This window comes from Diadema antillarum, unplaced genomic scaffold, assembly GCF_040938485.1.
Source record: "Diadema antillarum isolate AM-2024a unplaced genomic scaffold, OU_Dant_1.0 scf00000226, whole genome shotgun sequence".
NCBI classification, from domain to species: domain Eukaryota; kingdom Metazoa; phylum Echinodermata; class Echinoidea; order Diadematoida; family Diadematidae; genus Diadema; species Diadema antillarum.
In genome coordinates this window covers 3425724-3489324 of record NW_027271115.1, presented here as the reverse complement: position 1 = coordinate 3489324, position 63601 = coordinate 3425724, and the positions used below count along the sequence as shown (strand labels likewise).

The following is a 63601-nucleotide window of genomic DNA, read 5'->3' as shown; positions in this document are numbered from 1 at the left end:
AAAATCTTGCCCAACTTTGTCCAGAACTTAGTGAACTTTGGATTTGCCGTAACCCATTTGTAAGTGTGGATTTAAGTCTTGTTGCAGCACTTCCATTAAAATCTCTGTGTTTTGGGAGCAGAGAGGGGACGCCAATATCGCCTAAAAGTTTTCATTTCCTCGAAGAGGTGAAATCGGTAGATCTGTTACTGACGTCATCTGTGGAACTCACCTGCAGGGATTTCTCTACCCTAACGGCAAGGTTGTACCTCAGCATTACCGGCGGAACTGTAGGAGAATTCAATGGGACTCACTGTGTAATACCTCAATTAAGAAATCTTTCCTTGAGGGAAATAATCGTTACAGATAGCTCTTTAATCCAACTATTAGATAATATGGAATACGTCACCTTTGAAAAACTTGCGTTGAAGTCAAAACTTTCATTTCCAGATTTGAGCCAAGAATTACACTCACCGAACCTTAAAAGCCTTCAGTATACATACAGCAAATTAGTGAATATCCCACCCATTTTTGCACCGATTGCTGATTCTCTTAACCTCAGCAGAAATATGATGAACTTCCTTGACTGTGACCGAATCTTGTACTTATACTGTCAGCTTAGTAACCTTGACTTGTCCTATAATCGCATTTCTTTTCTGTCTAAATGTTCTAGGACTGACATCATACATCCACTTGAAATCCTAAATCTAAAGGGTAACGAAATCGGTTTATTAGGAATTAAGAATGGAAATACACAGCTCAGCATATTTTCGCACCTTACCTATTTAGACTTAGCAAGTAACGATTTACGTTATCTAGATGAGTCTATCGTCCCTACAAGTCTTTTCAACATGCGGTTGTTGTATCTTACACTGGATGTAAACAATAATCCACTTGTCTGCGATTGTAACCTACGTTGGCTTCTCAGCCTTGATGATCATTTGACTTTTGAAAATGGCGTCTGCGCTGCTCCAGGGATAAACGAAGGACGCCTCGTTACAGACCTTATTCAAGAATCGTTCCCTTGTCCACCATTTATTACGGCTTCGCCGGTGTGTGCCTTTGTAAATGACAGTTTAGTTGTGTCTGTTAAGTGTCCGGTAATATCACAACCAGATCCTAACATCACATGGTTCTCTTCAAGCCCCCTAATTAATGATACACTCTCCGGTCATTATGATGAACCCAGTGAGAACGACATCATAGAAATCGATCTGTATCCTTTCGTCAATCAAGAAATAATCTTGTCGTGTGGGGTTTTTAGCATCTACCAACACATTGTAATAGACATCGCTTTATCTGTACAATTTCCGTCTGAAATCATGGTAAGACATGATTTTGGGAACGCACCGTTAACGTGCAAAGCCTGGCAACGGATGGATGATGTTGCAGAGCTCAATGATCCTACCGGTCTCCCCGTGAACACCCAACATGTCGAAGTGAGTGGTGTAGGAAGCTCTGAATTTGACAAGCTTTATTTCGTTGCTGCTGTGTCTCTGTTAATGCCGAATTTACTTATCCATTAACAGATGTCAAATCATGCTAATGTTAAAATGCTCTAATGATCAAATCAACGAGTCATTATTAAGAGCTGTGTTGTGGTTTTGGCATTGTTCTGGATTGAGGCACTGACAACACAATGATGTACAGTGTTATACACAGTATTCTATAGTACAATAAAAGGGGAAACGTGTATAAACCTCACTACAGTGCTCCCCTCCCCCTTTAAATGTCAAGAAAACTTCTTGCCCATCTGCTTTAGTATACGGGGACTGAATCATCCTACCAAACAGCCAAAGGACAGAAGAGAGAGAGAAAAGAAAGGAAATGGAGACTTAACGAGAGGCGAAAAAGGGAATAAGGAATTTAGAAGAAAACATAGGACAAGTAGAAATATAATAGTGGAAGAGTTAAGGGGGTGAGAGTTTGAGTGAATGATGAGAAGTAATGCAGAGATATAACATTTCGTATCATTGCACAGTATACCAGAAATATGTTTACACAAGTTGCCTGCTGCAAAACAGCGAATGTATTACAGGAATTGGCAGCAGTTATATATAGAATATAGAAAATGAACGTTGTTCTCATTATGAAAGGATGTTATCATTCTTTCTTTTTGAATAAAAGAAAAGCAAGTTTTTTGTCCAACATGCGTGTACTTATTTATGTGTAACTTCGAAACCGCAAAATCGTGAAAGATGCGGGAGATTTGAAAGAAAAAGTCGTGTAACATCGCGGGGCATAGCTTTCTGCGATGGCAACATAGTGAGCGGAATTTCGGGGAGGGGGCCTCTCAGTCCCCCTACCCACCCACCCCCCCCCCGTATCTTACATGTCTTGAGATGGGTTTTTATTTTCATGTTTTATTCTATCTCCTGTAAAAGAGTGATGTGGTTGGCGTATGCTATAAAAGCTGCTTTTGTGTGTGATGAAGTATGATATTTGTTAACGAGACACATAACGCATCCAAAATACTGCTACCATTCTTTCCACAAAATACATACACAGTATAACATAAGTAACGTAATCCCACACTAACACAAGCAGTTGCGTACATAATTTCAATTTTCTGCTTTAATGCCAATATGTGACATGCTACAAGACGGGGAATAATTCACAATCTTGTAATTTGCGTGAACAATGATTCTAAAATGCATTGCCCAATTTAGCGTGTGTGCGGAATGGCTGCACAAAATAATGACCCCCAAGGTATTTTCTTCAAAAGCGAGTTCTATCCGCGTTTACACTCGACATTTTTGATAACCAATTTTGCAACTTAGTCTTAACAATTAAAGAAACAATTATGCGTTTTGCCAGGCCCTATCCATCTCAGTTATGAATCTTAAAAGGACAACGTTAAATCTCGGAGGCCTGGCGGAACCATGATACGTTTTAATGTATGAATAACATGTGGCACTTTACACAGGAATACTGGTCAAAAGCCTCGAGCCGGTCAACTTTGATCTTATTGCCAAGAACATGAAGAATAATGATGCCAATAAGATAGCGTGCTTTATTCGGAACTTGTATATGCAATATTCCAATGTCACCTGATCTGATCGGTCATGGAACCAATGAGCACCGAGGTTGCTAGTGATTTGCTTGGAGATACGTCAATCCATGATGGATTACCTCTCTTCCCCTGTCGTTAAGCCAGTCGCTTAATACGCGATTCATTTCTTGTTATATAACACTCCTTTATATAGAGCAAGGGCAATACAATGTCATTAAGATAAGCGGTCTTTTTTTTTTCTTCTTTGTCTGTCATCGTTTTTCTTACGAAGTAAAGCATACCTACACACACTGACATACACACAGATTTACATTGTGTTACGATAATATTTTGCTCCGTCCTTCTTGCTTGTCTTTGTTTGTTATATCCATGTATTATCATACAAATGATGCACAGGACAGAGTGGATCGGTGAGAATTGGATGCGCGAGTTCAACTTTGGAACTATTAAACCAACGAGCGCAGGGAGAAGGTAGAAGTAGAATTTAAAGAAAAAATGTAAATATGAATGTAGACAAAATTATGAGATACAGCCATTCCATTTTTCTTAAGTTACAACGATATACTGTAATGGGATAAAGTGAATGTGGAAGAAAGGCCAACAGGCAAGAATGCACACAATTCAAATAGACTGAACTGAATAGATGAAACTTTGAAATGAAAATAATTATACAATCCAAAATATCACAGTGAAAAGAAAAAAAAAAGATAAGTGAAACGCGCAGATGCTTTCTCATGTTGATTCAATTCGAATATTCAAAGTGCAAAGTTGTTTTCCTATAAATGAAATTGAAATTGGTATTTGGGACAAATTGAACGTCTATCCAGCTGGCGTGAAATTGAATGTCAACTATGAGCCGTTAAATTGAAAGAATATCTCTCTAAATTGAATGAAATTAAATCTAGAAGGAATATGAAATGAGAATACTCAAAGAATTAAAATGAACCGTGAGAGTAGAGCAGTGACCAAAATCGCTTGAATCTGAATGCCTTGTCATTAATTCGAATGCAAATCTCATGAAATTGGGCGGGAAAACCTAGAATATAATAAGGTCTTATTTACTCAGGGTAGCTTCTTCAGTGTTGATCATTGATATTATCAAAGAATGAGATACGATGTCTGAAGACATTTTCACCCAGCACTTAAACAGTATACTTATAGACATTAACAAAGCACCTCAAGTTTTATGCAGATGTGGTTACATTTTGGTGTTCAGTAAATATTAGTGGTGACTGTGTAAAGTCTAACATTTCTTGTAAAAAAAAAAATGTTGTATTGGTTGTGAAGTATCATTTTCATATTTGTAAAGTTAGGGGTGCATCTATCTTTCCGACTGCACATAATTTTGCCATTGACTGATTGATACACTGTATTAAACTGTATGAAACTGTATTTTAAAAAAAAATGAGAAAAGTTACCTGTGTAGTACGTAGGCCTAGATTTTGAGATTAAGACTGCAGAAAAATAAAGAATATGAATAAAATGTGAAAGGATTACTGATTATCTTCACAAGTGTTTCTTGTTTTGTAGCAAGTATAATTGTATCACTGAAAAGATCACTGAAAGTAGTGTATCTTTATTTGATGATGACTTTACTTTATCCTATTCTAACATGGTGTTTACTAATATGTGCGTTTGCATTCAAACTCTTCATATATATAATTATATATATATATATATATATAATTATATATTCTTTATTTCCTTATATATTCTTTAATATGTATATATATATATATATATATATATATATATATATATATATACATATGCATACATAGCAACAGAGTTTTTCCTTCTAGTGTGTCGCAAGCGAATGACAATGCTCATGCCCATTTTCCTCCAATGTAAACTCGAACCGTGTATACGGCCAGAAAGCTGTTGAAATCATGCTATCTACCCTGATAACTTTGTTCCCTATATTTCACCAACGCCTTTACTCGTGAAAACAATCTATAAGAATTATTGTCTCTATGAGAATGAATAAACGCGCAGAGAAACAGACAAGTGTTTTATAGTGAATATTAAGCTTTTGTTTTTATTTTTCACACGTGATTATTTTACACGCACTCGTGAACAAACACAAAGCATACCGAGTGAAGCATGTTTTTTAAAGAATTGCATAGTTAATTCTGAACACTAACATATCATAATGTTATGGCATGCAAAAGGCAATAATTACATTTCATTCATAAATCTGCAAAGACTATATAACATCGCTTTCACCCTACTGTACAAAGCGATAGAATCTTCCTCGCATTATATACAACTCCAAATACTGCTTTTAGTTTTAATGATCCATTTTGTTCCTCATATGCTTTCTATGATGGTAACTTGTTCAATCTCATATTCTCTTTCCGTTTCAAGTTTTTGGCTGTCTCCCAGAAACAAAAAATGAAATTATTGCCACTGTCGATATACAATGAAATAATCATTGAGGCACAGCAAATGTCAGGCAACAGACATGTAGAAAAATTTAAATCATATTTATCATTGACAATCGCAATAATCGAAATTTTCTTCTTTTCACGCCGATCAACTTCATAAACGACATGATCAATTTACATGGCGACATGAATATGTTACATTCTGAAGGCAATATAAGCGTCAGGAAAATAAAATTACTGATAAAATCATCCAGATATGATAGGATTATGATATCTAGACTACTAATGCACAACAATGTTGGACGGATGCACTGTTCTTCATATCAAGTTAGAGCAAGAAAAATCAATGAACTAAGGCTTAATATGCAAAAAAAAAAAAAATACAACCGCAGAATACAAATGCAGAAACCCTTCTAGATAAAGGATACAGGATTTGCATTTGAATTCCTTATAATGCCTTTGACAATATTTAGGTTATATACATATGGTGATATTGCATACTGCAATGTTAATTCTTCGGGTCCCCCTACAGTGATTTCCTACTCTAGACCTACATAACTGAAGTGTAATTAACTGATCTAATCAATACAGGGGTGCTATAGTTACTGAAATTTATGAAATAAATAATGTGTGCGTGCAAGACGATCCTTTGATTTTAAAAAAATCGAGATGCCTTCATTAAAAGCACTTGAGTCCCGAATATAAAGGGAAAAAAGATGATGATGACAATAAATGAATGAATAGATACAGTTACAGTAAGATAATGGTAGGCATTATAAATGGCGACAGAGGGCGCCACACCAGTGGTCACAGTTGAAACCCTTGCACAAACGCTAACTCCACATAGATTTACTCAGTACTGAGTAGACTGCAAGTAGAACTGCAGAGACATGTACTTATCAAAGCTTAAGATAGACTTGCTTTGACCCCTTCACGAACGTTAACTGCAGAAATCCGATCTGGGGTTATTTTAAGCTCATTTCACGTATACGTACGCAAAGCAAGCAGACAAATATGGCAACAACATTTTGCCCATATGAGGTCTATCGAATTCAGAAAATAAAAAGCAACATCTTCACAATGTTATATAGTAATGACGATAAAGCAAATCCGTATGTGCTCTGCCGTCAACATGGTCGTTGCCTACATGAGTCAGTTGCTGTAGATTTTCTGCAACATCATTAAAGAGGTAAGCAAATTACTGGCAGAGAAAAGATGTTAAACACAATCTCTTAAAATTGGGCATTTTGAAAGCAACGGAAGATAATGTACATGTAAGTTCGGCACAGAAACCGGGACATGTCACGGTCTGAAACGTGTTGAAGAAACGTAAAAACACAGCCAGCAAGCACAGTATTGAGAAAATATTGACTGATTCGCTTTCCGAAGGAGTCAAACGCGTAGCAGTTCTTATAATCAGCTGAATTCGACCCGCGTGTCCATTTGACGCTGGGGTATCGCGTCCCGGCTTCACTGGCCGCGGTAACCGGCGAGCTTCGCTGTCGTGGGATAGGTCTTGCGGACACCCATGCACTTCTCCTTGTCGACGTAGAGGGAGTTGTTCTTGACTCCCAGGTCGTGCTCCAACGTCGTCTTGGTACGGACAAGCTCTTGCAGAGCGCTCTCCGCGGCGCGCAGACGGTTCTGGAGAATGTCGACTGTCTCGTAGATTTCGCCAACTTCGCGTACCAACCTGAAGAATGGAATGAAAGGACAAAATGATGAGTTCAAACATAATCATTCAGTGAGGATTTTGTTTTTATGTTTACTTGGACCTCCGAACATAACACCGTCTTCTACCTTCATAATATTACAGAATCGATGTTTCCTGTTATTTTGATAAGTGATGGACATGTTCACATATCAAAACATGAATGCATAAAGTTGTATTATCAATTCTATCTAAATCTGAACCATAAAAAAGAAAGATGGACAGAGACAAATGCGTTTTTGGCAAGGGTTTGTCGGAAGTGTGACTCGCTGGGTTAAATGTACAAACTGGAGGTCAAGGAATTAATTCGTTCGAGGAGGCTATTCCTTACCCCGTTGTCTGCTCCCAAATCACAACAAATCTCATAGTCTGTGGCTGCTTGGGGGAATCTTTGTTTGTTTCCTTGTTCTACTCGATGTCCGCAGGCCAAATGTCATAGTATTTGTAGCAAGGTTTGTGGTTTGGATTGCACAATAAAGCTAGATCAATTTGTTCTTTTCATTTTGACAAGTAAAACAAAGGGCCAAGGTTGACCAGAGACATGCGTATTGTTGTGAGAATTGATGTAGTTGATGCTAGATAGTTGAACGTGAGGTGATTGAACACGACACGAGAACATGCATGAAATCACAACTATACTTATAACCACAGAGATCTCTTTAGTGGGTGAGGTGTCCTAGGTGATTCTGGGATGATAACAACATGAGGGGAATAACAACAACAAAAACGATAGTTACAATATCAAAACCATACCGAAAGAGTGAAATGGAAAGTTTTAACTTAATGAGTCAATAGACCACAATGCGTTTGCGCGACATGGCCATGGATTAGACGAGTTTCATATCGGAGAGGTGTGGTCAGAGCAGGTAGGTGGATGAGTCTCTCTTTCCACCTCCCTGGTCAGAGCGTTGCTAAGGGACAGGGATGTGGCGGCTTACCTGTGCTGTGGTTGATCGCGGCAGAGCTCCACGTTGGGTCTCCTGGTCCTGTTCTCCAGACGGGTCTGAGCCACCTGCATGGGAGCCTCCTTGTCCTTGATGGACTTTCGCAGGAGCTCGATGTTGTTCTCCATCTCGTTGATTTCTTGCAGCACCTGCCGAGGATAGCGAACAGGAAAGGTTAGAGGACATCCATAGAGTAAAGCATCGGTTCTTAAGGTCTTTCTTCCACAACCAAAATATTGAAGGTGTAACACCGGGTTTGGTTCAGACTTCTACGTCACTTTATAGAAATGCATATTATATAATAAAATAGTTTGTCTCTTGTATTCAAACACGTGAAAATGCTTTGATAATACCCCCATATGCCTCCCAACTGTTGCCATCTTTCGACTGAGACTGCTGATGCAAGATAACCTTTTTTCTTGGTGTATAATCTCTGCAATGAATCTTCCTGTCATTTTACTACAGATGCAATTTGTTTCATGACTGTTACCGAATCAATACACAGCATTCTAAATCCGATTCGTTAAGAAACCATGCAGCCGAAATAAAAAACATGCTGTATGTTCCCTTTCCTAATTTCTGTTTCTTTTGAGAGGGACTGCGGAAAATGACATGATTTTGCTTGCACATCGATCATTAAAAATTGCAGAAACGGAACAAACACTTACTCTGGCCAGATGTGCCTGGATGTTGTTCCTCGCGTCCATAGTCTCGGCGATGCGGCCGCTGAAGGCGACGTTGACGGTGTTGTATTGCGTCCACATCTCGTTCGACGTCTCGTGCAGGGAGCCGTCGATGTCGCTGCGCAGGCCCTTGGAGGAATTCCTCTCTCGCTGGGACCGCAGGATGTTGTCGTTGCTGAACTTGGCCCAGCTCTCGGGGATCGTGACCCTGTGTGGGCAGAGAGGGCGCGATTAGTTGTTTTTTTTTCGGAATTCTCAATGTTAACAAACTTTAAAATTACATGCACATATTTCTAAAGCTACATAGGTAAATACAGATTGTATGCTAGGTATAAGCAAGGTAAAGGTTTGTTTACAACATAAATCATGAATTACTCTGTCTGAATTGGTTATCTCATCTTTCAAGGCATATAAATATAATGCCACGCTCTTAGCTTTTCCGTTTCTGTAGGAACGCGACATGACGTTCGATTCCCTCTACAGGTAGTTTGTTTCGATTCTCATGTCCTCCCTTATACTAATACAGTACCTGAAGTCCTTTACATGTATATTTGTAATTGCAAACATTTGCCAGTTTGATTGTATTCGTATTCGGATTAGACCAGTATTTCGTTCGTTTTGCTCGTTGTTTAATTGGTTTACTTTTAATTTATTTTTGCTATGCTTTTCCTAACAATTGTGTAAGGCTTGCCTTGCTGGATGTATCATCTTTCAATGTCTATTTCCTGGACGTTTGCCTGTTATTTCCGTGTGGTTCAGAATTTATGCTTCACGCGAAAGTCTACCATGTTTACGTGTATTACCCACATTATGTTCGACAAAGTAATGTACAATTGATTGTAATATGTTGCTGTGCATTCAACTCCACAATTTCACTAAAGAACAGCCTATTAATAAAGTGGTATTTACGGGTCAGTTTCGTTCAAACTCAATTCATTTGTTGGATGTAAGAAAAAAAAGACGATTATCGTATTAAAACTTTCACAAGAAAATAAAATCAGAAGATCAGGGGGAAAACAAGAATCAGTGATTTTCTCAGAAAGACAAACTATTGACAAAAGAAATGAACGGGTACTCGCCTCATGCAACTGTCATGGATTTCTTTGATAATAGTCTGAAAATCTTTATGTTGTAAGCACTGCCCGTCAGTTATCAAAACAGCGTGCAATGCACAATTGCAACAAATGAAGCCAAAATGTAATTTGCAGTGTGTCCAATTATCTGGTTGGTCTGCTGTTTAATGATTGATGGAATTTTGTCATTTGTATGAGAAGAATTCGTGAGTGTACCTCTCCGAACCACCATTTCACTCGACCGCCATTTTAATGAATTGCGCTTTCTCGATCAATTCATTTCGATAGAAATGCCAATTTCCCCCGTTACCGTAGTAATATCAATTGTGCCCGGATGGTAATGAAACTGTTTTGTTATTGAAATTATTGACCATGGATCACTGTCGTAGAAACCTGCTAGCGATTCGGAGCCGAAGAATCGTTTCTGTTCCGCGGATCAATCTACTCTGTTGCCCAGCAGCGGTCGTCAAGGTAACGCAAAGTTCCACACACTGCGTTCTAGCATGAGCGACAATGATTGCTACTGTAGACAGAGGGACGGAATATTCTTAAAGATCCTTTCCTCACTTGGACGATTTTATTTGGTTTTCTGGACGACTCAAATAGAAGTGAATTCCTCTTGAACGCCAATGTTTGTTTAAGAAGGATGTTAAATTTGCAGAGCCGTGCTAAGGCCCTTCGTAAATAACGCAACCCTAACGTCTCAAGTCTTTTTTTCTTGCGAGGTCCTTAGCGGAAAGAAAAATATTTGTCAGAACTCCTGTCTTTCTGAGGTTTTGAAAACTGACAGTGTCTTGAATTCAGAAGCGCTCATTTTTGGAGGTCATAAGAAGAAAGGGATCATTGGAGCTTGAAAGTATGATTCATGTGGCAATCATATCATGGCACTGGAAGGTAGAATTTCCATTTCATGTATGGCCAGAATACTGGTAGACATAAAACGTATAGAAGTAAATTTTTGCTAAAAGTATCGTATTTTGTTTTGTTTTGTTTTGAGTTCTTTTTTTCACTGGAAACTTTGTAATATTTCATTTTATTTTGCCTGTCCTTCTTTCTTTCTGCCAATTTATCTACCTAGATATCCATTAATCTATCTATCTATCTTCCTATTTCTATCTTTATTATTCCCTTTCCTCCTCTATTGTCTTTGATCACTCTCACGCATTCTAAAATGATAATACCATGAACTTATTCAAACACACATTTTTTCCTGATATCTATAATGTGCAGTAAGATCCCTTTTCTGGAAAAACTTTAAACATTTCAGCCGCTGACGATCCAGATGGCATGGTGTCGATTTGCCCCTAAGCAAGTGACAGTCGTGCCACTCCTTGCATGACAAAAGCTTGTAATCGATCGTCTGTGCAAATGCACTATCATCCTTTCTAAGACATTTTTACAATGCTACATTCCCTCAATTTGTGTTATCGGAAGAGCGTGCAGCCGGCGTCACTAACAGTCACTTCTGCAGTCAACAAAGGGATCGGTACATTTGTCCTGTATCGCACCGGTCGATACACAACGCGAAATCAATCGATAGAGAGTAGGTAGAGTGGCTAAACTACCTGAGCCGGCAGGTAGCGGGAGCACACGTACGTAACTACGGCAGTTGCTATGGACACCGCGTCCGCCTTGAGTCGACGTAAGCCGTGCCCTACATGTGCAAGCCTTCTATAACTCACCTTACTTTTTCTGCGCTGTATATTCCATTGCTATAATGCCTACAACAGAAACAGTATACTTAGTACTCTGTTGTATTGACATTATAAGTGACACAAGAGTTTTGTTTCGTGATTTCATGAACTCGCTTAAAGTGTGACTTTTGTGAAGCAGTTAATCTGGGTTAATTTTGTCATGGAATTTCGGTTGTTTGCCTCGCTCTTTCCCACAAAATGTATCTCGATTTGAGCATGAGCCAACATGCTTTGAGAATATTCTTCTTAGAGATAAATTACGAGGAAAGGTAGTTGAACCACGTGTCGTTCCGTCCGTTTGATTTGTGGTTAGTATTCGTTTTGTTGCTGTTACTTCAATGGGTTAGACTTTCAAATATTGTATTAAATATTACGCTTTCATATGCAATCGCAGAAGGAAGAAACATCTATGACCAAAATGATATTCATCACTCAGAGTTTAGTCCTATGATGCCACTTGAGCGGTACCCGCCCCTCCATCATGCAGCAACTGATATTTTTCCTTAATTTTCGTGTTGCTGTTGTTTCCTGTCAAAAGAGAAAATCACAGATTCACTGTCATCCACATGAATCCAAACTACTAGAAAAGAACAAAATATCCGAGGAATGGGGGAAAATGATGTAAATGATACATACGTCTGGTCGACGCCCTCAACGCCGCGGAAAAAGCCGAGCCCCTGGGAGGTATTGGCCAGCTGGTGACACCTGTTATCAATGGACAGTGCGCGGAACTTGTCGGTCAGATCCTTCTCCAGTTCGTGCTGGGCAGCTCGGTCCATGCTGAAATATAATCGAAAACGATAATAATATTACTCACTAAATATACATTCATACGAGCATGATAAAAATTCCTGTTCATCTCAAATCTCACGGAGGTATAATCCAGAGTCAAGCATACAGACCTTCACACCTACATACTCTGAAGCAGGTATATATACCTACTTTCTTATGATAATTGTCATTGAAAGGTTGACGAAGTAGCAGCAAATAAAACAACGAAAACAAGACATCATACAGAAAAGAATTAAGGGCTTTCCTGAAAGTAAAATTTCATACGATATATTCAAATTATCTCTAATAGACAAAGAAAAAAAGAGGAAAACACAATGGTACAAGCTACATCGAAATTGGACATAATACAAGAAGCAATTCTTGATTCTTTCATTTTCATATTGTAGTCTCCCATGAATTCAGCATGTAGTGATATTGGTCACTCGACACGCGCAAAATGAGAAGTTGTCCTAACTCTCAACCCTCCCATTCCTTCGTACACACACAAAAAAAAATGTTAACGTATAAATCGAGTTTTTGGCGTAAAATTTAACATCTACAGTCACTTTCTCCTCAAAGTTATCGTTGGTAGACAATTGGAAGACAATAATAATTTGATGTCAAAGATGCAATCTAAACTATACTGTAATCTTATTCCAGACAGCTTCAATTCATGTACAGTAGCTTCGAGATCTATCGAACACCTTTATTTCGGGGTATTCGACCTCAGTTTCCAAACCAAATTCAATGAATCCTCTCTTTTATCATTCTCTCTCTCTCTCTCTCTCTCTTCTCTTGGTTCCGCACTGAAATCATCCGGCAGCGTGTAACATTAAGTTAAGACGCTGGTTGCTTAACTGTAACCAACAAAGTGTAGGCTTCTCCGATTTTAAACTTTGGCGGTGTAAATGTCTGGCCAAACAAGCGCGCATCTCAGGGTTGCTAATGAGCACAACATCTAAACGAAATCAAACCCAGACAACGATAGCAACATTTATAAACATGATAAATACGTTTAGGAGCTCGCTTAAAGATAATGTTTTGTAAAGGGAGCTCCAAGCACGCGCTACCCGAGAGAAGAATTGAAAACATCGACGGCTCATATAGCTCGGTCGGTAAACTGTGCATTCGTCAAGGGTCAAAGGTTAAGACTTCGGCATCTCTCGTTCCTCTAAAAATAAAACAGGTGTCTACTCTGTCACCATGCGACACCTACAGCAATGAACTTAGGACACAAGCGTTCATGTATAGGAGGCTGTGTGAGCGGCAGCGCGAATATTCACCAAACATCATCATTCTACATTTACTTTTTAATTGGTTTACTTCTAGTTCTTGTTTACGTGTGCCCGAGCGATGAGGATTTTTCGAGGTTGTCGTGGTTGTGAACTGACAAAAGATAACGTGACCAGTGTCGCCATAGCGAATCACTTACAAGTGGTCATTTGTCCGCCGTTTCATTCGTCACTTGACAATATAGAGAGATATATTTCAACATTCCAAAATCTCAGAGTGGAGTTTGGATTTTGGGAGCAAACATCAAAAAGGCTTCATAATAATACGCACGTTCCTCTTTTGTCAGAGTGGAATTTGTACCCAAACAAACTTCATCTTTTGACCCAAGTGTTTGCTCGGGCGAAAAGGCGTAATCGCTTGTTTGATTACGGCCACGCACGAGTGTTCGATTTACTGCCCGCAATATTATTCAGTCAGTTTTGATGCCTTCGTTGTCAGGGGGCATGACTACCAGTTTTGTCTCTTCCTCTGGTATACATCTTCTCACTATTCTGTCACTGCCTGTCAATGTTGTTGCTAGGGCAACAAAGGAGCGTCTCAAGGGTCTCGAATTCAAGGCAACACCGGAGAGAACATCCGATTCATGAATAAAGTAGGAATGGTTAGCAATGAATGTTCCATTAGACATCTCAACTTCCTTTTAAACTTGTCAGCTATCTCAACTAGACTAGGATTGAAGCGGAAATACAAGATGTTAAATATTTACAATTGGGAAACATCACAAATGTTGTGAACAATTACTTCAAATTAAGTTCACGAGAATATATCATGACCGTTCCATATCTTCCTTTAGGTCAGTGTGCATATTGGCCCTCGATGCGATCAAAGTTCGGAAATATTCTTCGGTAAATATGGTATGAAACAACTGCTGGCATTAGTCACCATGACGACGTGATTACTGAAACTTGGTCAGTACACAGGTTGAGAGAAATAAACCCACGCCATTGCAAACAAACACATTTCAAAGTCAGACATGATTTTCAAGTTACCCTATTTGGTCAAGTGTTAATGAGATGATGTTTACCAAAGAGTCATAAATTTGTCTTGTTATCTTCAAATCGCTCATCTGGTCCAGCGCCGTAACAAATTCGGAATGGATTGAACACAATAACTCACGTGAAAGATTCATCTCATTTGAGTAATATTCCTTTTCTTTTTTCGTTCTCTCTCCTTCGTATTATTATATCTCGTCTCAGCACCTTGTTTTGCGGAATTTCTGCTCGTCTTGTTAAGGTATTTCACTTTATTTTCGCTCTTTCATTTCACTGTCCCCAATTTAGGATATCTCTGACTTTTAAATGCTAACCCACATGTTTGAAGGGTCTTAAATCTGTTAAGTCGTTGACAATACTTGAGTATTATTGCCTGGACATCATAAAACTTTGTTTACCACAGCGCGTCAGCGCGTCCGTCACGGGTCTACAGTTCTTACGAAGCATGAACCATGAAGAGGTAAAGGAAAGAAAACTGGGGGGGGGGGGGGAGGAGGGAGGTGGAACTTCTCCGGAAACCCGGATGTCGCCATCTTTCCATTCATTCGCTGTGACTGTGAATGATTGCGTGACAGAGACAAGAGCTTTATAGCGTACTGACGTCAGCTCCCAAGCAACTGGTCAATGAATTGAATCACTTCCCTCTTTTATTCGGTATAAACTATCGAGATACGACGTACGGTGTAAAAATTCTAATCCTTTGACACATAGCATATCTTACTGTACATGATGTAAGAAAAGAGATATAGGCCTAGATCCTCAGAGATTTCATTCTTTGGAAGACATGAAAACATGGTAAAAAGAAAAATGCTAGGAGAGCACTGTTTTTATTCAGTTTCTATTCCAAACCCCACGGTTTGACACGCGTCAACGTCTGAACCGTGTTATTTCACTGCCATAATATGAGATACTCCTGTATAAGATGCCTCTTACTTTTGTTTTCTTTTTCTTTTCTTCTTTTTTTTTTTGGGGGGGGGGGGGGGACCTTGAGAGCCAGAGTTCCACTATATACTGTTCTATAGTGTTGTAAATGAAGGCATGGACTCTCGGAAAGAAATACACTAGCTAAAACGAATGCTGACCCTCAAGCATATACAAAAGGTATCTTGTCTTGTCGAGCGTTTTGTAGCGAATATAAACAGGGAAAACAGAGCATACATTCCATTCATGTCTGCATGCGTTCGAATGCTGCGATTTCCTCGCCGCTGGCTGAAATCTGGTCACAATGTGTCGCCATGTTTGCTTAAAATGTCGGCAGGTGGGCGCAAACACCTGCTAATCAAACTTTCATGAATGTGCAATTATCGTCTGGGTGTGGTTGCCATGGCGACGGTCTACGGCATAAGAGTCGTAGCCAGACCAGACAAGCCTGCCTTATTTTGTAGTATTCGTATACAACGCCGAAGGGGTTTTTTAACAATGGATGATGAAACATACATGACGACTCGTCACGTTTGTTATGACTACTGGGAAACAAGTGACGGAAGTTCTGAGGACTTTTCTGTCGCTGCTATAACTTATCATTTCTCATCGATAATTAGAGCAACAACAACAAAAAAAAAAACATTTTCTGCGAAGATTTCCATGTTGATTCCATCAAAGATAGTGGCATTGTATTGATCGATATTATTCCTTATAGTCTTACTCTAAAACTTATGAACGGTGAAGATAATAAATCTAATGGCAGAGATGTAAAGATGCTCCGATGATCCTTACCTAAGCTGCGTGTTGGCACGATCAATCATCTTCCTCAGGTGAGCCTGGCATTTCTGGATTGTGTTCACTTCCTGTGAATGCAAAAAGTAATTAAGAAATGCAACATATTTAGCAAGAGAAGAGAAAACTAGAAACGGGCTGAAAATTACATGAATGAGAGATTTCAAAATAAGGAGACAACAACCTGAATAAGATAGAAAGAAAATGACTAAGATTTTATACACGAAAAAGTCACGTTCTTTGTCTTTTGCAAGTGATATTTAGAGAATTGATGATATCTCTTGTACATGACATATTGTATATCATGAAATGACAATTTTCATGAGACCTGTTTCGAATGTATTTCTCCTCTTTTCTCGTTCATCTGAAATCAGGCTTCTCTTTAAGCTACGACTATGTCTTCCACATTCTACAATGTATGTTAGACTAGGACAGTGCTATGACCCCCCCCCCAAAAAAAAAAAAGAAAAGAAAAGAAAAAACAACTCAAAACAACATCCTTATTAGCGTTTTACAGAGATTATATTCATGCATGCAGGAATGATAAATCTTATTACTGACGCGACTGATGAGGCATTTCTATATGGGATGTGCTTTTCGTTTACTTTTTTTTGTTTTGACTTGAAGAGGGGTTTATAGGGATATTAAACTGAAAAAGATCCATGAAGATGTCATGCTATAGCTGTTGTTTTGTACCTTTGTCACATGTCAACGCATGTTACTACTTTTATCATTCTCTGAAATTGTGCATGTATTTTTGTTCACCAAGATTTAGTTTAGTCTGTTCGCAAGTTCTTATTTGAAATTCACCACTTTGAGATTTGTCCGTTCAGCGTGCATTGATATGATGCCAGACAAAATTCTGCCTCCTGATTTAGAAATTGTTGTTGATATCTGAACCTTAAAAGTCATATATCAACCAGATGGTATAGAAAATCATTTTACGATAAAACCCCACATTGTCTTGATTAGTTTTGATGTGATACGATAAGTACAAGTAACTTGGCTGGCGTTCATGTTAATCTATCGCGACCATCGCTCCACCCTGTTCATGTGACACCGGCCAAACAGTGCTCCTAGAATTTTATGAATGAAACGCGACGTCACCCGCGGACTCGCCAATGAGAGTTGTCTTTCCGCCTTGCACATGTAAGCCGACTTGACAACAAAAACATTATCCCTATCGATTTTTGTGTTTGGGAGTGAGAGACAATTCACCCATGACACGCTGTCCATTGTTATTCATACCATGGATGCACAATAGCCACTCCCACCGGGGCATTGTCATCACCATGACGACCGTCATGCGCATTTAGGTCAGCGCGAATCTTCAACTCGTAGCAGACGACACGGAGTACAATAACAATGTCATAACTCCGTCCTACGTTATATTTCCTTGTTTTTTAGATTTATTTTATTATGGGCGCTTTACAAAAATAAAATGACAACTAATAGGTGAAAAAGATATAAATTGAAGCTATGTATAGTGACATCATCAACAAAGAATGATCACAGAAAAAAATGTCGAAGGAACGAATGTATTCTTGATATTATGTTTTTATAAAGTCCTTTGTTTCCATGGGACATTGTATCGAATAAAATCATGACATAATAATGACAAAAGTGCTAAGTGATCTGTCCTCGTAATCTCTCTTTTCCTACTCTACGGATGGGATAAGACTCCTCAAAACTGAGGTACACTAGCTAATTTTCTTCGTTCGGAGCCATAAAAATAGTTTTCAAGTGGGGCAGTGGAGTTAAAGCTGTTGACAGGATGGCGTTGAGAACGGTGGTAATGCCTGGAGTGTTTTTTGTGAGCAGAAAGGTACACCGGTCAACAAAGAAACCCATCTTGAGCATCTCAAGTGGGATTCAGCTAGATGAGTTTTCTCTGCACTGCCCAGGTTTCCTTTTCTGCCTTTTCTACCAACAGGATTTGATAAACAGCACGTGTCTATGTGGAGTCGGAGATGTTCAAGGGGAGTGGAAAGGCAGTCGGTTTTTTCATTTCTTCTCTTGTAGAGTAAAGTGTAGAGTAAAGTGTTGTTTGCATCTGGAACGGCCTTCCCACAGCTGTGGTTTCAGCTCCGTCTCTCGAGACCTTTCGGAGCAGTTTGAAACCACTTACACTCCGATAACCCTCATACTAAGGAGGTTTTTTTTACTTGCACCATTAACTTTATCTTGCACCAGATGTTATGTTTGTTCCTGTAGTCACACCTATAGCACCCAGTACGACAATACTCTTTGAGAGTGATGTACTTATTGGAAGAAGAAGAAGAAGAAGAGTATGCCAAAATGAGCTTCTCAATAAATTACTAAGCGTTGTCGTTGTTGTTGTTGTTATTGTTTATCCAACTGCAACGTTCACGATGGTCTTGAAGAGGTCATTCGACGGATCACACTCTGTGTACATGTACGTTAAGGTCTCATTGAGGGGTTTTAGGTGTTATTTCCGACTTCATCGCCCCTTTTTAAATAAGTTTAGACAATATTCCATTGGTCATTTGCTTTGATAATAAAACCAAATACATCAATCTTTGTGAGCATGTCCGTAAAAACTCCGTTATATGACTTGTCCTGACTTGAGTTCGCAATTGATCTCTGCAATGCCGATTCGTTCACAAATGATTAATAAACCATCGACTTCAAAATGTTTACATTGTCGTTCAAACTCCAAAGTAATATGAACTTTTGTAAGTAGGGTCTATCTATCAGTTTAGTGTATGTGTCATTACATTCTTCCGTTATCTGCAGGGTGTGTTTTTTTCTTTGCTTTTGTTTCATGGATTTACTAAACACATGAGTTGTGACAGCCCGCAGGTGAACATAAACATATTGTAGACGTAAACGTGGTAATGCGTTCGGGAAACGTTAGAACGAAGAAGAATCACGAGTTTCGTAGAGATTTTGGCAAAGTTTTTACTGTAAAATGATTATTACCTTGATCAGTTCTTTCTCTACGGCGTCGTTGACGAGGTCGATTCCTTGTCGTTTCTCCCTACTGAAGAGGCATTCCTGAGCGATCTGCAGCGGACCTTCGGTGTTCTTCAGGGCGTTCTCTAACCTCCTCTTCCACTCCGTCACGTCGTTGATCTCCTTGCCCATCTCGTCGAGTTCGTGGACGACCTCGGACTTCCAGAAGTTGATGTCGGCGAGGCGGTCGCCGAGGTTCTTGCTGGAATCCTGCTGGGTCTTCACCGTGCGGGCGTCGGTGTCGTGGCAGATTCGGATGTTCTCGTCGCGGAGTCGCTGGGCGGCTCCTCGGGTCATGTCAGAGGTGCGGTAGTTGCTGTTGTTGCTCTTGAACCAGTCGTGGGGGGTGTACTTGGAGAAGAGTGCCGTCCGGGCAGAGGGCATGAGAGGAGGGACCTTCATCATAGTGTCGTCGCGGTACAGTGTACTGGGGTTGATTTCTGGCGCGCTTCGACTCATTGGCATCGACTTCTGGGCCCCGCGGTAGTAGGTGCTCGCCTTCCACGGTAGGTGGAGAGATTGGCTGACTGTGAAAGGTGGGGCGTAGCTCTTGTAAGAGGCTTGCATGGTACTCTCCAGTGGCGGCAGAAAGGTGTTGCCAGTGCCAATCTTGGGGGCTTGGAAGTAGCTGGAAGTCATGGTTTGTCCACTATATTCCTGCATGGTGCTGGTTTGAAGGGGTTTTTGTGCGAAAGAAAACGCTTCAACTATGTGATGAAATGGGTACTTGATGGTAACGAGATCAGAAACTGTCCCTCGTGCGAGTGAAACAACTCCAATGAGAAGACAGTGCAGTAAAGTCAGTCAGGTAAACTTCAAACTGTTGTCACAGCAAAATGTTGTCAAAATGATTCGCAGTTAGGACTGGAATATCCTCTCTAAAACTTGTCTAAACTGGGCAATACCCCGGCGAAAAGTGGCAGCACTGCTCCGCGCGTGTACTCTCCCCGCACGACTGTGGCTTTTATGTTTATAGATACGACGGGGAGCTCGCCGCATGCGATAGTCACGCATGACGGGCCATGGCCTTTGACGGCGTTGCTAAGGACGCCATGTTGGAGCCGGATCGCGGTATCCCGCGCCCCCCTATACACCAGAAGAGAAACAATAGCTTAGATACCGATGACTCGGTCACAAGGCGAGCGACAATACTCTGAATGAAATGTATCCCCCTGATATCAACGAATCAAATCGACTAGACTTTGAGAGCGGGGGTAGTCTGTAGTTCAGACCTTGTTTGACTGTCATAAAAGCTTGGCCCATTGCTTTATACCACAAATAATACTGATAGAACGTTAGTATAATGCACTTCAAGTGCCCTCACGTGATGATCATTCAATGTACGCCACATTGATAGATTCATATCCTTGATCAGTAAATAATAAAGAGAGTAGACAGGACATTGAAACTGAACCCGTTTTGTAAAGTCGACATCTCATACCGAGTACACTACTCGATGGATGCACGTTCAAGTGATTCACTAGATATTTTACACTTTTAAGCGATACAGAAAGAAAATTATAAAAACTGTATGCTTGCGTTTTTAGTACGCGTTCATTTTGCTTTGTCTTGCAATTTAGAAATGTATGTGATAGAGCATTATCGACAATTATGAAAAAAAAATCTCTAAGTTACCAAATCTACTTCCTTCATGACAATTCATTTCGTTAATAATGTCTCTATTCACATCAGAGATACCCCCAACACACACACACACACACACACACACACACACACACACACACACACACACACACACACACACACACACACACACACACACACACACACACACACACACACAAACACAAACACAAACACCTGCACAGGCTTGTCTAACTACTATAGTCTAACTACGAGGTCTGAGGCGTAATGTGAGTTAAGTCGTTCTGCTTCGGGCTTCGAGAATCGATTTTTGTCGTCACATCGGACAATGGAGGAAGTCGTTCAAATGTGTTTTGTGTTGTGGGAACACCACTGGAAAGCGGATTCATTTTGTTAAGGGGCATAATTATTTGCTCGATCAGCCGTTCCCATTTTGTTGGCAGCAAATGGCCCTAAAGAAGGTCGCAGTATGAACTCAATGAACTGTAGCACCTTTAGGCGAAATAAAAATGTATAGTTTCTCCGAATCAATACTGCTGAGGAAAACATCGCTTAGCACTCATTCTGACTAAAAACTACCTCGCACTTTCTAACAGTACAAGTGGCAAGATCTGTGAATGCATGCGGTGTTTTACTGATTAATATGCTCGTGTGTATAATATTAAACTGTATTTTGTTGCTGGTTACTATACCACTGGTTCACGTTAAACTTTAATCGTATGAGAAAGGCAGTTGAGGGGAGAGCATTTCAAACGAATTCCTCATAACCTTGTGAACTAACAAGCACTCCGGAAGCACTTTATACTATCGTCTAAGAATGACATTTAGCGTACGAAGTATGTTATCATGGCTCGAGTGGCGAAAACCAGAAATCTCCTCATAATCATTTCATATCATTGATCAACATTTTCAGTGAAAATCTGCTTGTTATGATTCGTGTTAACTACATTAACCATCATTTTCAAAGAGTTGATTTGTTTCATAGAGATCTTGCAATGGTTTGCAATCGCTTCCCATCAAACTAAATTTATATTGTCCTAATCTGCATGTTCTCATTGTGGAATATACATGATCGAAAAATAACCGATAACCACTGGGGACGGGGGGAGGTGGTAGTGCAGGAATGCGTTCAACGTTTATTTGAAGAAAATTGATTTTGAAATGGCTGAGATATTTAAAACAGAGTGATCGTAATAAAGTGTGGGACCCACATTTTTTTACGATCGTTTTGTTTTACTTTGTTTTTGGATATTTCAGCCATTTCATACCCGATTTTCATCAAATAAACTTTGAATTCCTCTTAAAATGGTATTATTTCATAAATGTTTTCTTTGTATCTCGCAAAAAAAAAGTTGAAGCCCAATTTTCATCTCCACAATACTGTACCATCCCTTTAAATGTTGACATCCAGTCAGTAGTTAACACAGATCAATTAAAAAAAATGTTGAAAACCTATTTTGTTCCAAAAGTAAGACTTTTTATAGCTCTGAGTTATTCCACTGCTAACAATCTGACCAGCTTAAAGTTTGTTTGTTTGGTTGGTTTATTTCTGCATTTTCTTTCTCCAAATACAATAACAAATGAAAACAAAGTGAAACAGAGTATGCAAAAAAAAGAGAGTTTAACATACAAATTAATACAAGAAATGTCATTTTCATAACAATCAATGCAGAATTCAATACAGGGGACCGTCATCATAAGCAGAGCTTGACGTGGATGATGCCCTATCTATATATTATGTTATATGAATATGATAATAATAATATATAATAATAGACATTAATAGAGCGCCTTTTCCACTCATGGATACAAAGCGCTATGAGATGTCATCCCTGGTCGCCATAGGAGATAAAATATATACAAAATACCAGGCAGCAACAGTACAAGTCCAGTGCACATAATGGATAGGGACATCAAAATAAGTAAGTCTTCAAGTTTTGTTTGAAGTAATCCAGTGTTGGTGATGATTTCAGAAGAGGAGGGAGCTTATTCTACGGCCTATGAGCAGAAGAAGAGAAAGCTGCATCGCCAGCTGTTATAAATCTTCTCATAAAACCAATGATAAATCTACTCATAAAACTCTTAATATACGAAACACATTTTGCTAAAGAAAGAAAACAACAACAACAACAACAACAACAACAACAATGGAAAAGAAAAACAGTGACTCGGCGCTTTAAAGAAAAAAAAAACACGCAACACCATTAGGCGTTTTCACATCAGCCCGATGTTTCGAAATAGCGCGCTATTTTCTGACTTGGGAAGTTAAAAAATATCTCGAGCTTGGATTTTTATCGGGCTGATGTGAAAACGCCTATTAACTACTGGTATAATAGACAATAGAAGTGTAGGTGTGTGCAAGTGACAGTGCGTCGTGTGTGCAGGTGACAGTGCACGAGAGAATGAATGCTATAGTATGCATATTTTGGGCGTAAGGTATGCGCATTACTGAAAGGTATACAATATACAAATAGGTGCCCCTGTAAGGTCATTATCAAAGAAAAGAACGGGTGGGAATGGAAAAAAAAATCAAAGAACATTTTTATATGGATCAGATCTCACTGAGACTTGAGAAAAAAAAAGAAAAATAAATACATTGATCAAAGACAACTAACTGGAAACATGTTTCGATAGCAGATACTTTTTTAGATGAGCCTTTAAAAAAAATGGTGAAGTATACTGCTTTAATTGATCGAGTAGTTTGTTCCAGACATCGGGACCGTAATGTCGAATTGATTTATGACCTGAAACACTTTTGGGGTTCACAAGGTGAAAGTCTGTCGAACGGCGAGTTGGATATGTGTGTATATTCGAGTTTAAATGAAATATATCATGAAATAAAGAGGGAAGCTGATTTGTTGCGTATACTTGTACATGAATATATAATGTGGATGTCCTGAAGCTTCAAAGTATAAAGGATCTGTATGAGATGAATATGTAGAATTAGTAATGATGCGAATGGCACGCTTTTGGAGTAAATACAATGAATTCAGTACTACAATTTCCCCATACAATATTTGAATACAATATGTGAGGCAATATTAAAGAATTATATAAGATAATCAGGGATCGTTCCGATAAAAGATCTTTCAACTTCCAGAGTACGCCAATATTTCTTGATATATAGGGTCCTTCGTAGACAGGATATGTTCGTTCAATGTCAAGTGAGAATCGATTGTAATACCTAATAAATCTAATAGCCTGCTTCTCGCAAAGAGGAAACCCATCAATTGATATATTGACATTAAAATCCTGTGAGTATAGGATTTTCTAGAATGAACAAAATTTGTCTTTTAAACATTCAGAAATATCTTGTTTGATTTAAACCAATACAATATGTTTAATAATTCACTATTCAAACGATCTAAGGGTCCCTATAATCATGATCAGGGGCCCGTTGCATAAAACTTACCATTGAATTTCAGTGGTAACTACCGTCAAAATTAGGCGTCACAGCCAGTCAGCATCAAGGATTATAAAATTTACCGCTATTTTGAAGACTTACCGCTAGAAAGGAGCGGTAAGTCCAGCGGTAAGGGTTTTATGTTATAGGGCTATGATGTAATAATGGATGTATCATCCATTATTACATCTATCCATGAAACATCACTGCTTCTTTGCTTTGTTTTGTTTGTGTTCTTTATTTTTTGGTTTGTAATAGTAAATATTGTTGATTTTTCGCATTTGTTGAAATTGATGAAGCGCTTTGAGTCTGTGCAGAAAAGGAGCTATATAAATATTGGTTATTATTCATGAAGTCTTGCATAAGAACGTTATATAAAACACTTGGCCCGTATGTGTGTGTTTTTTTAAATCAAATAACATGCATTTGTTGTTATTAATACATATATAGCAGCTATTTTATCAATTTTCAAGCTGAAAACAAATATGCTATGTTAATGCTAATTTCTGAATTAAAAGACCTGACTATAGTCGCGTGCCTTTCATTCATTTTCAGTGATGTTGACAAGAGCATCGTTTACATAGATCCATTTCCAGCATATTTCATCCCGTCACCTATACGTGAGCAGCACGCGCCGATCGTATAACCAAAAAAATAATGCGGCCTGGCGTCATAATGGGAACCCAGCCACATGTCACGTCGCACCAATTACCTAATGAAATACTGTCGATCCGCCAGATGCGTCTCGCCGCTTCGTTGTTGCCAAGGCAACGGCGTTGGAAGAGATTTATGTTCTTTCCATTGGTAAACGTTTGTGTGTTTTAAGAGAGATAAGTGTTTATTACTTCTTTCTCGAGGTAAATGGTCCCGTAAGAATAAGGATATAATCTTACCAGAAGTTTATATTACGCTCTCATGCAAATAGCACCGGCCGAAGGATACTCATAATATACCTCATCAGAAGTATAACAGATGTGAGGCAGGGTAATTCTGTTGAAAAAAAAGTTTTGAAACTGTGCCGTCATTGACAGTCTGTTGGTTTTGAAGGTCTAAATTTCAGATTTGCCGATGGTCCATCCGCTAGCTTTAGTTTGTGTGTGTGTGTGTGAGGGGGGGGGGGGGGGGGGGGAAGGTAAATTTTCCCGGCCACGATTACTCTCTTGAGAAACAGATACAATTAGAATATTGTTGGTGAAGTGTCCGTCAAGTTTGCTATAAATGCATACACTTTGATCATTAATTAATGTAATATCATTGGTTAGGTCATGTCGCGCAGGTGTTGTTTTATAATAAAGTCATTAGCGTTTGCTCTCCTATATGCACGGTGTTGAAAGACATAACGCTATCTATTATGTGTGAATATGTATCTATCAAAGTTCTTGATTATGTATGCGAGTATTTGCATTGTGTCCACATGTGAGTATCCATGTCAACAACTTATTTTCGTATTTGACTGTTTTTCTGTTCGTTTTAGGATCTGAAATATGCAAAACCCCGAAGTCATTGTACAAAATCAATCAGGATGCACCAGCTCCGGAGATTGCGTTGCCTAGCACGATGGAAATTGCATAATGAATAATAAATCAACCACCTTTCTATGGCTAGATGTTTTCCGCTTTTCATTAGGACTCAGTATTGTGTAGTGATGACCTTGGCAATGGTACAGTGCCGTTGCTAACTCTGAAATTAATTGCTCACAAGATCTCCACGTATAGCCTGCAGTCAAGGCGATAAGTATAATGTACGTTTTATTCACGGGCAAAGGAGGTTGGTTTAGGAAACCCGATGATACACGATCGCTGAAATACACAACATGGTGTGTTGTGTTTTGATCAGAGAAGATGGATTTTATGGTTAAAAATAATGTCTCGTCATATGCTCAAAACCACTAAAACTTTGTGTAACACAACTGTCTTTAAAAAAAAAACCCAAATTGGTGTTGTCTTGCAATATGTATCGACACAATCCATATACCCTCTATACCCAAGCTAATGTATCCCAATGTTAAGGTATATACTCTATTTTTGCACAATCATAATGATCATTTTGGAACTGGGAACAGAATATATATATTGCTCTAAAACCCGTGTAATAAAATATTGCTATAATCATAAGATCCGCATAATGTAGGACCCTGCAATATAGTTTGGGTCAAAATTATCACGGAAAGCAGGAAAGGGCAAGACGCTAAAAATTACGTGTTCATAATATTGTTATACCAACCTCCTTGGTTCATACTAAGCCACTAATGGTAATGAACAGACAATGTCATAATGTGGGAGGTACATATAGGCCTATCGATTGCGTTAGTGCGGACATGACGATAATGTTAGATTCGTTACTACAGGTATTGTGGCCCCATTGAGTGATTACGCCATGTAGCGTTCTGCATGCTGTGTGCGTTGCTATGAGCGACCGCAGCGCAGGTGGGCGTGGTAATGGTACTGGCGAAGTTTGCTCTTACCAACATTGTATTTGTTTTACGTCGCCAGTGAAGAAGAACTTGTTACAATGTACTGGTAAATTCCGACATGGGAAGATGGCCACTAGACTGAGAGTTTGTAGTCCCCACCAACTGACGGACAAGGAGGATATACCAGTGCCTTTCCTAAAGAGTATTATACCACTATATACCACTGGACTTACAGGACCTTAAAGAAAACCCAAACCCCAAGAGCAAAAAGTTATAAATTTTTAAAGTTTTGGTGTTGGAACCGCTGGATGAGGAGACTACTAGAGGTTATGACGTATGAGTGGACAACAATATAAAGAAAATATAAAGAAAATTCCACAAAAATTCACTTTTCTAGCATTATGAAAGAGCACTTGACTAACCGCTTTCAGAAAGCACGGAGAATAATTGCTACCCTTAACATTATGTCAGTATCAAGTTGATGGAATGTGCAATTTTCATGAAAAATGCATTTTTGTGGAATTCCCTTTATATTTTCTTTATATTCTATTATAACCCCTAGTAGTCTCCTCATCCAGCGGTTCCAACACCAAAACTTTAAAAATGCGTAACGTTTGCATCGATCGTCCGATTTTCTTCAAACTTTCACTGATGTGTTCTACTAATGTTTCTGCTTCCACTCAATCCACATAGTTCTTTGGGTTTGGGTTCCCTTTAAAGCCCATGTTTTCCGCAGAGAGGAGTGATCAACAAAATGCTCGAGTTATCACTATTGATGCATATGACACATAGTCCAGTTGTATCACAAAAATCTTACAATATAAAAATTGCGCCATAAAGCCACAAATTTATGGAGGTATCACTAATTTTCTCAATAAACCATATAGGTTTATTCTAGAAACGATTTTAATGAAAATATTGTTCACACTTTGTATGTTCAACAATACCTAACATTAGCAACTGATCAACATTTTTACATTGGTTTGTTTAATCCCTGACTCACATTTAAGAACGATTCTGAAGCACTAAAACTGTTTTTCTGTTCGTTTGCAAATGGTAAATGGTGGCTCTAAGATGGAGAATCTACTGTCATATCCACGGAGATACGACCGCTCTGTGACAGCCCTTAGACATTCCTTATCCAATGCTTCAGAAGCATTTATACGGTCGAATACATATACGGTCATTAAAATCATCTCACTGTCGAACTCAGAATTATCACGAAATACCTGTGGTGTTTGTCGTTGTTTGCCTTTTGTGCACGTACATGGCCGTTTGGTTATATTTCTATTGTTGGTGTTTGAAAGTATTTTTGAACATATTGGTAATTTGATATTCGGTTGTGCAAAAATATAATCTAATCAGGTATGTATCTAGTGCAAATGGCATTCATAATATACCTTATATCAACAGAGAGCCTTTGCTATTGGATGAAAATATTAGTCTGGTGTAAGTTTCACGGAATACATTATAGAACATTCAATTCAATGGAGCTTAATGAAAAGCGACTGGAACACAGGTATAACGGCACTCGCTAGCGACTTTTTATAGGCGTAGTGATATGAATGAAGATTGATACGAAAAAAAAAGGTAGATTGCCCGCATCAATAACGCTCCATCTCTCTCTCTCTCTCTCTCTCACCCTCTCCTTCTCCCACCCCTCCTCTCTCTCTCTCTCTCTCTCTCTCTCTCTCTCTCTAGTTCTTACGTACTAATGCGTCCTGAATCAATCACACAAGGTATTATGATAACAAAATGTTGTGTCGTCATGGGGGATAAGCCTGATCCTTTTTTAAATCGAGACTATGCTCATTCTTTTAAAAAATTAGGAGTTGAACACATAAAAAAAAATGATACAGAAAGTTACACTTTCACTTAGTCATTTGGTTCGAGAGTTCATCTGTCCATATGCTGTGTTGCTAATACTTGACTACATCACGTATCTGTTGTCCACTGTCAAAACAGTCTCTTGGGATCTAAAAGGATAAGAACTAAATAATGGGGATACAAAGATCACAACCAGATTTGAGGACTCCTAAGTGACATCACACACACACACACACACACATACACACACACACAAAAGAGTAAGGGCAGATGAAGAAAGAGGAGAAAAGAAAGCAGAAGCCGTCTGTCAACCGATTATGCGCAATAAGTATTGTTATACTTCTATAGTTCCACATACTATAGTAAGTGGATCTTGCCTCCAGAGGCTCACGTCATGTCGCTCATTCTGAGTGCGCGATCATCTACCGAGGATAAAGCCACTCACTGTCTTTTAACACTCTTATTTAAATTGCTAAGCCTGACTTTGCGTGGTGCTCAATGAGCTGTCGAAAATGTTCAGTTCGAGGAGTAATGTGACGAAAGCTCCTTATTTCGTCAAACTATGTAGTCTTAGTTCATTCATTTAGACACGGCTATACTTCGGAGAGTTAGCACGGTGTAAACGGAACATTAATTCTTATTGCCGATTGCTACGATTAGCGAGACGGGTATAGAGATAGATAGATAGATGAATAGATAGATAGATAGATAGATAGATAGATAGATAGATAGATAGATAGATAGATAGATAGATAGATAGATAAATAGATAGATAGATATAGAGAGATAGGTAGTTGGATATATATGCATATATGAAGAGTGTTCGCAAAAACCGATAAGTCCATATTTGCCAAATGGAGATATTTACGATTAAAGGTCAAGAAAAATAAGGAGAATAACAAGAAAATTTTTGCTTCTTTTGACCATAACTTAAAAAATATACCTTTATATGTAGTGACCAACATATCATTTAAAAGGTATTATTTTGTACTTTATGACAGAGACCGTACTTCAAAATCTTCAAAAATGGACTTATCGGTTTTTTGCGAACAAACTCTTCATGTGTATATATCTATCTATATCTATATATATATATATATATATATATATATATATATATGTATATATATGACTTGATTTGATTTATTTACAAAAAAACATATAGGCCTATTCATACATTATTCACAAATATGCACATAGTTTGTGCACGAAATATGTTATTATACATTATTATGTGAATCGTCATAAGCTATGAAAAGCTAGACTGGGACATCCAGTATGGATAACATACATTATGTACATAAACATCATTCAAAAATGTATTATGCACTTTCAATTGATTGATAGATAGGGAAATGAGAGAAGGAGAGAGATAGAAAGAAAGAAAGAAAGAAAGAAAGGATAGATAGACAGAAAGGAAGAAATAAGGAGAGGGGTACTCTACTTCATGGTGATTAAGGTTATACAAGATTGACAATTATTCTGGTAACATAGAAAGACTCGTTGCTATTATGTACGTGATGTACGTATGACAAAATAAACCTGTGAACCTGGGGCCGGAGAGCAGGCAAGAACAATGCACATTGTATTGCTTAAACATATTTGCAAAGAAGGGTATTCTTCACTTGTCTTCTAAAAGTATGCTTTGTTTGGCACCGTCGTACCCGTACTTCATGAGAAAAGAATTCCAGATGCCAGGACCGGGATGTCGTATGGATCGGTGGGCAAGAACAATTTTTGGATTTTCTAGGTGCACGTTTGTCGAGGTTCTGGTTAAATAACAATGAATAGCCGAATTAAAACGAAACATACATGTTTAACGGGTTGGTGGGAAGTTCGTGGGAATGGAATCTTTACATAAACACAGCACTTTGGAGGTAGATGTTGTGTAATAATGGAGAGTGTACGCAATTGAAAAAAACAATGGGTTGACATGAGGCCTGTAATCCGTGTTCGTGCAAATACGGACAGTTTTTTTTTTCTGAAGGAGCAGTGAGTTAAGATATAGTTTAGATATACATATATATATATATATGTGTGTGTGTGTGTGTGTGTGTGTGTGTGTGTGTGTGTGTGTATAAGTATTGGAACAAGTTCACTCGGTTGACAGCAGGTTCATCCCTATATATATATATATATATATATATATATATATATATATAGGGAGAGAGAGAAAGAGAGGGAGAGGGGGAGGCAGGGGCAGGTAGATAGGAAGGTAGATTATAATAAATATAGAGGTAAGGAGGGAGAGTAGGAAGAAAAAAAGACTTAAAGGAAGTGATTTCGACATAGCACACTAGGGAAACGAGAAAGTTATGATTTGGTTTATGTCTGAAGAAACTAGTATGAATACAAATACCAACAAATACCAACAAATACCAACAAATACCAACATCAGGCTGGTAAGCTGGCAAAAACTTGAGCTCTCCAACTTTGGGCCAATTTGATGTAGGAGAACATGATGTAAAAAATAATGATTTGGAGTATGAGGTCACGTCGTTGAGTGACATTATGACTCTTCAATTGTCACGTCGGAAAAAAAAACATAGAGAAGAAAACAACGACTTAGTGACAAAGATGGATTCACGCAGGTCTCATAGGAAAACCCTATGTTGTTGGGTTTTTTTTAATACATGAGAAAGAAGGGCAAGATAAGAGAGATATGACACGTGGTTATGTTGCATTTAAGTCGACCGTCTGACAGCGCCTTAAATCCACTGAAAAACTGACAAACAAACGATGTAACACTGTGAGGCACTGTTCTGCCACTTGAAGCATGTTTTGCGTACGGCGGAGTAATCTCGAAATCTCTTCACCGATTGCAGAATTAGCTACACTTCACGTACTTAATCTCAGATGATATACCATGTGAGATATATATTTTATAGTGCATAGACCTCCTTTTTTACCTTTTGCTTTCGTAAAAATGTTCTCCCTTATTTCTTTCTTTTCTCTCCCTCTGTATTCAAAATCTCAAATCCTTGAGTGCCCCCCCCCCCTTACGCCGTTTTGTACGTTGTACAGGAGCTCAAGTGTCAACGATGATGGCGCTGTTTGCCACAACCATAAAGTCAGGACTGCTCGTGGAGTACCAGTACTCGCTCTACTCTGTCAAAATACTCTGTAACTTGTTGACGATACAGTGACACTGACAATAATACTGATTATCGATTTAATATTCACCAATTTTCGACTTAATCATCTGAATCAATTCATCATCACTATGTCAATTTCCGGTAACCTTTATAGAACTGAACATCTTTAAACCGTGCGGATACTTCTGACAGATGCATGAGATTGGGAACCAGGAGAAACTTGCGATTGCAAACTACTGATATTCATAAAATTTCCAGAAACCCATTCATGCTCCAAGCACAACACGAGCTGCGCGGTTTTGGATAAGTTGACGTCTTGCCACTCCCCCAAAATCACATTAATCAGAGCTGAGTTACAGTAATCTTACCTATTCGGAAGCATTGAACATAATTATTATAACCTGTTTACATATATACATCAAATGTCAAAAATTTAGGAACTCTTGAGATGTTATAAATAAATAATTGAGAGATTTGCATAATGACGAAATGTCCCTGAACTTGATCATGATGAATCAAAAAGCACTCCAAGATTTCTAATACACTCAGGTAGTTCAATCTCAACTCCACACAAAGTCAGTGAATTTATTGCAAGGCAGCAGCACTGTTTTGGATATAAATCTTTCTGCGATAAAGATCTACATGACACTGTATTCAGTCTTAACTGGTGGCTTTCGATTTCTAGAGATATCTTGTTTTTCTTTCATTCTCTCCTCGGAAATGTAGGTGACTCGATGTGGATTCTTTGAGAAGAACGAGATGTATCCGTGCTTGTCGTGGGGAGATGTGTGGTTGTCCTACAAAGCACCTCTCAATCTGTCATCTTGAGTCCTCATCAAGAGCCCTGACAAAAAGGTGAAAATGCTTGGCTAACTGGAAACAGTCTAAACCTTGACAAAAAGGTGAAAATCCTTTGCTAACTAAAAAAAATATATATATCCCCCTTCTTGGCCTCCTCCTCATGTATTAAAAAAATAGGGTTTTCCTATGAGACCTGCTTGAATCCATCTTTGTCACTAAGTCGTTGTTTTCTTCTCTATGTTTTTTTTTTTTCCGACGTGACAATTGAAGAGTCATAATGTCACTCAACGACGTGACCTCATACTCCAAATCATTATTTTTTACATCATGTTCTCCTATACATTAATCAAATTGGCCCAAAGTTGGAGAGCTCAGGTTTTGGCCAGCTTTTTAGCCTAAAGTGTTGGTATTTGTCAAAGTTTAATCTAGCTTTGTCAAAGGCCTTCATGTCTATCTACTTTTCACGCATATTAGCATCTCGTTATTCATTGCGTTGGTAGTTCATTGATCGCTTCCTCAGCTGGAGACAACGAGAAACGCAGACAAAACAAGTATCAACATCACAAGCAGATATTTGGTAAGATCACTAGCGCCCACATTGTCGGGATCCAAGCTGCAGATTTTGTCCCATGAGCATCCGTTGGAAGACTCGGTCAGATGGGTGACCACCGTGTTGTAGGGGCAGAAGAAGTCCTGGCATGCTCCGACCTGGATGGGGAGCTCGTTGTGCTGGACAAGGACGCGGTGGTCGTTGTTTGGACACCGGAAGAAGTGAAAGGCAAGGTGGCCGCCCATTGGCGAGATTCGGCCACTGGCCCAGGCGCGGTTGATGCTTACGTTGTAGTTGTCGGCCATGAGCTTGGGCGAGTCCTTGTAGAGGCCAAGGATGGTCAAGAATGGCTGGAGGGTGGAGGAGTGGGCAAACTTGAAAGCACCCTTGGGAGTTCTGGGGATGAAAATGAAAACAATGACATTGACAAAATCTTTTGATATGGTCAAGTTAAGAGTTGATAGTCCCACTAGTAGGCCAATCACCAAAGCAAGACCCTCCCGCCTTTATTTCAGTACCCTATGATTGTTAAGATTGTCAGGAATCCATTTCAAACCTTGGTCATCTATTCCAGGGATGTTCTCACAGGGTAAGATTCGAACCAAGGATCTCTAGTTGAAAAGTCCAAGACTTTAACTAACATCCCATATCTAGTTTGAATCACGAAAGGCACTGCGATCAAAGCGATTTTGTCCAGAGGTGTTTGCACTGGGTAAGATTCGAACCCATATCTCTTGCTGAAGAGGCCAAGGCCGTAACTTCTACCCCATACCTATAGTTTGGCCAAGAAGGGCACTGCGATCAGCGCGATTTTGTCCAGGGTGTTTGCACCGGTAAGATTCGAACCTAGGAGCTCCTGTTGAAGAGGCCAAGGCCTTAACTACTACCCCATACTTTGTCAAGAAGGGCACCATGCGATCAACGCATCTCGCGCCCAGGGGTGATCGCTCGGGGTATGATTCGAACCCAGGAGCTCCTGTTGAAGAGTCCAAGGCTTTAACTACTACCACACACCTTGACTGAATTGAATAAAACGCCCTACTCGGTTGGTGTCAACTGATCGACGAAGGTCAAGTTTCAACAGTTTCTACTTCTACTCGCAATCAAACTATCTGACAATGCATCAGAGCCATGATATTCATTTACCCTCTATTTAGTACCCTCTCCAAGTAGCTGACGACATCATCGACCAGGGGACAGGCTATCTCGTAGTTAATCTTGTGACCGTAGCCTTCCGTCCAGTTCTGTCGAGGTCGAGGTAATACTCAATTACGCGCTTCTCGTCATCGGTGAACAGATTGCACCAGAGCGAGCTGCCGTTGTAGGCTGTCTCGTAACCGCACATGTGATTCAGGACCTCCAGTTCATCTGTGAGGGACACGGTAAGAGAGAAACACAGATGGGGTTGGGAGGGGATATAATCATCTTCGTTTATTTAAGGTGTAGGCCTATACCTATCAATGTGCATTGGTAATCGACATGTCATCAGAGGTAATACCCTGCCTTTGCCAAGGGTCCCCAAATTCGTGAATGGCCGATTCTCTGATATTTGGAGGGACATTATTTCCTCATCATCTTCTTTCATTTAATAGATAATACAATTTCTTGAAACACTCCTGTGCAGGGATGCTCAGGGCTTGAAGGGGAATGGACCCTAATTCATAATCTATCTGGATTGATTCAATGCAGAAACGTTAGTAGAAAACATTAGTGAAGAGTAATGAAAATTGGACAATGCTTTCGACATTATTTAAATTCGTTGGTAGATACCGTCTACGTGGGATATGAAGACTATCTACAACAAATCGTGGTGTCACAGTATAAGACAACAATATAGGGAAACATAGAGAGAATTCAACATATCTATTTTTTAGCATAATGAAGGAGCACTTGGCGTTTATAGAAGGGAGAATATACCTTTAACGACTAGACGGAATGTGTACTTTTTCGTAAAAACATCAAATGTTGGAAAATTTTTACAATAATGGAATATGGACCTTCGTTTGTATTCAGTGAACACTTACTGAAATGTAGATCATTTGTTAATAATGCTTCCCTATACAGGCTATACATCTTACACTAACTTGAGGTACCTCGTATTTCGCCAGGATGGACATGTTGCTCATGAAAAACAAAAGAAAAGAAACGACTACCACCTACGGTGAGTGCAATTTAGATAAGCTTTGTTAATTAGAATTTAAGCGGTGTATCCCACTTTTCATCCTTCAATGCTGAAAATCCATGCATTAGCATACTAATCTCAAATCTCATTTTTTGCCATTTTCTTTTCTGAAACTGGAAAAGAAGTTCTATCTGCAAGGCTGTTACCTGGTATTGCGGCCATGATGACCTGTTACCATGACAACGCACTTTCCAGTACTCTTGAAGCATGTGTCTCGCACAACTTTACATTGAGCTTACTATGCATGCTGTGTGTGCCAAATTTCGTTTGACTCACTTTAAAACTGGAGACGTAGTTCGATCTGCAATCATTTTACATGGCTTGGGGCATAATACCCTGTTACCGTATGGCAAAGTAGGCCTACGTCCTGTACTCTTGAAATGTGCATACTGCATAATTTCATATCAAAATATGTCTCATGTGTGCTAATTTTCTTGTAAACCAGTGAAATAGTGGAGCAGTTCGATCTGCAAGCCTTTTTCCTGATTTTGAGGGACATGTGCTGTTATCTTGGCGACACAATATCCGCTACTCTTGAAAAAAATGTGTCTTGTAGAATCAAGGGAGACCTTTACACATTTCTTAGTTGCATTATAATACTATTATTCCCTTAAAAATCCCTTTCAATGAAATTATCAAAGGATACCGAGGTCTCCGTGATAAGCAAACCTCTCTTGATATGTATTAATCTTAACAATTATGTATATTTTTATCTCTTTCGACTCTCTTCGACCTTCCTTCTTTCATCCTCTTTGCAGATGACTCGACCACAGTAATGTATATTTTTAAATATAGTGATCCAAAATCCTTATAAAGAGAGGTAAAATGAATCGAAATCCGTCAAAGATTGGATACAGGCGAATAAGTGATATGCAAATCATACTTTCAAGAAAAACTGGAAAATTTCACAAGCTTAAAGACGCTTTCCCACTCATACACTGCAAAATATTACCTAGCATTTGAATAACTCAAACATGACAATGTATTTATTTATTTGATATATATACACACATTTGAGTCTCTATATAATATCCGACGTGTACCTTTAATGAAGTGCAGCTCTCGCAGAAAAGATGAACTCTGTTTGCACGAAATCCTCGCCTGTCATGCTACCATGATCATTTTGAATTCTGTCATTATGTTTATGCTTTGATCGTTTCGTCATTGTCATGATGAGTTATTGTCTGATTTATGTTTCCACAATAGCTTCAGGTCACTGGACTGTGAAACGTCTGTGAAAGAAATTTTAGTAAGAAGGTATACAAAGCTTGTGCAGTACAGGAAGGTACAAGCCCGTTGTATTTTGTTGGAGACATATTATCTTACTGAAGTTGTAAAAAATGAGACAATCTTGAGGAGGACGAGGCATTGAGTTTATAAAGCAGGCGGTTTTCAAAAAAATATTGGGAAGGTGCAGTTATTTGAGTTGCGGAAAGAATTAGCTCCCTATAACCTCCATCTTTTGATGTGAAACTATCCGGAACTGATCATTATTGCAAGTGTAATTACAACTTTTATGGACTCTCTAAAAACTATAGCTACTGTGTAGAAGTTATTTCACCTGCATGATTCAGACACAGTGGAGAAATGACAGTGTTAATGTTTGTCCCATGACGACTATAGCTTCCTGGCGTGTGGTGATGTGCTAACATTGGTCTTCATTTGCTGACATCGATTTTATATGATGGGACGTTTTCCTCTTGAGTGACCAAGATAATCGTTCAGCATAATGTATAATCAATTACCTATTCGATTTAAAAAGTGTCCGCTGGAGGGGGACATGATTGTGTGTAATATATTCAATGTTGTATTTTGTTTGCTACATAAGAAGGGTAGTCCAGGAGTGATTATGCATGAGCTTGAGAATTCTGATTAATCATGACAGGGTGCAGGACCCCCTCACCCCCCCCCAAAAAAAAAGGTAGTTCACAACCGATCATCTTCAGTTAATCAGCTCATGGAGTGAAGTCCGATATCACTCCATCTGTATGATTGTGAGAATGACTTATATTCACAAAAGCGATTAGGTTCAAGTGTCAAAGACGACAACCTGTTGAACGAAGAAAACGAGGAAGAAGAGGGAGACGGACGACCTGCTTACCAATGGTCATGTTAAAGGGCGCGGAGGACCCAGCCGGTGTTAGCTTGGCCGCCACGCTCTGATAAACCGCTGTCATCTCCGCCCCACGCCCAAACTTCGTGTTCTCGATGACGGCCGTGTCGTTTTTGTCGACGGTCACGATGAACTTGTCGCAATAATCATAGAATTTCAGCGCCCTGTCCTCCCTGCATTCTTCGACGTGGTCAATGACCACGACTTCGACATCGCCGGAGGTCATATTTCGACATGTCACTGTGTCCTGCAGTTTTTTAGGTAAAGTTAGATAGCTAGCATGATCTTGATGTGACACACGGAATCCATATCACTTTTGATGGGGGCATTGCACCCTCATGCACTACCGCTGGAAAATTAAAAGCAAAGCATGTGCTGCATTACAGAGGATTCGAAACGTCTGTGGTATTATGCAATATTCAAAGACTTTATTTCCATAATAATGCGTCAATCATAATACTCTAGAAGGAGAGAAAGACTGAGAGAGCAAATACCGTGTGCATGCTGGCGAATAAATCACAACCATCTCGGTCACTGGTCAAAGCAAAACAACAATGGTGACCTGCAACGGGACTGCTGTGGAACATGGTGTAAACGTGGCATTTATATATGCTTTATACTTAATGCCAATGCAAATGCTTTATTCTTCTTCGCAAATGAGACCACGCCCACCTTAGAAGGAGTTTTGCCAGTGACGTTGCACACAGCTCCGGCTTCCAGCAGCCCTTCAATGTAGCCAAGCGCGCTGTCGATCGTCCTCTGTTTGCACGTTGCCTGGAAAGTGAAATTCCCGAGATCGTTCCCGCTGAAGAGTTCCGGGACCCTAGCTCTGATCCTTTCCCCGAGACCCCTCATCTCGGCAAACCCAGCAGGGTGAAGCTCGCCCTCCATCGAGATGGGGTAGAGGTTGTCAGGAATATCGAGAAGGTAGGCGAAGTTGTTGTTCACGCCCTCGGTCTTCATTCGAGTCAGGATGGAGTTGTAATCTTCGATGTCGCCATCGCTCATGTATCTCGTTCCGTGCCGATGGACGACATAGACGCCGGCCGGCTGGCACTGATCCACTGCGGAGAGCTCCCCGACATCCTGGGCAATGGCCCGCCAGTAACGCTTTCGCCAGGCGAATTCGTCTGACTGCGGCTCGAAGCTGGTTTCATAGCCAGTCTTTGTACTGTAGCGAGGCGTCGGACTGCTACTCTGGCCGCCGACAACAAATGCCAGTAGCAGGATGACAGTAAGAGTGCGAATCATGACGACAGTCCATGACCAATGATCTGGCGAGGTGTGATTGCAAAGATATGCAGGTAAACGTGAAAAAGCGCAGACTGCAAGCAGTTCCGATGAGCCAATTCGAAGAGACTAAACCCGGCAAATAGTGGCGCATTGCCCAGATTCACCACGCTAAATACGTGACCTATAGCGTCAGCTCCTTTAGGGGCGAACGTTGAGTCTCTTGACAACGCGATGGGGAACGTAAACCGTGGGAGTAAAGAGAACGAAGGATGAAACTTTAAAATTCAACTGCAGTAGCTAATTAGGCCTAGTTATACTTCAATTTCTCTTCTGATTCTTGATAATCCACTAACAGTGATTGTATACAAGTTGTCCATGATAGATTGCAGAGCTGCTGTAGTCAATTCGCTTGTTTCGGCGTATGTCTCATATAGTTACAGTTCTTACTTTGCCGAACGGGTACCATTACATAGCTGCACATGTACTTCTGAATACAATATCTTGTAATTCTGTATACATTAAATTTCATTAAAATACGTGGTAGCGTTCCAGAGCTATCGGTGGAATAGAGAAATTTTATAATTTGATTTTAACTTATGACCTTTTGACCTTAACACTTTCTGTACCAGTGCGTCAAATATGCAAAAATTACACACACAAATCTATGGACAGAATGATTATCGAATGTGGCACACACAGCTCTAGATAGGGTTAAGCGTATGCGCGCACTAGTTAGGGGCAATTTCGTCCACCCATACTTATTTGTCCCAAGTCTTATTCGGAAACCTCGGTTACCTTGTCCACAAAATCGATTACGGACGGATGCACAACCCCAAAACATCATGCCTCCGGCGACACTTCGTGGCGGAGGCATAAAAATGGTCCGTGTGACTGCACTTTTAGAGTCATGATAATGATATCATGATTTTGTAAGACCCGTGACGTGAAGTTTTCAGAATCCTTTCCATGGGAATATGAAGAATTGTAAGGGACCTGACATTTATCATTTTTAGCTTATTTCTTCAAAGCTTTGCATATCCGACCGAATAACATAAATTGTCTTAGCTTACGTACATCAACACTCGCTCACCCACAGACCCAACAATAGAGCACTCTTATAACCATGTGAATTGGTTCATTGCAGATAGCTTTTCCAGAAAAGTAACACAATGTGTGGTCATGTTGCGTTAAGTCAGGTGTCTAATAGCATGTGAATTGACAGAAAACAAACATACAACAAAAAACAAAAACAAAAAACTGACTCTGAAACCTGATTTGCGTACGGCGGAAAATGTCCAAAATTTTGACACTGATCGCGGGATTACAAGACAGCTCATGTACCAAATCTCACTATGAAATAATAATGTGGAATATATGGATCCCATTTAACTTTTGCTCTAATCACGTTTCTCTCTTTTTTCTGTTTCCTTAATTCTCTTCCACCCTCTCACTCAATTTCAGAATCTCATTGTTGGTTTTATGGTGTTTGTTTTTGTTTTTGTTGTTGGGTTTTTGTTGTTATGTTATGTTTTGTTTTGTTTTGGATTACGGTGGTTGTAACTGAGCTGGAGCACAAGAGCCGACGATGATGGCGCTGTTTGCAACAGACAAGACGTCAAAGCTTGCTCGCTTATAGTAATTTCAGGGCACTTTAGGTAGCTATTTTTCGAGACATGATTAGCGGATATGAAGTAGCCAGTCTTTATTGCTGTATAGATATATGAGTAAATACTTTCGACATTATCATGAAGTTTCCATATATTTATAGACCAATTTGAATATCTGCTTTAAAGCTGTTGACTATACAGTGACTGTAGTTACAATATGTGTGCCTAGCGTGTGGCGACTGCGAAGTGTAGAACTGCCAATCTTTTTACCTCACAATATTATACATATCGACAAGATATCGACAAGCAAATAGCAATATTGATCTATTTCTTCGCGAAGAATTTGTCAGTCGCACTAAGTATGAATTATGACTATATCAGCCAGTGGTACAAGAAAGTATGTTGTTTTGGTGATACATGTACCATCGACGTAGTCGGCAGAGAGCATTATGTGAGGGAATTGTTTTGGATTTGTGCTGACCATGTTGACAAACTCCACCCCAAATCATTATAATAGTAAATCATTCTACAAACTTAGATGATAATAGTAGATCATGTCCTTGCAAGGTATACCTTATAACATTTGTATCAGTATAATATTATTGAAACATACTTCTTGTTCTTTCCGGAAGGGTCACTTACTCACCGACAAACGCGTGACATACTATCTCTCTCGTTCTATCTCTTATCTCTTTCTCCTTCTATCTGCCTTCTCTTCCTATGTATCTATATTGAAATTGAAATTTAGATCTATATTTTATATTTCCTGCCGTCTCTTTTCTCTCTTTAATTCCTCTCCCTCCCTTTCTCCTCTCCGCTCTCTCTCTCTCTTTCTCTCTGTTTAAGTTGGGCAATTGATGCCCAATTGTGCCTGTACATGATTTTGGCTATCAGTGATGCTATATCAACATTAAGTATTCATTTTCATTACGCTTCCCACTCTCACGCAACATTTTCCTCTCGGAGGATTATGCACTCCACAAGCCATAAGAATTTAATGTAAATTAGCATGAATATTGACAACGGGAATGACGTTTCATCATTTTGTTTTATTAACCAAATTCTCTTCTGTGGTATACAAAAACTCACAATACTCTAAAGCTTAACTTGTTTATAAAGTTTAGCCTCGGTCAAAGTCAATTTTTTTTTGTTGGCAAATTTAGAAACAAATCTAGAAAGAGGGCTCGTTCACAGAATTCTGCTAACTCATGAAGTACCCTGACTGACCCTGTTGACCGATCCTTTGTACTGACTAGACATCCCCATGTTTCAAGCAAAGTAACACACACACAAACAAAGGGCCAAAAAACAAACAAGTGAATGACAATACTTGAAAACGATTGTATGTAGTCCCCTCCCCTTCTTTCTCTCTCTAAAGCCACCCTACTTCTTTAAAGATTCATTTCAATGCGACTGACTTATCATAAGCACGTTTTATATTGCAATGCCGCCACCCTAGTCAAGCTTCGCTAAGGATGAGAATCTCTTTCATCTTTTTCTTTCTTTTATTTCCATTAACAAGATGCAATTCATTTGTCATGATTCCGAATAAAGTATATCAAAATTAGATCGATAAAGTTACTGCGAGTGAATTCAGATAGTAACTGCTTCTTAATGAGGCATAATCACATCATGTCATCTCATTGTCACATGCATATGTGTTGTTTTTCGATGAAATGCAGGAGATAGCAAGCAATCAAACCAATATCAAACGTTCCAGTCCAAAACAATTATTGCATGCCAAGTAGTAAATGGTCACTTCGTGACGTGATTGTATGCTTGCATGAATTTGTCAAATGGCTTAGCTCGTTACCCTTCACTTATTACATTTCTAACCCAGAACACTTCTTTACACCACCATCCTCCTCCATATATCTTATGATTTGATACTTTTAATGACATTTGTGAATCAGGGTTATGGCAATCAAAATTTGTAACCATGGCATAGTTACCTGCGTTCATAAATACATGTTCTATTGTTAACCTTCTTCTTCTTCTTCTTCTTCTTCTTCTTCTTCCTCTTCTTCTTCTTCTTTTGTTGAAGAAGAAGGTTAACAATAGAATATGTATTTATGTATTACTTACTGGCCTGATATTAGCATTTGTCAATGTTTAATATAGCTTTCTAAATATCCGTCACATTTTTCTACTCTCCATGCATTATAACATCACATTATTCATCGTTATGAATGTTCATTAATTATTATTATTTTATCTGTTTTCTTAGCACGATACAGCAAGAAGCGCTGAAGCGACAAGTATCAACATCAGAAGCAGAGAGTTGGCAAGAGCACTAGCGCCCCCATCGCCGGGATCCACGGGGGGCACGCTGCAGATGTTGTCCCACATGCACCCGTTGGAAGACTCGGTCAGATGGGTGACCACCGTGTCATAGGGGCAGAAGAAGTCCTGGCATGCTCCGACCTGGATGGGGAGCTCGTTGTGCTGGACAAGGACGCGGTGGTCGTTGTTTGGACACCGGAAGAAATGGAAGGCAAGGTGGCCGCCCATTGGCGAGATTCGGCCGCTGGCCCAGGTGCGGTTGATGCTCACGTTGTAGTTGTCGGCCATGAGCTTGGGCGAGTCCTTGTAGAGGCCGAGGATGGTCAAGAATGGCTGGAGAGTGGAGGAGTGGGCAAACTTGAAGGCACCTTTGGGAGTCCTGGGGATAAAAAACGAATACAGTGCCATGATAAAATCTTGTGATACTGTCGAGTTAAAATTTGATTTTTCCACTAGCACAGCTCATCCTGCCGTTGTTACACCATTGTTGTCAGGTACTCATTTCACACCTTGGTCAAAATCAAGGGTATTGCCATCAAGGCATTTCGTCCAGGGGTGTTCGCACCGGGTAAGATTCGAACCCAGGACCTTCTGTTGAAGAGTTCAAGGCCTTTTATTTTCGAACCAATGTATACATGGTCAAGAAGGTCACTGCGACCAAGGCACCTCGTCCAGGGGTGTTCGGACCGGGTGGGATTTGAACCAAAGATCTTTTGTTATAGTTTATCCAAGGCCTTAACTACTATCCCATACCTAGCTTGATCAAAAAGGGGTTTGGGGATTAAGATGATCAAAGCATCTCGTCCAAGGAGGTTTTCATTGGGTGAGATTCGGACCCAGGATCTCCTGTTGAAGAGTTCAAAGCCTGGCTTAACTACGTACCATCCCATGCCTAATTTGGTCAAGGAGGGCACTGCAATCAAAGCATCTCGTCCAGGGGTGTTCGAATCTGGTAGGATTCGAACCGAGGATCTTTTGTTAAAGTGTCCAATGCCCCTACTACTTTCTCACACCTAGTTTGAATCAAATAAAATTCGCTAATTTACTGGTTTCAACTGACCGATGAAGGTCCAGTTTCATTAGAATCTACTTCGACTCACATTTAAACTTTCTAAATACACGTACGTAACAGAGCCTCCATCGTATCGCTCACCCGGTATTAAGTACGCCCGACAAGTAGCTGGCGACATCATCGACCAGGGGACAGGCCATCTCGTAGTTAATCTCGTGGCCGTAGCCTTCCGTCCAGTACTGGTCGAGGTCGAGGTAATATTCAATCACGCGCTTCTCGTCATCGGTGAACAGATTGCACCAGAGTGAGCTGCCGTTGTAGGCTGTCTCGTAACCGCACATGTGGTTCAAGACCTCCAATTCGTCTGCGAGGAACACGGAAAGAGAGAAAATCGAGACGGAGTGGGCGAAGGGATATCTTATGATCATCCATCGTGTAGTTATCGACGCACAATCACAATTTGTTTCTTTGTTTGTTTGATTTATATTTCTTCCAACACAATTTCATACATAAATCAAGATTCTTTTCAGTAATATCACATAAACTATCAGTAAGCAGATTACAATGTACATGATTCAAAGAAGGAAAATGAATGTGTGAATTAATTCCATTAACAAAATATATATCGTATTACCGAATTTCCAAATAATTCCAAACAATTTCCAAATTTCCAAACAATTGGCACGTCATTACGGGTAATACCGTATCTTTGCAAATGCTTATACAGTAATAGGAAAATATGAAAATCGTGTAAAATCTTCTTTGCATGAAAAGGTGATAGCTGTCAGTTAAAAGAACCTACGAAGGACCCTTGAAGAAATAGGAATGATCGATTTGAACGTTTTCCGACAGGTTTGATTACAAACAATAGCTACGTTCAGACGATGATCGTTAACTTTAAGGTAGCTATAACTTCGAGGATAAGGGCTTGCCCCTTTAAGGGATGATATAGTTTTGTTTGAGATGGGGATTCAGGTTTTTAACTTTTTGTGCGATAAGCAGAAACCACGTGTATGAAATATTAAAGAGCATACAATTCTGAAAGGAAATATAAGCTTGTTTTATGAAAATTTGTTTTGAAATGACTAAGAAGTCCTAATAAACAATGGGTCTTACCTATTACTGGACGACTTTATTTTACTTTGTTGTTTGATATCTCAATCATTTCAAAACTGATTTTCATTTAATAAACTCTGATCTCTCTCAAATTAGTGGTTTCCAATTAACTTGATAGAAATTATCATCTGAATCCCTATCTCAACCGAAACTATATATCATCCAGTTAAGGAGCAAGAACTTATCCTCGAAGTTAGCTAATCTTGAAGTTTAGTATCACCATCCGAATGCAACTATTGTCATTTCAATTTGTCAGTAATTCAGCAACTATAACTGCTAACTCTTGGACACGTATCTACAATAATCCATACCAAATATAATCGCAGAATGAATTGTGGGATCGGCAATAAAAAAAATGAGATGGTTACATTATTGCCTCATGTAATTTGCATGAATTATGTGGTCGTGAACGACATTCAGTCATAATTCCTAAAAACACACATATACATATAATTTTAGACATATAGAATTTGTCAACAACGTATTTCTAACTGGGTGTCTTAGCATCATTTTAAAACTGTTACTGTTGTGTATGCTGGATTTTCATTCAATTCAACCCAAGTTGAAGGGGAATGGCTTTCTGTTCAAAGCGCCAGCGTCAGATCTTTGTTAGTCATCGATGTAAAATTTTATCCCGCAGTGGCCCTTTAGTGAGATGTGTCAAGTGGGACAAGCCGATTTCATATTAACACGTTTGCAGCGAAGTAGACGTGGCCGTAATCCCTACATTCACAAAACTTCTGGCACAGGATAAGACAGCATACTAGAGAGGGGGGCATGAAGGTTTGCATATTGACGTGTTCAAATTTGTGTTTTGTTTTGTTTTGTTTTCCTGAGGACCCAGTATGAATAACAAGGTCTTTAAACTACCTGTTCATAATGCATTATCATACAAGGCAATCCAGTTTGCATGCATTAGTTATATACCCATAATGTCGACAAGTCACAAACAAGACAGCCTGATACATGTCAGACGCAAAATATGGATACAATTTTGATTGGACTTTTGAAATGAATTGTCCCTTTTATAATACATTCCAATACTCGTGATCTAGATTTCATATTCCATAAGCCCGTCCACTAACTTTGAGTACGTCTATAAGTTTCTTCATGTTCTTGGAAAGGTCCTTGTCACTTACACACAGATACGGGAAAAATATAAAAAATACATAAACAAGCGAGCAGACATGGAAAAAGACGAAAACGTAGGATGATGAACGTATATGCAGTGCAACAGCGGTCAAAACGTTATACCTGCAGATGTCTGCAAGCCATCGTAGTGTGCAGGCTCGCCCCCAGCTATTTTGGCAGGGAAGGAGGGACAGGATGTGTGACTAACGCCTAAGATTCCGTTCCCCAACATCGGGTTCTGGAAATTGTCCAATGCAATTACTTGTATATGCATGCATGCATGCAGTTGTCCTCTCTGAAGGGATCTATCACTAAATCGCTATAAGTCTTACTCTTTCATTTTCCTTTTTTTTTTTTAGGGGGGAGGGTCAGCCAATGTAGCTATGCCTATACATTCTAGCTTCCCATATGGATTTGATGATACCTAGGTAAGTGGATCATCAGGTCAAACATTCTCACGAAATATGGTTCGTGGGTGAAGAATACAAAAGGTATTATCAATTTCTGCGACAAGGCGTGTAATGAATATGAATGAGATGCATAGGGGCCTACATTCCCATATCCATAGTAATATTAAGTGCGCATCTTTAATTGTGTATTATTGAAATATTGTATGCCGGGACATTGAACAAGAGGACGGTCCAGCGATTTCTCAACTACCGGCATTATTTGGGATAGCCGCCAGACAAAACTGCCAGAGGGATGTAATCACGCTTGTGATTAATGTAATAGAAATTAACCGAGAGTCATTAACACTGCCAATGGTGCAGGACCCTAACTAATAGTTACAACTGATCATCAAGTAGCTCATCGAATGAAATCTATACTTTCACTCCATCTGTATATAGGCCTATTCACACGTCATATTTCTGATTAACGGTCGGACGAACATCACGATACACGTGTACCACATAACTAGGTACAAAACGTATTGTGCAAAATTAGACTGCTGGTGTACGTGCAGACCTGTGCATGCTGTGTGAAAGGTATACCAACATTAATCACAATGAACGTTGAAAACCTCTTTTCAAGTACACAATAGACAAAATTGCGTAAATATCCGAAATCGATATGAACGTGAGTTTGTTCAGACTACAATAGCGCATAGGTTCAAGTGTCAAAAACGACAACGGATTGAAAGGAAGAGGAGAAAAAAAGAGGATACGAGGCGATGCGCTTTACCTATGGTCATGTTAAAGGGCGTGGAGGATCCAGTCGGTGCTAGCTTGGTCGCCACACTCTGAAGAACTGCTGCCATCTCCGAGCCACGCCCGAATTTCGTGTTCTCGATGACGGCCGTGTCGTTTTCGTCGACGGTCACGATAAACTTGCCGCAGTTCTCGTAGAATTTCAGCACCCTGTCCTCCCTGCCTTCCTCGATGTGGTCGATGACCACGACTTCGACATCACCGGTGGTCATATTTCGGCATGTCACTGTGTCCTGCAGTTTCAAATGAAAGCAAGCTAGCATGTTCTTGATGTGACGCACAAAATTCTTTCACTTTTCAATTCAATCAATTCAATCATAGTTTATTTCCAATCATCGAAAATCAAAAAAAAAAAAAACATAGTACAAAGTATACATGTGATGAAATATTGTTCAAACGTTTGCATAAGATTCATGTAATATATATACGAGACATATTATAGAACAACATATAACATGTACAATATTTAGGAAAACACTGTATAAATACTTCGTGGGCGAGCGGAAAATAAATTCGATTATGGAAAATAGTGATCCACTAAAAAGCATAGCTTGTCGGACGTGGATCGCTAGACAAATAATGAGTAAATTATATACTATTCTATAACAATATACATGTAATTATTTTGAGATACACCGGTTGAGAAAAAATATAGAATACCAATGCTAGTGCCCGGACACTGCTCACTGAACCACGTGTACCGGGAAAATATGACAAGGACAACACGTTCGTACACACATTCAATTACCCACACGTATACACTGTAAGACGCGAGACAGTACCGAGAGGAGAGAAGACGGTAACAATACAAGTCTACGAAGAACAAGAGACAGGAAAGGAAGAGGAGAGAAGAAAGAAGAGAAGTCTGCACACAGAACACGCCAAGTGCTGCGACATCAGGACAAGTGAAGGCTCAAGCATAAATCAAAACAATTTAAATTATCTAAGATTATAAGTAGAAAGTAAATATTTTCTGAGTTTGTATTTAAATGTAACAAATTTGGGGGAATCTTTTAAACTATTATCTAAATTATTCCAAAGTCTGGGTCCGGTATAAAGAAATGTATTTTGGGCATGTGCGGTTCTCATTAATGGAAGATGAAATTCGTCGGATCGTCGCGTGGGATAGTTATGAACATAACTATTTCGATGAAATGAATCATGGAATATTTTAGGTAAAAAGTTACTGTTGTAATTAAACATAAACTGGCCAAGTTGAAACACATACAAATCATTTACTTTTAATATTTTATGGTCAGAAAACAAAGCATCTGTATGTTCTCGGGTATGTAAATTAAAAACAATTCTAAGCGCTTTCTTTTGCAGTAAAAGAAGTTTGTCAAGTAACATCTGGCATGTATTACCCCAAGCAAGAATCCCGTAGTTTAAATAAGGTAGTATCAAACTAAAATAAAGAGTTAATAATGCAGATGAAGGAAGATAACATTTTAATCTATTCATTACACCAATGTTACGTGATATAATTTTACATATGTTATCAATATGATTCCTCCATGAAAGCTTGTTATCGACACAAACACCAAGAAATTTAAAGGAAGAAACTTCTTCTAAAGGAGTAGTATCAAATGTTATATTGCCTGGGAGGCTATTTAAAGAATTACTAAAAAGCATAACTTTTGTTTTTTTAATATTTAATGACAATTTATTTGCGTATATCCATTGTATAACCTTTTTCAGTTCTTCATTGACTGTTCTTATTAAAATGTTTGGGTCAGGGTGAGAAAAAAAAAGGTTAGAGTCATCCGCAAATAATATGAATGATAGTTTCTCCGAGGATCTATGGAAATCATTAATATAAATAATGAATAACAATGGGCCTAATAAACTCCCTTGTGGAACACCAGATGCAATTGTTTTACTTTGAGAGTCAAAGCCGTTGACATGTACAAATTGGGATCTTTCTGATAGGTAACTCGTGAACCACTCCAAGGCCTTTCCACGTATTCCATAATGAGACAGTTTGGCGAGAAGTATTCCGTGGTTAATCGTGTCAAAGGCCTTGGAGAAGTCCAAGAAGATACCTATTGTGTGTGAAAGTGTGTCGAGTGCGTGTGTGACTTTGTCGATGAGGGCAAGTAGTGCGTGTGTTGTGCTGTGATTTTCCCTGAATCCAAATTGAAAGTTTGAGAATATGTCGCAGGTTTTAAGAAAACGTACTGTCCTGATATAAACTATTCTTTCAAGAATCTTAGAAATAGAAGATAATAGAGATATGGGTCTATAGTTATTGACATCATCCTTCTCCCCTTTCTTGTAAATAGGAATTACTTTCGCAATTTTCATGCTATTTGGCACATGGCCAGTTGTAAGCGATGAATTGATAATGTGTACTAAGGGATCCATTATTTGAGGAATTATGTTTTTTATCAAATAGTTGTCAATTCCGTCATGGCCAGGACTTTTTCCTTCTTTCAAATTAGCAACAATCTTTATTATTTCTTCTTTATATGTTGGGTCAAAAAATATAGTTTTGGAGTTAGGTGTATCTAAAAAATCATTAAAAGATTTACTAGAAAGAGGAATATTTTGAGAAAAAATTTTCCCAATTGAAGAGAAAAAGTCATTGAAAATTTCCGCCATGCCAGCGGGAGTGTTGCTGGAGGCATTGCCCCACCGAATTTCGGAAATATTAGATGATTTGTTAGATGTATTCATAGCATTCTTTAATGTTTTCCATGTGTTTTTAATATCATTTTTGTATTTGCTTATCTGATTCACATAAAACATTTTCTTCTGCGTACGTAATAATTTGGTGAGTGTGTTTTTGTATGAAACATATTTTTTCTTATTTTTTTCAGTGGGATTACATCTATATTTATAAAACAAATTGTTTTTCCTGTTTATAGATCGTAATATAGACTGGGTTATCCACGGGAGTCTTGGAATTTGCTTATATCTATTTTTTATGTTACGCAGGGGAATATGGTTATCGATTTCGGAGGTAAGAGTAGATATGAAATAGTCATAAGACAAGTTGACATCGGTAGTGTTGTATACAGAAGACCAGTCGATTTCTTTTAAACTGTTTTGAAGACTTATAAGATTATCTGCAGTAATCTTACGACGCTTATAATAATTATTTTGTTTAATCAGTTTAATTGGTACCTGAGTAAATATAGGAAAATGGTCAGTGATGTCTGAGAGGACGATACCAGACTCAGGAAGTGGAAAAACATTACAAAAAATGTTGTCTATGAGGGTAGCCGATTGGCTGGCGACACGGGTAGGCTTGGAGATTAATGGTAAAAACGAAGCAGACATTAATGTTTCTATAAATTCTTTTGAACTGTTTTGGGAGTTACATTTCATGAGATCGATATTAAAATCGCCCATCAAAAATGTATCTTTATTAAGTATCATGGGATTTTGTACTAAATCCTGCAAAACAGTCAAAAAATCATTTAAATTCGAACGAGGGGGCCTGTAAATTACGCCAATCATAATGTTTTTTCCATGTGGATTTATCAATTCAATAAAAAGGGATTCAAGTACATCGCTCATAACACTAATCTCCTCATGTATAATATATTTAAATTTTTTTGAGATGTATAAACCAACTCCACCACCAACTCTCTCGCTTCTATTTCTAAATACAAATTCGAATCCGGGTAAAGAAAATAAATGACTGATATTAGAGTTCAGCCATGTTTCTGTTAACCCTACGATGGAGCAAGATTTATGATCTGGGTTTTCTAAGAGTAAGCGCAACTTATCAAAATTTTTGTTAATACTGCGTATGTTAAAGTGAGCTAACAAAAATTTTTCACCAACTGTATTCATGATCCGATTTTTATACTGATTTTCGGTCAAATAAACACACGATGGACTCTGGACTGGATCATTTGAGTCAAAGTTATATTCAAATTCTTGTGTTGAGGTATTGTATTTATCGGATATGTAATCTTCATATACACTGGAAATAATATTTACATGATCAGATTCAGAGTGCGTTACTGTGTTATAGAATTCATCACTATTCAAAGAATTAAAAACAAAATTTGTTGCGTTAGCCATGGGTTAAAATATAAAACATTCGGGAATTAATAACTGGCTTCCCGTCTGGTCCTAGCTCAGCAGCTACGTGGGGGTATGCAGACCTAAAAGAAGAAAGGAAACCGAGATTCGTACAGAGAAACATGAAACACACACAGAACAGGGAAACGAACATGAACACGAACACAGATGACACAGAATCAACATCGTTGCGGATGGTACACAAGGCCATGGCCTCGTGTACAATACCTAACATGAACTTATTTAACAAGCAAGGACGTGTGCTACACGTACTAGGCAGTGGAGAGTGGAAGTGGACAGAGCTCCCACTGACAAGAAAAAAATGTAAACAATCAGCTATTTACCGATATACATTTGCTTGGCAGGAAAAGAAATCATCCATATCACTGAATTATTCTTCAAACATATCAAACATTTACATGTATATGCATATATAATTATCTCGGAATCAATAATCACTAGACACCTCCGGTCTCCTACGTCACAGAAATCCCAAAGGGGGGGGGGGGGGGGGGGCGGCAGTAGCCCATAGTCATTTCATACGTTTCGGAAAGTACAACAATCTCTGCTTTGTAATTTCCCTCATGGAAAACAAGAGCAAAGAGACAAACTAAGATACAGCTAACTGAGACGCGACTTGGTTTATTAAAATTAACCTAGGGATAAATACCAGTCGAACACCTCATAAGAGGTGAGCACCCTCTGAAAGGGTGAAACTTTGCAGCCCCATGTGCAAAAGATTGAACTGAGCAGCTTTGAATAGTAAGGCAACGACCAGCCAACCATAAATGAATAACAATGATGTGTTTTACGTAAGACTTCGTTGCCAAAATATATACCGTATGAAATATGTTGGGCACGTTGACTCTCACTTTTCGAATAGATTTGTAAATGGCGAGAGTCATTGATTTGAGCTTTTCTATCGAATCCAGGATGTTACGTACATAAAGCCCCAAACGAAAACTGGCCTGTTACACGTGATATGACAAAGATGAAAAATGTTTCGTGTCGACGACCGTGTGTTCGGAGTAGCAAAAGAATAATAAAACAGCTAAAACCAGGGAGCTGGCCAAACAACTTGTTAGCTATCAAACAACAATGCTTTGTTACGTAATATTACGATGACACTTTTGATGGGAACATCAGCGCCGTCATGCACTGCCACCAGTGAAAATGGAGATGGTTTTCTATACTTATGTGACACATACAAAGAGGATAGAAAATTCCCCAATAATGCATTAATCATCATATAAATACAGAGAGGGGAAGATAAATGGAGAAAGAGGAAATGATAATACGCTTATCATTGAGCATGAATTTCAAGTAATCAGATGCATGGGCTCATGTTTGTATACAGGTTTGAATACTATTTCGTTAGTATAGACATCTTGGTCAAAGTAAAGAAGGAAAGAGCTTAATCATTTTAGGCAATGGCGCGTCTTCATCAGCTGTATGGCATTCTTATTGTGGGCGATACACCATTATGCCATTGACGACTTTCATACGGATCAATTACAAAGGAAACATAATGACCTAGCACAGACAAGAAATACATCAAGAGAGTAACCTTATCCCATCACACTCATAGAATACAATAAACACGATAGACAAGGGAAATCGAATGTAGAAGTGAGAGGAGATATGACAAAAATGAAAACGAATAACTGGCTGGGATAGATGGTCGACTGACAAAGACGAATGGCCAAGACACAACACCACACATCACGTCAATACAGTATATATACGCTTCAGGTCATGGAATAAACCTTCTCGATACAGACATTGGCATGAACATCATTCCATTATCTCACGTGCACTAACAAAAGCCTGCTGATATTGCCCGCTTGTCCTGCTGTTTCTTGACCTTACAGATTGATATGGCATCGACCAGGATTTATATTTTCCGAGTTTACTCTGATTGACTCTTCATCACCCATCACAATCATGTCTACCATTGTCCACATGCAGTTTACTTAATCTATGCACAAATTTCATATCTTTGCATAGTTATTTTCTGCAAAAACAAACAAACACACACACACACATACATACACACACACAAACTCGAAAACAATAGAGAAAGAGAGAGAGAGAGAGAGAGAGGAGAGGATGAGGTGAGAAAGAGATTGATGATTACTTGCCTGGCTAGAAAAGAAAAGAAAAAACCAGGTTAACAGGAAAGTAATGTAGGCCGGATATTGTGTATCTATCATAAGACTCAGATGGAGGGCTGCATGTGACAGTTGAGTGTGGAGATTACATTAAATATCAGAGATGTCTATTACTTGTTTGTTTGTATTTTTATCGGTGTTGGTGGTGGTTACGGTGTTTTTATTTTGATCGTTTCGCAGTGGTTCGAAAAGCAATAATCTCACGAGCGTTATTTAAGAGAACAATACTATGCATTCTCCGCTGCATCAACTTTGTAGAGACTTTGGACCAATCAAGTTTATCTAAATATTGACTTGCTATAAATCATAAAATCTTGACATTATGTTCAGTCATGCTGACGCCTACAGAACATCCATATTGCTGTACAGTGCATGTTCAGATAATCGTTTATAGACAAGATAGAGTGTATACATTCAGTGTCATAATACTAATATATTGAGTTGGTATCTTCATACACACGATACAGAAGAAAGTTTTCCCTTTCGCTTAAGAATGTTTTCTGAAAAAAAAAATATACATCTATATACAGTTGTATGTTGATAACATTGGTAATGCCGTTGTCATGATAACTATAGTTTCTACTTAATCACATTTTTTTTTCAGAGTAATGACATTATATCATCAACTTCATCATAATTGTTCTGTGCATTGTAACGCAATCTTGGATTCATTACCACTGTCTGACTGTTAAAGCATGATTCTTAATTTGTCATGCTTGTTTAAATGGTTGAAGAAAGATACATATTACAACTCAAATGTCTCGGTAAACTTGCTTCTAAGAATTTTGCCTAACGAACTTCTCCTTTCAAAGAGTATTGTTGATTATAAGGGCAATACATGTATATTAAAGCGTCCTGAGAGAGAAGCGCACATACCTGAATTTACCATATACATTGGTCACGCGTAAACGTCAAAGCCTCTTTGGCATCATTTTTATCATGAAATGAAATGAAATGAAATGACATGAAATTTTATTCTTATTCCACATAGTGGACATTATATGATAAAATATACAGGGTATAACACATAGTGGACATTATATCAAAACTATACAGAGTATATTGCATGTGCATGTATATACAAAATATAGTGATTTTCTGAGATAGAATAACACCATATACAAATGTGGAGGGGACTACTTAGAAGCACTACTTAGAATGTAAGTCGTACGATAAAGGGTGATAAATATAGTGATATTATTGTCGTACGATAAATATAGTGATATTCTGAGATAGAATAACACCATATACAAATGTGGAGGGGACTACTTAGAAGCACTGCTTGTTGAATGTAGTCCCCCTACAGATTATAGACAAAATGATACCAAAGATAAGGTTGAGTGAAATAACAAAAACACCATATACCACCATTGAGTTGTAATATGTATCTTTCTTCAACCATTTCAACAAGCATGACAAATTAAGAATCATGCTGTAACAGTCAGACAGTGGTAACCATAAAAACACCATATTTTTATCATCACCACCGTTCCTACACCATTTTCATCATCATGAATATGTTATCGTTATGACCATTACTGATAACACCATCCTGGTAATAAAAATTATAGTGTAAGGTTAGCAGCCAAATGTTTGCAAGATATGTCAATGTAAGTCGTACGATAAAGGGCCACAGTAGTTTAAAGTGAAGATATACACGCATTATTTGTGACATGTTGCATTCTAATACAGCTGTATTAGTATTATCATATTTCTCTCTTACAAGAGATTTGGGCAGAACTTCAAATGATTACGTGCAATGATAATACCAGTCTGTTCTTGTTTGTAAATGAGACCACGCCCACCTTGGAAGGAGTTTTGCCAGTGACGTTGCACATAGCTCCGGCTTCCAGCAGCCCTTCGATGTAGCCAAACGCGCTATCGATCGTCCGCTGCCTGTACGTTCCCTGGAAAGTGAAATTCCCGAGATCGTTCCCGCTAAAAAGTTCCGGGACCCTAGCTCTGATCCTTTCCCCGAGACCCCTCATCTCGGCAAACCCAGCAGGGTGAAGCTCGCCCTCCATCGAGATGGGGTAGAGGTTGTCAGGGATATCGAGAAGGTAGGCGAAGTTGTCATTCACGCCCTCGGTCTTCATTCGAGTCAGGATGGAGTTGTAGTCTTCGATGTCGCCATCGCTCATGTATCGAGTACCATGCCGATGGACGACGTAGACGCCGGCCGGCTGGCACTGGTCCACTGCGGAGAGCTCCCCGACATCCTGGGCGATGGCCTGCCAGTAACGCTCACGACGGACGAATTCGTCAGACTGCGGCTCGAAGCTGGTTTCATAGCCAGTCTTTGTACTGTAGCGAGGCGTCGGACCGCTACCTTGTCCGCCGACGACAAATGTCAGGAGGAAAACGAGACCAAGAGTGCGAATCATGGTGTCCCTGGTTGATGTCGACAGTCCGTGATCTATGATCTGGCGAGGTGTATCGGGTGATACACGTTCATTCAAAGGACACACGAAATGCTACCCTCGATCGCACTCAATCCCGTGCGACTGATGTTGACATAAAGAGATACCTAATGCATGTGAGCTGTGGCGAGTGTATCGTGATGCTCACATGTGCATAGCCCACGTATCCAAGGTTTTGTGAACAAACATTAGTTACAAACAACAGTATCGTCACGCCAAATCTTTAGCATAACATCTACATGTTTTAGATCAAGTTTCATTACCAGAGAAGTAATGTCAAAGTCCGTGGTCATACACACGCTGAAATCAGCTTTCCGTTAGTTGTAGGAAATTAATGAACGTTTAAAAGCAGCGACTTCCGCATATAAATCATTCTGCATTGTGGAGCGGAGATGTAGCAGTTCCGCACATGACTGTCTTCGGTTTTTACCGGAAGTATCACTTTTTAAAACGCCATATGCTTTTGGACAATGCAGATCTGTGCTTGCGATATCGAAAATCAGCATAAAACCAAATTAGCCAAATAGTCTGGCTGTTTGCAATATCTTCTCCATGTGTTGTTCAGCACTGTCCAGTGACTATCACCATAGATCAACACGTGTTTAGGACTATCAAAGTCAAAGGAACTGATAGTGTGATTTCATTCAATCAGCATAACATTAGATGACATTTCAAAGATGACTCAATATAGTTTTAGTTTACATTTGACGCACAACTGGAAATGGGTTCATTATTACGATTTGTCATACATTTAACGCTGTCATCGTAAAAAAAAAAGAAAAAAAAACCTACGTAATCATGCAATCACTTTCATTTTACTTATAAAGTGATGTATAGACGTTTCTTTTATAGAACGTAGAAGACACAGCAGTATAAATAGTGAATTTTTAGACTGCGGAATGACTTCTATTCAGCTGCTGACTTTTATCGCCCTTTCAAACACAATGAATTAAAACTAACACTCCCGATAACCTCTCCTCTTGGGAGTTAGCACTAAAGTTCAGGCTGTGTAAGGTTATACAGCGCCGATTTTGTTATCACCGTTATCATTGTTTGCGTGATCTGGTGATGGTGGTAATGATGATAACAATGATATAATTGCTGTGAATGTAAGTTTCGCTTCTCTTCTTTGTCACCGTTGTAATATTATCATTATCATCATTCTTATTATCAATCATCATCATCATCATCATCCATCATCCATCATCGTTGTGATCGTTATCATTATCATCACCATCATTACTTGATACTTAAAACATGTTAAAAGGGACAGATAGGGTCAAAACCTTCACAAAAATAGCACCGTGGACAACTGGACATGCACAGGCGTGGACAAGCGAACTTTGGTCCCGATGTCAACAGTACCAGACATGGTGGCAAAGCAAAAATCCACTGATAAACCAATCCAGAACATTCCTGTACACAGTCATCGTTGATAATCTTTTCCATTTGTCAGTGAATCGCCTTTTTTTTTAATGCGAATCGCTGTATCACTGTCTAATCGTGTGTCTTGTTAATACTCAGCCACTTCTTGTCCACTACTACCATGGACTACTATGACTACAAAATTTACTACTACCACTATACCACCAATACTTTATACCCCCACTACTTACTATATTACTACTACTACTACTACTACTACTACTACTACGACTACTACTACTACAACTACTACTACTTCTACTACTACTTCTACTACTACTACTACTACTACTACTACTACTACTACTATTACTACGACCATTACTACTATTACTTCTATCAATACTACTGCTGCTGCTATATACTTCTAGAACTATTATTACTGCTACTATACTATTAGACCCACTATACTAAAACTATATATGTTGTGTTTTGTTTAAAGCGAGCCGTCACTTTGTCCTAAAGCAAAGAAAGCCTTCACTGACTGGTCACAGGGTACGACATAATAATAATTAAACTCTTTGCTACCCTCCTCACTTCCCATTTTTAAAGAAAGCAATATTTGGGACAAATTCACTTTGATATAGAAATTACGTGAATTGCGTGAATGTAGCAATGTTTCGAGAACACATCAGTGAATGTTTGAGGAAAAGCCGACAATCCGTTCAAGTTATGATTATTTGAAGTTTTAGTGCCACCATCAGTGGATGAGATATAAAGAAAATATAAAGTGAATTCCACAAAATTGTTGGGTTTTTTTTCTTTTCTTTTTTACGAACACAATCTCTCGATTTGTTAATGACGTATGTTATGGGTAATATTCCCCCTGCCTTCTGAAAGAAACATGTCAAGTGCTTTTATCATGCGATAAAAGTGAAAAGACTGTTGACCTTCTTTAAAGATATTTTCTTTACATCTTTCTACGCATGTGACATCACGAAATGTAATAGTCATTTCATCCAGCGACGGCGCACTTGAAACTTTAAAAATTTATAACTTTCGGACGGATTGTCCGAGTTTCCTCAAACTTTCACTGATGTATAAAATTTCTGCATCCACCCAATCAACTCACACACACACACACACACACACACACACACACACACACACACACACACACATATATATATATATATATATATATATATATATATATATATATATATATATATATATATATATATACATGATAAGGTAGACTTGGACAGCCACATCATAGACGCCGGCATTGTGTTTCGTTTTCTCTTTCACGTTTGCAAATATTTTTTTGTTGTGTTATGAGCTTGATAAGTCTAACACATTACTGTCGCGTATGTTATGTTCATACAAAAACTATTTACAGTCTCATCATTACGCAGTCTGAATCATCCAACCGTTAGGCTGCGTTCACATAGAAGTATTCGGTATTCGCTATTCGCTATTCGCTATTCGCTATTCGGGCACCGAGTACACCATCACCCGCACGGTCAACTCACCATCCCATGCAGTGAGTATTTCTTCCTCCTACATCCCAGCAAATCGTATTAACAATTTCTAAACTGCATCAGAATGTCAGTCTACATGCTTATTTTTGCTAAAGAGCAAATCCAGACCAAAATTGTCATTATTTCATAAACGAGAGACGGTATACGCTGCAAGAAAATCGAACAAGCTCGATTCCCACTTTGCTATACTATTCGCAGCTATTCGGTACTTTCGAATAGTGCCCTCTAATGTGAACCGGTGTGAGGAAATCCTATCGTTCGATTCAAGCTATTCGCGTGCCCTCGAAAAACGAGCCCGAATACCCGAATACATGTGTAGTATACTTCTATGTGAACGCAGCCTTAGGCTCGCAATAAGTTTAACAACACCGTGTCATCTATGGGCAAATTCTGCACTAGATCAAGTAGATCGTATTGACTTAATCAGTCAGAATCCATTTCACTTATGCCTAGATTTACGGCACACATACCTATATTCACATTCTATATACAACACTTGGTATTTTCTTCTGCTTCCTTACATGAGATGATCGTTTATCATGTTTCTCGTCATTCTACCACTACAAAGAAATATAATGATGCAGACTGAAGTCTTGTTTTCTTTTGCTTTTTCAATGTCGCTTGAAAAAAAAAGACTTCATGGTTGCTTGTTGTTGTTGTTGTTGTTGTCTTTTTTTTTAATTCTCACATTCCCGTTATTGTAAGAACTGGCCTTTAACGGTTTGACAGTTTAAACACATACGGTACACATGTTACACAATACTAGTATTCTCTCTCTTGATGAACACGACTTCATCGTATTGGACTTCATGACTATACATTGACACATTTTAAAATATTGCATCGTCTCCAGTGAACGTTAGATGGATATACATGTATTTATTCCACCAAACCAATTACAACCATGTTAAAGCCAACATTATATCAAATTCATTGTCGATGTAATTCCGTTTCATTCACAAACAACCTACTTTCGCTGATCTCAAAATCAGCCACGTGGACACGATTACACGCAAGCGTTCATCACGGATTCGGAATACTCAACTCCTCGACTGCGTACATTTAGTCGAAAATCTATAGGTGACAAAAATATCGTCATTCATGATTTTGTTGGGAGGGGCAGATTTTTGCTGATGTGCACGATTCATCTTGGATTCATTTCATAAAACGTTGCCATATGATAATATACTTGTCATGACTATGAATAGAATCCTGATGTTGCTACAGGCAATTACTATTCTAGCCAAAATTAATTGCTATCCTAAAACTCAAGTTATCCTAACATCTTTTATGAGATCAGACCTAGGTCTGTACAGTGATGTCAGCTGAATACGTCACAAGTATGTTATATGTGAAATTCCGAAATCTACTGGATCCTTCTCATCGAATGTGAATTTTAAAAAAAATAGAATAACACTACTGAGAGATAATTTTCAACTATAATAGCTATTCAACTCATTTGTAAGGGGGAGGGGAGTTGATGTCCTGAATTCCACGTTTACAATGTCGATGTAACACACAGTAATACTACCATTGACTACATGTACGAGGCTAATTAATTTAATTTGAACCGAAATCAAATCACTTACAGGGGCGGATCCAGGATTTCCGTGAAGGGGAGGCGCCTTTACAAAATTCAATGAGGGCGAACGCCCCCTACCCCATTTTTTCCTTTTTATTTCTTTCGTTTTAACTAGATATATCGCTACGGCGACTGATATGCCTCCGCCATAATGCATGGTTCTCCTAATAGGTCTATAGTACAATGTCTTGACAATGTGTGATGACAGTTTCACACAATTGGCAAAATATTAAAATGACAGGTTTGCCACAAATGTGCTGAATGTTCACTTTCCTAGAACTAGGTTCAATTGGATGAATGATAAAATGTGAGAGTGCAGGTATTTGGGGAACTGATGATTTTTACTTGACTTTTGACCCTTTTATAAGTTTATGCATTGAGTAATTTTCAAGGTATTGAGAAAAAGTATAATTTCAGTATCAAATGGGAAAATAGCATTATCTAAACCTGGCCTTTGACCTTTGACCTCACAGTTCCAAAGAGAATCACTGTTAGGTTGAACATGCATAAATATGTAAGTTTCATGATGATACCTTGAGTTACTTTTGAGATATGGAGGAAAAAGTGCAATTCAACACTTTCACTTGACCTATGACCTTTTGACCTTTGAGCAAGAAACTTCCAACAGAATCGGGTAATACATGTATGCATCAAGTTAAAAAAAACCTTCAGGCATTGCATAAATATAAGGAAAGTAGTGATATTTTGAGGAGTTGACCTTGACCTTTGACCCCCTGACCTTTGAACCATGACCCCCAACTTCCCTAGATAATCACTGCCCATTGGAACAAGCATATATACTAAGTTCCATGAAGATACCTTGAACCATTTGCGAGATATGGAGAAAAACATGAATTTTCAACCTTTTTTTTCACAAAATAACCTGTGACCTTTGACCCCGTGACCCTAAAATCAAAACAAAGTATTATCCCCCAGGATATACCCTCATACCAAGTTTGATGTAAAACCACCACACGGTTCTTGAGATATCGACAAGAACAAAACGGGACGGACGTACGGACGGACGGACGGACGGACGGACGGACCGTCGGACGACCCGAAAACATAATGCCTCCGGCCACTTCGTTGGCGGAGGCATAAAAAATAAAGAGGATGCGCGCGGCCGGTGCGCCCCCTCCCCTCTGGATCCGCCACTGACTTACTATATTTTTATTCAGAACTCAAAATTGAAAAATAACTCAAAAATACCAATGAGACGTTAACGTTTTTGGCGTTAAAGTGTAAGCTTCGTAGATTGATCAATAAAGATAAATCCCTTAACAAATGAATGTCTTAATCGTGTTTAATGACAAGAATAAACAAATTATGCATTCAACACATTTTCGAAGCAGCACAATAGCCCGAATTCACGAAGGTGGGTTAAACTTAGACCATGGTACAAATTCAGACCATGGTTTAAAATAAGCGTGAAATAGGCGTATACCTTTGACATGCACGTATTAACAGTGCTTTGGTACTGGACGTCTGTTGGCGTACGCAATCTGTCAATCGTATTTTCGCAGAAGAAATTTGCATAAACCATGGTTTAGATTTAAACCACCTTCGTGAATTCGGGCAAATATCTTTATAACGAAGAAAGACAGTTAGACATACAATGTATTTGCTTTTAAGGAACGTCCGGTGATTTCTGCTGTTGACAGCATCCCCATATCATACAAAATAGCATATCATACAAAATATGACAAATACAAGGATTTTATATTCGATCTCAATTAGCAACAACAGATGTGCTATTAGGAACAGCTGGAACCCACATCACGTAAGAGAAAGAAGTCATAAAACTCAATTTGTCGTATGCATGGGGCGGACACCAATCTTCCATGTATCTCAAAATGTACCAGTGAGGAAAATTGTCGCTCCATACAACACGCAATTGTATCTGGATAAGAGACTTATTAATGAGATTATTTCTCATGAACTGTTTTTGTTCGTTGCTCGTTTCATCTAGGCTGTTGGCTTCGTTGTTGTCGTTTTTATTTCTCTCCAACTACTGAGCAATGTCCGGCTAACATAATTCTGTCAACTTAGCAAAGGTAAATCATTTCACAGGCCTACTTCCAAGAAAAGAGAGTTTTCTTCGCACCTAAAAAAGGGAAATTTCCTTCGCAAAGGCACTCACTCCTCCTGAAGTGCCGAGAGGAAAACAAATGAGGACAGAAATACTGTTTATTGGTCTAAACTAAGCGAATAAGTTCAGGCGCGCGGTGAGAATTCCCAAGGTAGCTACAAGCCAATATACCGCAGCGGTGCTATCGGCGCCATTTCCGGGGTTTCTCCGACCCATGCGGCACGTTTCGTCGAACTGGCATCCACCCGAGGAAGCGGTCAGGTGGGATACGGCCGTATTGAAGGGGCAAAAGAACTCCTTGCAGGGACCGACCTTGATGGGTAACTCGTTGTGGAGCATGAGTACACGATGCTGGCCGCTGGGACACCGCAAGAAGCTGAAAGCGACGTTGCCCCCGGTGGGGGCAATTCTTCCCGTTGACCAGTCGCGATCGATGCTCACGTTGTAGTTGTTGGCCATGAGTTTGGCCGAGTCTTTATAGAGTCCCAGTGAGGTCAGCAGGGGCTGGATAGTGGCATGGTGTGCAAACTTGAAATACCCTTTGGGCGTGCTATGTAGGATTACAATGGAAACAAACAAAGAAAACATTATACATTAACACAATTTTAAACAAGGAAAAGTAGAAATTACGCGGTGCGTAAAATATGTCCCCGCCGGAAGTAGCATTTAGTAGCAAAATGTACAATATCGGTAAAAAATCAAGGTCAAAGGTCAAAGAAGTCAAAGGTCAAAATTCTGTGTAGAAGTTTTGAAGCCCTCACCTAGTGCCATCACATAAAGCAAACGGAATCGAAATCGGGTTAGAAATGGCGAAGGAGTAGCATTTTGTAGCCAATGTACAATATAGGTCAAAAATCAAGGTCAAAGGTCAAAGAAGTCAAAGGTCAAAATTCTGTGTAGAAGTTTTGAAGCCCTCACCTAGTGCCATCACATAAAGCAAACGGAATCGAAATCGGGTTAGAAATGGCGAAGGAGTAGCATTTTGTAGCCAATGTACAATATAGGTCAAAAATCAAGGTCAAAGGTCAAAGAAGTCAAAGGTCAAAATTCTGTGTAGAAGTTTTGAAGCCCTCACCTAGTGCCATCACATAAAGCAAACGGAATCGAAATCGGGTTAGAAATGGCGAAGGAGTAGCATTTTGTAGCCAATGTACAATATAGGTCAAAAATCAAGGTCAAAGGTCAAAGAAGTCAAAGGTCAAAATTCTGTGTAGAAGTTTTGAAGCCCTCACCTAGTGCCATCACATAAAGCAAACGGAATCGAAATCGGGTTAGAAATGGCGAAGGAGTAGCATTTTGAAGCAAAATGTACAATATAGGTCAAAGGTCAAGGTCAAAGGTCACAACTGAAATTCTGTGTAGAAGTTTCAAAGCTCCCATGTAGTGCTATCATATAAAGCAAACAGAATTAAAATTGGCTCATAAATGACAGAGAAGTAGCAAATTGAACATTTTGATCACACACGGACGCACAGATAGACGGACGGACGGACAGACACACGGACACACACACGTACGGAGCCCGTTTCATAGTCCCCTGCTCGAACTCGTTCGGCGGGGACAAAAAAATGTGTCTTATAAACT

At 39.0% G+C, this 63601-nt stretch overlaps 3 protein-coding genes and 1 pseudogene across 3 annotated transcripts in view; all 4 read right to left on the bottom strand.

Annotated features, from left to right (window-relative positions):
- Window positions 1–6598: 6598 nt before the first annotated feature.
- LOC139724725 (tektin-3-like) lies at window positions 6599–19895 on the bottom strand. The gene is made up of 6 exons (XM_071635847.1): window positions 19200–19895; window positions 16257–16327; window positions 12121–12264; window positions 8703–8925; window positions 8029–8183; window positions 6599–7072 (listed from the first exon to the last, which is right to left on the bottom strand). The coding sequence occupies exons 1-6, from the start codon at window positions 19893–19895 to the stop codon at window positions 6850–6852; spliced, it is 1512 nt and encodes a 503-aa protein (XP_071491948.1). The 3' UTR covers window positions 6599–6849.
- Window positions 19896–32892: 12997 nt separating this feature from the next.
- LOC139724684 (multiple inositol polyphosphate phosphatase 1-like) lies at window positions 32893–38472 on the bottom strand (annotated as a pseudogene).
- A 2708-nt stretch (window positions 38473–41180) lies between these two features.
- LOC139724724 (multiple inositol polyphosphate phosphatase 1-like) lies at window positions 41181–55518 on the bottom strand. Its single transcript, XM_071635846.1, has 4 exons — window positions 54823–55518; window positions 46786–47044; window positions 43498–43720; window positions 41181–42723 (listed from the first exon to the last, which is right to left on the bottom strand). The coding sequence occupies exons 1-4, from the start codon at window positions 55399–55401 to the stop codon at window positions 42285–42287; spliced, it is 1500 nt and encodes a 499-aa protein (XP_071491947.1). The 5' UTR covers window positions 55402–55518; the 3' UTR covers window positions 41181–42284.
- Window positions 55519–62127: 6609 nt separating this feature from the next.
- Window positions 62128–63601, bottom strand: part of LOC139724723 (multiple inositol polyphosphate phosphatase 1-like) — a 13717-nt gene continuing 12243 nt past the window's right edge. The window contains exon 4 of the mRNA XM_071635845.1: window positions 62128–62567. Within this exon, the coding sequence (XP_071491946.1) occupies window positions 62129–62567 (439 nt within the window). The 3' untranslated portion in view covers window position 62128. The remainder of the gene's footprint in view (window positions 62568–63601) is intronic.

Coding starts and splice junctions, on each gene's coding strand:
- LOC139724725 (XM_071635847.1), bottom strand. CDS start 19,895: ATGCAGGAATATAGTGGACAAACCATGACTTCCAGCTACTTCCAAGCC. Junction 16,328..19,199: donor TAGAGAAAGAACTGATCAAG/GTAATAATCATT, acceptor TTGCATTCACAG/GAAGTGAACACAATCCAGAA. Junction 8,926..12,120: donor GTTGAGGGCGTCGACCAGAC/GTATGTATCATT, acceptor CTGCCCACACAG/GGTCACGATCCCCGAGAGCT.
- LOC139724724 (XM_071635846.1), bottom strand. CDS start 55,401: ATGATTCGCACTCTTGGTCTCGTTTTCCTCCTGACATTTGTCGTCGGC. Junction 47,045..54,822: donor CTGGCAAAACTCCTTCCAAG/GTGGGCGTGGTC, acceptor TTGAAACTGCAG/GACACAGTGACATGCCGAAA. Junction 43,721..46,785: donor GCCCTTTAACATGACCATAG/GTAAAGCGCATC, acceptor TGTTCCTCGCAG/ACGAATTGGAGGTCTTGAAC.